The 69,087-nt window shown below is 78.3% G+C and overlaps 1 protein-coding gene across 1 annotated transcript; it reads right to left on the bottom strand.

Annotated features, from left to right (window-relative positions):
• Positions 1-39,017: 39,017 nt before the first annotated feature.
• On the bottom strand, positions 39,018-48,543 carry GNL1 (G protein nucleolar 1 (putative)). Its single transcript, XM_048489664.1, has 6 exons — positions 48,298-48,543; positions 46,567-46,764; positions 43,837-44,015; positions 41,088-41,250; positions 40,833-40,973; positions 39,018-39,380 (listed from the first exon to the last, which is right to left on the bottom strand). Exons 1-6 carry the CDS (start codon positions 48,347-48,349, stop codon positions 39,103-39,105), a joined length of 1,011 nt encoding a protein of 336 aa, XP_048345621.1. The 5' UTR covers positions 48,350-48,543; the 3' UTR covers positions 39,018-39,102.
• Between the last annotated feature and the right edge of the window lie 20,544 nt (positions 48,544-69,087).

Raw genomic sequence — 69,087 nt, forward strand, 5'->3', positions numbered from 1 at the left:
ATGTAAGCTCCCAATGGCACCTGGTGGGCCACTGCGAGTAGCAGAATGCTGGACTAGATGGACTCCGGTCTGATCCAGCTGGCTTGTTCTTATGTTCTTATGACAGGGACAGATAAATGTAGGTTGGTTGTGGTGTGGGAAGAAGAGAAAGAAGCAAGAGAATGAGAGAAGTTATGGGGACTTCTAGGAAAGAGGAAGAGGAAATAGTGGGAAACGAGGTACCTCCTGCCAGTACTTGCGGATTCCCGCTTGTAAAATCATGACAACTTGAATTACGAGTATTAAATATAAGCTATTTAAAAACAAGCCAGGGGCATTAAAACAGCACAAAACAAACAGCGCACAGTCTTAAAAAAATATCCATAAATCAGTCCTCAGGCTAGAAGCAGATTATAAAAACAACTCAGCCAGATATGTTTTTAAATCCTCAGTTAAGCACCAGTTAAGTAATAAATGTTTTGGCCTGGTGCCTACATGACAGTAAGATAAGTGTCAGGCAAGCCTCAAGGGCAAAGGCTTTCGAAAGGCAGGGACCCACCACTGAAAAAGAGCTGAGCGTTCAACCATAAGCCAGGTTCCAGCACTATCTCCCACGCTACAAGACTGCTCTTTAAAAGTAAACACAGCCCGCACCCGCCCCCCACCCCACCAGACATGCTGACTCGTCAGTTCTCAAATGGCTCCATTGTTGACTGACAGCATCTCAGTCTTGTCTGGTGGTGGGGGGCTGTGTTTACTTTTAAAGAGCAGTCTTGTAGCGTGGGAGACCCAAGAGCAAAGTATTGATTCTCACAACATTGCTAGTGTATGTTTAAATGTGAAATTCTGAATATTTTGCTGTTTCGGAAGTAAGTGTCAGCCAACAATTTAAAGTTGCATGTATGTGTTAAGTCTAAGCAGACGAGACGTGCTTTCTGAGTTAGAAAGTACTTCTGAAAGAAATGTTTCAAAGACGATATATGTATGGCTGAACACACTCAAAGTTAACTTAGAGAAAAGAACTTTATTGATTTGCGTCGCCCTAAATACAGGGTGCAGGAACTGAGGATTTGTGTCCTCAGTTCCAGTATTTATTTTATTTCTGAACTTAACAACAACCAATCAGTTTTCTTCCCCTCCCCGCCCCCCCCCCCTCCTGTCTCTGTCCTCTCATTGGCCGTGAAGCTCTGGTGGGAAGTAGCTTCTCAGTTTGTTTTCCCGCTCTTGTTGGAAAAAAGGCGGGAACCGGTGCATGCTGGGAGTTGTAGTCCTGACAATAAATGCTTCTAGACTTCAGGGAATACGCAGTTTATTTGGTCTGCTGACTGTTCAATTTGTGTTTATAACATCAGCCAAATGTATTGGTTTCATTCTGCCAAACTACGGAATGCCATGCATATCTTACACTTATATTCCCTTATATTCCCTCTCTCTGCTTTGTGCATGGGAACGCAACCTCACCCTCACACTATTGAAACCCACACCCATCCCATGTTGGATTAGAAGGGAGGGCCATGACATGAAAATGTGTTTGAACCTTGGTGTCTCCCTCTACAGATTAAGTCTTGCTTCCTTCTCATTCCTTAGCAGCAAGCAGGCTATCTTGCACTCTAGTGACACATTTAAACATTAACTGTTCCAACGTGGTGTGAGCACTAATAAGTTGCACCTGCTTCACCTGCTGACTCATTTTCCACAAAACTGATGGGGCAACCTGTTACCTTCAATAGGGCAAGTTCCCAAGCATCCTCAAAACAGGAAGTGAAACAGGAAGTGTTTTAAAAGGTGTCAATCACAGCTGCCATTGCTATGCCACTGCGATCTGATTAGGCTGTCTCTGGATCAGGATGGATTGGCAAAGAAGTCCACACCCTGAACTTGCATCTGCAGAGTGGATGGTGTTCTTAATCACAGTGCTGATTATCTGCAAAAATAGCTTAAAATATACTTCTTGGGTTTTGTTATCCTTATATATAACTAGCATGCCCGGCCACGCGTTGCTGTCTGGTGAATCAGTCTGGTGAAGTGGAAAAGGAAGAAAAGTGGAAGCGAATGGTTCGAACATGTGTAATTGCACAATGATTGCAAGGGAGGGGAGAGGCAAGGGGCCCCTCGCTCCCCTCCCTCTCTCCCGTTCAAATTCCCGTTGTGTTCAAATTTCAGAGCGTTTGGTCCAGAAAACCCCTGGACCCTCCCTCACCTTCCCCTTCCTCCGCTAGGGTGGGTGGGCCATGTGCAGATAGCCCGCCCCATCCCTTTCACTCCATAAGGCAGTGGTTTTCAAGGAAGGCATGGTTGGTTCCCTTGTATCAGAGGGTGTTGCTTTGACGGCCAGCAGATGGCACTGTTGCGGAACAGAACTGTGGTTCCAACTGTCACAGGTGTGGCATGTACACAATAACTGGCACCGTTGTGACATGTACACAACAGGAGGTGTGGAAACAGTATGAAAACCTGGCCGCACGTGAAGGCGACATTGTGTGAAAATTTCAAAGCAATCAGTCCAGTAGTTTGGGAGGTTACCTGTCAGCAGAAAAACGCACTGATAGATTTTTATATATATAGATTCCCTAAGAGATGGAATGTCCAAATACGAACCCCCAGTCAAATGGGAGCGCAGGACTCAAAAAGTGTGTCCTGCATGCACATTGGTGAGTGACATTCCAAGTCAGGCTCCAAGGCCACCAGCTTTCCCTCCCGCAACCCCCCCCCTTTCAGTCCCTGAACACCTACCTGGCCTGGCATGAGAGCACCCTTCATGCTGAGTCCGTCAGAGGCCTTACTTCCCACCTCAGCCCCCAAACACCTACCCAGCCCTGTGGCAGAGCACCCTCCACACCAAGCCAGCCAGCAGCCTTTTCTTTTCCCCCTCTCCTAGCCCCATACATCTCTCACCCCCTGTCATTGCTGCTTCCCTTCTGCCCCCTGCTTCTGCCATCCCCAATGTTTCTTCCACCTCCCCCACAGTATTTCTGCCACCCCCACCACTTCTGCCACCCCACTGCTTCTACCACCCCCACTTTCTGCCAACCCCGCTGCTTCTACCACCCCCACTTTCTGCCAACCCAGCTGCTTCTACCACCCAATCACAGCTTCTTCCACCCTTGCTGCTTCTGCTACCTCCCCTCCCCCCCACACACACACCGTTTCTGCCACCCCCCAAGAAGCTTTCAACACTTTCCATCACAGGTAGGGGGAGCAGGTCAAGCAGCAGTAAAGCCCATTGCAGGGGAAAACGCTTCCTTGCCCCCCTTTTTTCTAGAGCCCATTGCATTTTCCCATTCAATGGATTTTACTGCTAGTTTTATTAATTAAACTCTTGATAATTTTTTAACAACCTTTAGAGTTTTCCCACCTTAATAATTTCCGTAAACATAGGTTATAGATCTCAGTTACCCCCCTCTTGCTTTAGTCTCCAAACTAATTTCCCCAACTGCCTTCTTAGGGTGCTTCCACACTAGCAAAGGGAGTGAAGGTCGACTCGGTTCCCTTCAATGGGGGGCGATTCCTGGCTGTCCGCACAGCAACTTCCTTGGCCCCCTGGAACCGAGCTAAGTGGGCGGGATCATCTTGGTACCTGTTTCGCTCCTCGATCGTGATTGGCGCTTGTGTTACGGCGGGAAACGGGAACGTTCTTTGGGGGTTTTTTTACAGTTTCCGTACGTCGCAGCTACGTAGCATTGACGCGCTGAACTACTTCCGTCGCAGTCGGAGCTACGAAGCTTTGGCGCCAAAATTTTTCCAGTTTAATCGTCGCTTTGAAACGATCTCGATATCGTAGCTTCGAAACGTGAGCGAAACTGTATTAAAAAAGCCGCGCTCTCTGCCCGTCATGACTCTCCCGTTCTGCGCATGCGAACGAAGCGGCTCCTGATTGGTTGAGTGGATGCGGTGTCGTTTCGATGCGTCCGCATTTCGAAGCTTCGAAGCGATATCGACCTTGTTCCACCAGTGAGTCGCGGTTCATAACTGCGACAGGGATGTCGCGGTTCCGAGCGGGGGGAACAGAGACAAGACAACGTCGAGCTCGGTTGTAGTGCGGATACACTGAGTTGAACCTGAGTAGAAACCGGTACAACACAGTAAGTGCGGAAGCACCCCTAGAGTAGCACTTGTCTGAGGTAGCTGACCCTCAATATGTTCTGTAGAGCTGCGTTGGGGCAGAGAGGAGAAGAACTCAAGGAAACGTTGCCACTCTGTAAATTCTCCAAGCTCTCGCCAGCACAAAGTATGTGATCAAACCAAAATGGAACAGTTTTACGTTGAAGTGCCTGTGCTTGATATTGCATGGGATAGTTTTAAACATGCTAATAAATTTGCAGCACTCAACTCAGATACAGAGACAGCTCCTCCTGCTCCTTTAAAGCCCAGGTTTACAACGTTCAGACGAGCGAGACGCATACTGCTCATGATAGGACTGCTCGACAGGCCAGGAAAGACGACTCATGCATAGAGAGTAGAATCATCTTCCTTTGCAGAACAGAGGTCCTTACACGTCAGAGAACACGTACAGGAGATAAACCTTAGAGCTGCTCAGACTGTGGCAAAAACTTCACGCAGAAACTAGACCTTGTCCAACACCAATGGATTCATTCAGGAGAAAAGCCATTTATCTGTTTAGAGAGTGGAAATATGTTCCCTCATAGTAATGCCTTTTTCCCAAAGCAAAGTATAATAGGGGCATGTGAGTGCTTCCAGTGTGGAAAAGTCTTCAAATTCAAGTCATAGCTTCTTGGGCACCAAATAATGCTTGTAGGAGAGAAACCTTTTGAATGCTTAGAGTGTAGAAAGAGATTCAGTAAGGATAGCAATATTTACTGGTACCTTGGCACTCTAATCTGGAGAACCAAGTTTGATTCCCCGCTCTGCAACTTGAGCTGTGGAGGCTTATCTGGTGAACCAGATGTGTTTCTGCACCCCAACACATGCCAGCTGGGTGACACAGCTCTCAGCCTCACCCACCCCACAGGGTGTTTGTTGTGAAGGGAAAGGAGATTGAAAGCCCCTTTGAGTCTCCTTATAGAAGAGAAAGGGGAATATAAATCCAAACTCCTCCTCCATATAGGAGAAACATCTTTTGAATTTCAGAATTTGGAAAGAGATTCAGTTTGAGTGGCCGTCTTCAACAACATCAAAGAACCCACACAGGGAGAAACCTTTTCAATGCTCAGTGTGGGAAGAGGTTCAGTAGGTGTGGCAATTTTCAGTGGTACCAAAGCACTCATATAGGAGAAACATCTTTTGCATTTCAGAATGTGGAAAGAGATTCAGATTGAGTGGCAGACTTCAACAACATCAAAGAACCCACACAGGGGAGAAACCTTCTCAGTGCTCAGTGTGGAAAGTTATTCAGTAGGAGTGGCAATCTTCAACAGCATCTAAAAACCCACACAAGGAGAAACAATGTAATTGCTTACTCTGGGAAGAGAGATTTTCTCTTAGGCTCATTCCGCATATGCAGAATAATGCACTTTCAAACTGCTTTCAGTGCTCTTTGAAGCTGTGCAGAATAGCAAAATCCACTTGCAAACAGTTGTGAAAATGGTTTGAAAACGCATTATTTTGCGTGTGCGGAAGGGGCCTTATATAGCAACTAAATTACCAGCACTGACCATAAAAAATGGTTGAAACCAGATAAACTCTAGTAAAGAGCCTGCATGTGCATAAAAATGTGCTGTTATCTGAGAAGAGATGGTATAAATATTCAGACTGTGGATAGACCTTTAGCCATAATTGAAGTCTCAAATAGATCCCACAGGGCTGAAAGCAAGATGAGCTCTGAGTTTGAGTTTTTAAAAGTGCAGAAAAGAGCAATAAAAATGATCTGGAGTCTAGAGTCGGGGTCTGAAACACTTCAGGCCAGTGGTGGGATCCAAAAATTTTAGTAACAGGTTCCCTCGCCAGCCCCTCATCAGCAAAGGGGGCAGAGGCGTACCTAGGCAAACCTGAGCCCTGGGCAAAACCTGAGTTGGATGCCCCCACCCCGCCATGGGCAGCCACCCCATCACAGCCCCCAAAACATTTTTTGCACCAGGTCATTTCTAAATCATCATTACATTATAGAAAATGCCCCAACTCACAAATCTGAACACAGCAGTGGTGAAACACACAGGTTCTTTCATAGAGACTGGTGAGTTAAAAGGTACGAAAGGCTGAGAAGCAATGAATTGCAGTACCTGAAAGGGATTAACCCAGTTCAGGGAGTTACATTATTAGTCGCAATTGCTATATGGAACCTTCACGTTCAAAGGCAGTCTGCCTCTCAGGGAGGCGAGGGCGTGGAGATGGAAAAGCGGACCCAATTAGTAACCTCGGCACACACACAAAATTAGTAACCCACTCTCGGGAACTGGTGAGAACCTGCTGGATCCCACCTCTGCTTAAGGCTGTTTAACCTAGAAAAAGGCAAGTAAGCAGAGACATGATAGAAGTCTATAAAATTATGATAAAAGGAAGACAGACAACAGGAAGTATTTCACAGTGTGCTCAGTAAAATTGTAGAAGTCTCTGCTGTAGGATGTTACCAACTTGGCTATCAGCTTGGAAGGCTTTAAAAGGTGAGTGGTCCAATCCGTGGGAGATGGGGCTCTCAGTGACTACCAATCATGATGCATATCTACTCCCTGCGGTACCAGAAGTTGTATCAGTTGCTTGATAGCAAGGGCATAGGATGGTGTTGCAGTTATCCTATTTCTGGGCCTCTGAGACAGCTGGTTGGCCACTTTTGAGGAGGTGAATTTTAGCAATCTATCATTCCTGCAATAAACCCAAGGTGTCATGTTAACCTTTATGCTTTGCTTTAGTTCTGTTTTTGGACCTCTGCTGGGTCTTGAGTGAAAAAGTGAAGACAAGTGAAAAAGGCAGACTATAAATAACGGAAATCAAAATTAAAAAAATAAACCTAAAATATTTTTGTGTAATATACCACTTAATTATCTAGACCAGTGGTGGCAAACCTTTGGCACTCCAGATGTTATGGACTACAATTCCCATCAGCCCCTGCCAGCAATTGGCCATGCTGGCAATTGGCCATGCTGGCAGGGGCTGATGGGAATTGTAGTCCCTGTGGTTTACCATCCCATAGAATGGTTAGATGCCAGCTTAACGCCAGTGATGCCATACCTTTAGGTCAGTGTTCCCCAACCTTTTTGATCCTGTGGGCACCTCTGGAACTCTGACGCAGAGCAGTGGGTACCATCACAAAATGGCTGCCTCTGGAGCTGGAACCAATCACAAAATGGCTGCCAGGAGGTGGAACAAATTACAAAATGGCTGCCTCAGATGATAAAGCCAATATAAAATGACAGGGCATGAGGTATATATATAATAGTACCTCTTCAACATTTCAGGCAGAAGCTCTGTTTGATAGGATACCTTGTAATCTTCACAGCCAATCCACACCTTGCCCCACCTGCTTTCTAAAACAGACTGCTTGAAGGTGGAACTACTGAGTGGCCATGGTTGGACACTCCACCTGCAGCCAATACAGAGAGAGGTGGAGCAAAGCTGCCCACCCATTCATGCCTTTCAAGGCCTTTTGCCGTTTCTCAGTTGAGCCGTGATGTGACTTCAGATCATAGCTTAGCTAAAAAGGGGTTTTTCTGGGTCACTGGGGGACCAAACGCAGTTGTCGTTGTGTTAGTGTTTCTGTGCTGACCCAGTGGTAGCAAAGGAAGGAGGACTACGTGGGCCAATTCCCCCTCCTTCCCTGATCACTCTGCCACAGTGGAGCGGCCTCTGTTTCTCTGGCTCCCTTCCTTTCTCAAATCCACTTGGATTTGGACCTTCATTTCATGTAAAATAAAAGCTGTTTTTATGGATGCTCAATAAACAGCAATAATTGCAGATTCCTGCATGCATTTTAAGGCTCAATAAAACTGTCTTTGAATAGTTAGAGATTTGGTCTTTTTTGCTTGCCTGTTTCAGAGAATGGGAAGGTGGCCGTGGAATTCTGCTCCCCCCAAGAAGACCTTGTGGACTGTTTAGCGGACGAAGAGCTCAAGGGGCTCCTCCAGGTGATGTTAAAGTGCAGTCAGATGAATTTGCATACACCTATGTGGTTTTGGAGGCACAGCTTGGGTGGACAGGGGGAAAGCAAGCAGAAGATGGTATTCCTGGCCAGCATTTTCAGGGGTCTCAGCTCTAGGGTAGGGAGGCAAGATGGGCATGTGGCATCCCAGACTGTCTTAGCCTTCTTTCAGAGGTTGAGATGTCTGGAATGGGCTCTCAGTTGGGGAAATTTGAGCCACGCAGGCCTGCCCAGAGCAACTAACATGCCTTCCCTTCTCTTTCTAGGTGACTGATTTTTCTTTCTCACAGTTGAATCCTGAAGGAGAAGAGGAGGTCTTCTCTGACTTCAGCATGGATGGAGAATAGCAACTGGGAGTCTTCATGTTAGATTTGGAGGGCTTTCTCTGACCCCTGGGTCACGTTTTCCTCCCTGTGCTATTTAAGGACAACTCTCCCCACCTTCTAAGCACATTCCGTGGCCTGGAAGTTGATTCCGTTGCCTTTCTAAAACATGCACCCAAATCCATCTCCCCACCCCCCCCCCCCCCCACCCCCCCCCCCCCCCACCCCCCCCCCCCCCCACCCCCCCCCCCCCCCACCCCCCCCCCCCCCCACCCCCCCCCCCCCCCACCCCCCCCCCCCCCCACCCCCCCCCCCCCCCACCCCCCCCCCCCCCCACCCCCCCCCCCCCCCACCCCCCCCCCCCCCCACCCCCCCCCCCCCCCACCCCCCCCCCCCCCCACCCCCCCCCCCCCCCACCCCCCCCCCCCCCCACCCCCCCCCCCCCCCACCCCCCCCCCCCCCCACCCCCCCCCCCCCCCACCCCCCCCCCCCCCCACCCCCCCCCCCCCCCACCCCCCCCCCCCCCCACCCCCCCCCCCCCCCACCCCCCCCCCCCCCCACCCCCCCCCCCCCCCACCCCCCCCCCCCCCCACCCCCCCCCCCCCCCACCCCCCCCCCCCCCCACCCCCCCCCCCCCCCACCCCCCCCCCCCCCCACCCCCCCCCCCCCCCACCCCCCCCCCCCCCCACCCCCCCCCCCCCCCACCCCCCCCCCCCCCCACCCCCCCCCCCCCCCACCCCCCCCCCCCCCCACCCCCCCCCCCCCCCACCCCCCCCCCCCCCCACCCCCCCCCCCCCCCACCCCCCCCCCCCCCCACCCCCCCCCCCCCCCACCCCCCCCCCCCCCCACCCCCCCCCCCCCCCACCCCCCCCCCCCCCCACCCCCCCCCCCCCCCACCCCCCCCCCCCCCCACCCCCCCCCCCCCCCACCCCCCCCCCCCCCCACCCCCCCCCCCCCCCACCCCCCCCCCCCCCCACCCCCCCCCCCCCCCACCCCCCCCCCCCCCCACCCCCCCCCCCCCCCACCCCCCCCCCCCCCCACCCCCCCCCCCCCCCACCCCCCCCCCCCCCCACCCCCCCCCCCCCCCACCCCCCCCCCCCCCCACCCCCCCCCCCCCCCACCCCCCCCCCCCCCCACCCCCCCCCCCCCCCACCCCCCCCCCCCCCCACCCCCCCCCCCCCCCACCCCCCCCCCCCCCCACCCCCCCCCCCCCCCACCCCCCCCCCCCCCCACCCCCCCCCCCCCCCACCCCCCCCCCCCCCCACCCCCCCCCCCCCCCACCCCCCCCCCCCCCCACCCCCCCCCCCCCCCACCCCCCCCCCCCCCCACCCCCCCCCCCCCCCACCCCCCCCCCCCCCCACCCCCCCCCCCCCCCACCCCCCCCCCCCCCCACCCCCCCCCCCCCCCACCCCCCCCCCCCCCCACCCCCCCCCCCCCCCACCCCCCCCCCCCCCCACCCCCCCCCCCCCCCACCCCCCCCCCCCCCCACCCCCCCCCCCCCCCACCCCCCCCCCCCCCCACCCCCCCCCCCCCCCACCCCCCCCCCCCCCCACCCCCCCCCCCCCCCACCCCCCCCCCCCCCCACCCCCCCCCCCCCCCACCCCCCCCCCCCCCCACCCCCCCCCCCCCCCACCCCCCCCCCCCCCCACCCCCCCCCCCCCCCACCCCCCCCCCCCCCCACCCCCCCCCCCCCCCACCCCCCCCCCCCCCCACCCCCCCCCCCCCCCACCCCCCCCCCCCCCCACCCCCCCCCCCCCCCACCCCCCCCCCCCCCCACCCCCCCCCCCCCCCACCCCCCCCCCCCCCCACCCCCCCCCCCCCCCACCCCCCCCCCCCCCCACCCCCCCCCCCCCCCACCCCCCCCCCCCCCCACCCCCCCCCCCCCCCACCCCCCCCCCCCCCCACCCCCCCCCCCCCCCACCCCCCCCCCCCCCCACCCCCCCCCCCCCCCACCCCCCCCCCCCCCCACCCCCCCCCCCCCCCACCCCCCCCCCCCCCCACCCCCCCCCCCCCCCACCCCCCCCCCCCCCCACCCCCCCCCCCCCCCACCCCCCCCCCCCCCCACCCCCCCCCCCCCCCACCCCCCCCCCCCCCCACCCCCCCCCCCCCCCACCCCCCCCCCCCCCCACCCCCCCCCCCCCCCACCCCCCCCCCCCCCCACCCCCCCCCCCCCCCACCCCCCCCCCCCCCCACCCCCCCCCCCCCCCACCCCCCCCCCCCCCCACCCCCCCCCCCCCCCACCCCCCCCCCCCCCCACCCCCCCCCCCCCCCACCCCCCCCCCCCCCCACCCCCCCCCCCCCCCACCCCCCCCCCCCCCCACCCCCCCCCCCCCCCACCCCCCCCCCCCCCCACCCCCCCCCCCCCCCACCCCCCCCCCCCCCCACCCCCCCCCCCCCCCACCCCCCCCCCCCCCCACCCCCCCCCCCCCCCACCCCCCCCCCCCCCCACCCCCCCCCCCCCCCACCCCCCCCCCCCCCCACCCCCCCCCCCCCCCACCCCCCCCCCCCCCCACCCCCCCCCCCCCCCACCCCCCCCCCCCCCCACCCCCCCCCCCCCCCACCCCCCCCCCCCCCCACCCCCCCCCCCCCCCACCCCCCCCCCCCCCCACCCCCCCCCCCCCCCACCCCCCCCCCCCCCCACCCCCCCCCCCCCCCACCCCCCCCCCCCCCCACCCCCCCCCCCCCCCACCCCCCCCCCCCCCCACCCCCCCCCCCCCCCACCCCCCCCCCCCCCCACCCCCCCCCCCCCCCACCCCCCCCCCCCCCCACCCCCCCCCCCCCCCACCCCCCCCCCCCCCCACCCCCCCCCCCCCCCACCCCCCCCCCCCCCCACCCCCCCCCCCCCCCACCCCCCCCCCCCCCCACCCCCCCCCCCCCCCACCCCCCCCCCCCCCCACCCCCCCCCCCCCCCACCCCCCCCCCCCCCCACCCCCCCCCCCCCCCACCCCCCCCCCCCCCCACCCCCCCCCCCCCCCACCCCCCCCCCCCCCCACCCCCCCCCCCCCCCACCCCCCCCCCCCCCCACCCCCCCCCCCCCCCACCCCCCCCCCCCCCCACCCCCCCCCCCCCCCACCCCCCCCCCCCCCCACCCCCCCCCCCCCCCACCCCCCCCCCCCCCCACCCCCCCCCCCCCCCACCCCCCCCCCCCCCCACCCCCCCCCCCCCCCACCCCCCCCCCCCCCCACCCCCCCCCCCCCCCACCCCCCCCCCCCCCCACCCCCCCCCCCCCCCACCCCCCCCCCCCCCCACCCCCCCCCCCCCCCACCCCCCCCCCCCCCCACCCCCCCCCCCCCCCACCCCCCCCCCCCCCCACCCCCCCCCCCCCCCACCCCCCCCCCCCCCCACCCCCCCCCCCCCCCACCCCCCCCCCCCCCCACCCCCCCCCCCCCCCACCCCCCCCCCCCCCCACCCCCCCCCCCCCCCACCCCCCCCCCCCCCCACCCCCCCCCCCCCCCACCCCCCCCCCCCCCCACCCCCCCCCCCCCCCACCCCCCCCCCCCCCCACCCCCCCCCCCCCCCACCCCCCCCCCCCCCCACCCCCCCCCCCCCCCACCCCCCCCCCCCCCCACCCCCCCCCCCCCCCACCCCCCCCCCCCCCCACCCCCCCCCCCCCCCACCCCCCCCCCCCCCCACCCCCCCCCCCCCCCACCCCCCCCCCCCCCCACCCCCCCCCCCCCCCACCCCCCCCCCCCCCCACCCCCCCCCCCCCCCACCCCCCCCCCCCCCCACCCCCCCCCCCCCCCACCCCCCCCCCCCCCCACCCCCCCCCCCCCCCACCCCCCCCCCCCCCCACCCCCCCCCCCCCCCACCCCCCCCCCCCCCCACCCCCCCCCCCCCCCACCCCCCCCCCCCCCCACCCCCCCCCCCCCCCACCCCCCCCCCCCCCCACCCCCCCCCCCCCCCACCCCCCCCCCCCCCCACCCCCCCCCCCCCCCACCCCCCCCCCCCCCCACCCCCCCCCCCCCCCACCCCCCCCCCCCCCCACCCCCCCCCCCCCCCACCCCCCCCCCCCCCCACCCCCCCCCCCCCCCACCCCCCCCCCCCCCCACCCCCCCCCCCCCCCACCCCCCCCCCCCCCCACCCCCCCCCCCCCCCACCCCCCCCCCCCCCCACCCCCCCCCCCCCCCACCCCCCCCCCCCCCCACCCCCCCCCCCCCCCACCCCCCCCCCCCCCCACCCCCCCCCCCCCCCACCCCCCCCCCCCCCCACCCCCCCCCCCCCCCACCCCCCCCCCCCCCCACCCCCCCCCCCCCCCACCCCCCCCCCCCCCCACCCCCCCCCCCCCCCACCCCCCCCCCCCCCCACCCCCCCCCCCCCCCACCCCCCCCCCCCCCCACCCCCCCCCCCCCCCACCCCCCCCCCCCCCCACCCCCCCCCCCCCCCACCCCCCCCCCCCCCCACCCCCCCCCCCCCCCACCCCCCCCCCCCCCCACCCCCCCCCCCCCCCACCCCCCCCCCCCCCCACCCCCCCCCCCCCCCACCCCCCCCCCCCCCCACCCCCCCCCCCCCCCACCCCCCCCCCCCCCCACCCCCCCCCCCCCCCACCCCCCCCCCCCCCCACCCCCCCCCCCCCCCACCCCCCCCCCCCCCCACCCCCCCCCCCCCCCACCCCCCCCCCCCCCCACCCCCCCCCCCCCCCACCCCCCCCCCCCCCCACCCCCCCCCCCCCCCACCCCCCCCCCCCCCCACCCCCCCCCCCCCCCACCCCCCCCCCCCCCCACCCCCCCCCCCCCCCACCCCCCCCCCCCCCCACCCCCCCCCCCCCCCACCCCCCCCCCCCCCCACCCCCCCCCCCCCCCACCCCCCCCCCCCCCCACCCCCCCCCCCCCCCACCCCCCCCCCCCCCCACCCCCCCCCCCCCCCACCCCCCCCCCCCCCCACCCCCCCCCCCCCCCACCCCCCCCCCCCCCCACCCCCCCCCCCCCCCACCCCCCCCCCCCCCCACCCCCCCCCCCCCCCACCCCCCCCCCCCCCCACCCCCCCCCCCCCCCACCCCCCCCCCCCCCCACCCCCCCCCCCCCCCACCCCCCCCCCCCCCCACCCCCCCCCCCCCCCACCCCCCCCCCCCCCCACCCCCCCCCCCCCCCACCCCCCCCCCCCCCCACCCCCCCCCCCCCCCACCCCCCCCCCCCCCCACCCCCCCCCCCCCCCACCCCCCCCCCCCCCCACCCCCCCCCCCCCCCACCCCCCCCCCCCCCCACCCCCCCCCCCCCCCACCCCCCCCCCCCCCCACCCCCCCCCCCCCCCACCCCCCCCCCCCCCCACCCCCCCCCCCCCCCACCCCCCCCCCCCCCCACCCCCCCCCCCCCCCACCCCCCCCCCCCCCCACCCCCCCCCCCCCCCACCCCCCCCCCCCCCCACCCCCCCCCCCCCCCACCCCCCCCCCCCCCCACCCCCCCCCCCCCCCACCCCCCCCCCCCCCCACCCCCCCCCCCCCCCACCCCCCCCCCCCCCCACCCCCCCCCCCCCCCACCCCCCCCCCCCCCCACCCCCCCCCCCCCCCACCCCCCCCCCCCCCCACCCCCCCCCCCCCCCACCCCCCCCCCCCCCCACCCCCCCCCCCCCCCACCCCCCCCCCCCCCCACCCCCCCCCCCCCCCACCCCCCCCCCCCCCCACCCCCCCCCCCCCCCACCCCCCCCCCCCCCCACCCCCCCCCCCCCCCACCCCCCCCCCCCCCCACCCCCCCCCCCCCCCACCCCCCCCCCCCCCCACCCCCCCCCCCCCCCACCCCCCCCCCCCCCCACCCCCCCCCCCCCCCACCCCCCCCCCCCCCCACCCCCCCCCCCCCCCACCCCCCCCCCCCCCCACCCCCCCCCCCCCCCACCCCCCCCCCCCCCCACCCCCCCCCCCCCCCACCCCCCCCCCCCCCCACCCCCCCCCCCCCCCACCCCCCCCCCCCCCCACCCCCCCCCCCCCCCACCCCCCCCCCCCCCCACCCCCCCCCCCCCCCACCCCCCCCCCCCCCCACCCCCCCCCCCCCCCACCCCCCCCCCCCCCCACCCCCCCCCCCCCCCACCCCCCCCCCCCCCCACCCCCCCCCCCCCCCACCCCCCCCCCCCCCCACCCCCCCCCCCCCCCACCCCCCCCCCCCCCCACCCCCCCCCCCCCCCACCCCCCCCCCCCCCCACCCCCCCCCCCCCCCACCCCCCCCCCCCCCCACCCCCCCCCCCCCCCACCCCCCCCCCCCCCCACCCCCCCCCCCCCCCACCCCCCCCCCCCCCCACCCCCCCCCCCCCCCACCCCCCCCCCCCCCCACCCCCCCCCCCCCCCACCCCCCCCCCCCCCCACCCCCCCCCCCCCCCACCCCCCCCCCCCCCCACCCCCCCCCCCCCCCACCCCCCCCCCCCCCCACCCCCCCCCCCCCCCACCCCCCCCCCCCCCCACCCCCCCCCCCCCCCACCCCCCCCCCCCCCCACCCCCCCCCCCCCCCACCCCCCCCCCCCCCCACCCCCCCCCCCCCCCACCCCCCCCCCCCCCCACCCCCCCCCCCCCCCACCCCCCCCCCCCCCCACCCCCCCCCCCCCCCACCCCCCCCCCCCCCCACCCCCCCCCCCCCCCACCCCCCCCCCCCCCCACCCCCCCCCCCCCCCACCCCCCCCCCCCCCCACCCCCCCCCCCCCCCACCCCCCCCCCCCCCCACCCCCCCCCCCCCCCACCCCCCCCCCCCCCCACCCCCCCCCCCCCCCACCCCCCCCCCCCCCCACCCCCCCCCCCCCCCACCCCCCCCCCCCCCCACCCCCCCCCCCCCCCACCCCCCCCCCCCCCCACCCCCCCCCCCCCCCACCCCCCCCCCCCCCCACCCCCCCCCCCCCCCACCCCCCCCCCCCCCCACCCCCCCCCCCCCCCACCCCCCCCCCCCCCCACCCCCCCCCCCCCCCACCCCCCCCCCCCCCCACCCCCCCCCCCCCCCACCCCCCCCCCCCCCCACCCCCCCCCCCCCCCACCCCCCCCCCCCCCCACCCCCCCCCCCCCCCACCCCCCCCCCCCCCCACCCCCCCCCCCCCCCACCCCCCCCCCCCCCCACCCCCCCCCCCCCCCACCCCCCCCCCCCCCCACCCCCCCCCCCCCCCACCCCCCCCCCCCCCCACCCCCCCCCCCCCCCACCCCCCCCCCCCCCCACCCCCCCCCCCCCCCACCCCCCCCCCCCCCCACCCCCCCCCCCCCCCACCCCCCCCCCCCCCCACCCCCCCCCCCCCCCACCCCCCCCCCCCCCCACCCCCCCCCCCCCCCACCCCCCCCCCCCCCCACCCCCCCCCCCCCCCACCCCCCCCCCCCCCCACCCCCCCCCCCCCCCACCCCCCCCCCCCCCCACCCCCCCCCCCCCCCACCCCCCCCCCCCCCCACCCCCCCCCCCCCCCACCCCCCCCCCCCCCCACCCCCCCCCCCCCCCACCCCCCCCCCCCCCCACCCCCCCCCCCCCCCACCCCCCCCCCCCCCCACCCCCCCCCCCCCCCACCCCCCCCCCCCCCCACCCCCCCCCCCCCCCACCCCCCCCCCCCCCCACCCCCCCCCCCCCCCACCCCCCCCCCCCCCCACCCCCCCCCCCCCCCACCCCCCCCCCCCCCCACCCCCCCCCCCCCCCACCCCCCCCCCCCCCCACCCCCCCCCCCCCCCACCCCCCCCCCCCCCCACCCCCCCCCCCCCCCACCCCCCCCCCCCCCCACCCCCCCCCCCCCCCACCCCCCCCCCCCCCCACCCCCCCCCCCCCCCACCCCCCCCCCCCCCCACCCCCCCCCCCCCCCACCCCCCCCCCCCCCCACCCCCCCCCCCCCCCACCCCCCCCCCCCCCCACCCCCCCCCCCCCCCACCCCCCCCCCCCCCCACCCCCCCCCCCCCCCACCCCCCCCCCCCCCCACCCCCCCCCCCCCCCACCCCCCCCCCCCCCCACCCCCCCCCCCCCCCACCCCCCCCCCCCCCCACCCCCCCCCCCCCCCACCCCCCCCCCCCCCCACCCCCCCCCCCCCCCACCCCCCCCCCCCCCCACCCCCCCCCCCCCCCACCCCCCCCCCCCCCCACCCCCCCCCCCCCCCACCCCCCCCCCCCCCCACCCCCCCCCCCCCCCACCCCCCCCCCCCCCCACCCCCCCCCCCCCCCACCCCCCCCCCCCCCCACCCCCCCCCCCCCCCACCCCCCCCCCCCCCCACCCCCCCCCCCCCCCACCCCCCCCCCCCCCCACCCCCCCCCCCCCCCACCCCCCCCCCCCCCCACCCCCCCCCCCCCCCACCCCCCCCCCCCCCCACCCCCCCCCCCCCCCACCCCCCCCCCCCCCCACCCCCCCCCCCCCCCACCCCCCCCCCCCCCCACCCCCCCCCCCCCCCACCCCCCCCCCCCCCCACCCCCCCCCCCCCCCACCCCCCCCCCCCCCCACCCCCCCCCCCCCCCACCCCCCCCCCCCCCCACCCCCCCCCCCCCCCACCCCCCCCCCCCCCCACCCCCCCCCCCCCCCACCCCCCCCCCCCCCCACCCCCCCCCCCCCCCACCCCCCCCCCCCCCCACCCCCCCCCCCCCCCACCCCCCCCCCCCCCCACCCCCCCCCCCCCCCACCCCCCCCCCCCCCCACCCCCCCCCCCCCCCACCCCCCCCCCCCCCCACCCCCCCCCCCCCCCACCCCCCCCCCCCCCCACCCCCCCCCCCCCCCACCCCCCCCCCCCCCCACCCCCCCCCCCCCCCACCCCCCCCCCCCCCCACCCCCCCCCCCCCCCACCCCCCCCCCCCCCCACCCCCCCCCCCCCCCACCCCCCCCCCCCCCCACCCCCCCCCCCCCCCACCCCCCCCCCCCCCCACCCCCCCCCCCCCCCACCCCCCCCCCCCCCCACCCCCCCCCCCCCCCACCCCCCCCCCCCCCCACCCCCCCCCCCCCCCACCCCCCCCCCCCCCCACCCCCCCCCCCCCCCACCCCCCCCCCCCCCCACCCCCCCCCCCCCCCACCCCCCCCCCCCCCCACCCCCCCCCCCCCCCACCCCCCCCCCCCCCCACCCCCCCCCCCCCCCACCCCCCCCCCCCCCCACCCCCCCCCCCCCCCACCCCCCCCCCCCCCCACCCCCCCCCCCCCCCACCCCCCCCCCCCCCCACCCCCCCCCCCCCCCACCCCCCCCCCCCCCCACCCCCCCCCCCCCCCACCCCCCCCCCCCCCCACCCCCCCCCCCCCCCACCCCCCCCCCCCCCCACCCCCCCCCCCCCCCACCCCCCCCCCCCCCCACCCCCCCCCCCCCCCACCCCCCCCCCCCCCCACCCCCCCCCCCCCCCACCCCCCCCCCCCCCCACCCCCCCCCCCCCCCACCCCCCCCCCCCCCCACCCCCCCCCCCCCCCACCCCCCCCCCCCCCCACCCCCCCCCCCCCCCACCCCCCCCCCCCCCCACCCCCCCCCCCCCCCACCCCCCCCCCCCCCCACCCCCCCCCCCCCCCACCCCCCCCCCCCCCCACCCCCCCCCCCCCCCACCCCCCCCCCCCCCCACCCCCCCCCCCCCCCACCCCCCCCCCCCCCCACCCCCCCCCCCCCCCACCCCCCCCCCCCCCCACCCCCCCCCCCCCCCACCCCCCCCCCCCCCCACCCCCCCCCCCCCCCACCCCCCCCCCCCCCCACCCCCCCCCCCCCCCACCCCCCCCCCCCCCCACCCCCCCCCCCCCCCACCCCCCCCCCCCCCCACCCCCCCCCCCCCCCACCCCCCCCCCCCCCCACCCCCCCCCCCCCCCACCCCCCCCCCCCCCCACCCCCCCCCCCCCCCACCCCCCCCCCCCCCCACCCCCCCCCCCCCCCACCCCCCCCCCCCCCCACCCCCCCCCCCCCCCACCCCCCCCCCCCCCCACCCCCCCCCCCCCCCACCCCCCCCCCCCCCCACCCCCCCCCCCCCCCACCCCCCCCCCCCCCCACCCCCCCCCCCCCCCACCCCCCCCCCCCCCCACCCCCCCCCCCCCCCACCCCCCCCCCCCCCCACCCCCCCCCCCCCCCACCCCCCCCCCCCCCCACCCCCCCCCCCCCCCACCCCCCCCCCCCCCCACCCCCCCCCCCCCCCACCCCCCCCCCCCCCCACCCCCCCCCCCCCCCACCCCCCCCCCCCCCCACCCCCCCCCCCCCCCACCCCCCCCCCCCCCCACCCCCCCCCCCCCCCACCCCCCCCCCCCCCCACCCCCCCCCCCCCCCACCCCCCCCCCCCCCCACCCCCCCCCCCCCCCACCCCCCCCCCCCCCCACCCCCCCCCCCCCCCACCCCCCCCCCCCCCCACCCCCCCCCCCCCCCACCCCCCCCCCCCCCCACCCCCCCCCCCCCCCACCCCCCCCCCCCCCCACCCCCCCCCCCCCCCACCCCCCCCCCCCCCCACCCCCCCCCCCCCCCACCCCCCCCCCCCCCCACCCCCCCCCCCCCCCACCCCCCCCCCCCCCCACCCCCCCCCCCCCCCACCCCCCCCCCCCCCCACCCCCCCCCCCCCCCACCCCCCCCCCCCCCCACCCCCCCCCCCCCCCACCCCCCCCCCCCCCCACCCCCCCCCCCCCCCACCCCCCCCCCCCCCCACCCCCCCCCCCCCCCACCCCCCCCCCCCCCCACCCCCCCCCCCCCCCACCCCCCCCCCCCCCCACCCCCCCCCCCCCCCACCCCCCCCCCCCCCCACCCCCCCCCCCCCCCACCCCCCCCCCCCCCCACCCCCCCCCCCCCCCACCCCCCCCCCCCCCCACCCCCCCCCCCCCCCACCCCCCCCCCCCCCCACCCCCCCCCCCCCCCACCCCCCCCCCCCCCCACCCCCCCCCCCCCCCACCCCCCCCCCCCCCCACCCCCCCCCCCCCCCACCCCCCCCCCCCCCCACCCCCCCCCCCCCCCACCCCCCCCCCCCCCCACCCCCCCCCCCCCCCACCCCCCCCCCCCCCCACCCCCCCCCCCCCCCACCCCCCCCCCCCCCCACCCCCCCCCCCCCCCACCCCCCCCCCCCCCCACCCCCCCCCCCCCCCACCCCCCCCCCCCCCCACCCCCCCCCCCCCCCACCCCCCCCCCCCCCCACCCCCCCCCCCCCCCACCCCCCCCCCCCCCCACCCCCCCCCCCCCCCACCCCCCCCCCCCCCCACCCCCCCCCCCCCCCACCCCCCCCCCCCCCCACCCCCCCCCCCCCCCACCCCCCCCCCCCCCCACCCCCCCCCCCCCCCACCCCCCCCCCCCCCCACCCCCCCCCCCCCCCACCCCCCCCCCCCCCCACCCCCCCCCCCCCCCACCCCCCCCCCCCCCCACCCCCCCCCCCCCCCACCCCCCCCCCCCCCCACCCCCCCCCCCCCCCACCCCCCCCCCCCCCCACCCCCCCCCCCCCCCACCCCCCCCCCCCCCCACCCCCCCCCCCCCCCACCCCCCCCCCCCCCCACCCCCCCCCCCCCCCACCCCCCCCCCCCCCCACCCCCCCCCCCCCCCACCCCCCCCCCCCCCCACCCCCCCCCCCCCCCACCCCCCCCCCCCCCCACCCCCCCCCCCCCCCACCCCCCCCCCCCCCCACCCCCCCCCCCCCCCACCCCCCCCCCCCCCCACCCCCCCCCCCCCCCACCCCCCCCCCCCCCCACCCCCCCCCCCCCCCACCCCCCCCCCCCCCCACCCCCCCCCCCCCCCACCCCCCCCCCCCCCCACCCCCCCCCCCCCCCACCCCCCCCCCCCCCCACCCCCCCCCCCCCCCACCCCCCCCCCCCCCCACCCCCCCCCCCCCCCACCCCCCCCCCCCCCCACCCCCCCCCCCCCCCACCCCCCCCCCCCCCCACCCCCCCCCCCCCCCACCCCCCCCCCCCCCCACCCCCCCCCCCCCCCACCCCCCCCCCCCCCCACCCCCCCCCCCCCCCACCCCCCCCCCCCCCCACCCCCCCCCCCCCCCACCCCCCCCCCCCCCCACCCCCCCCCCCCCCCACCCCCCCCCCCCCCCACCCCCCCCCCCCCCCACCCCCCCCCCCCCCCACCCCCCCCCCCCCCCACCCCCCCCCCCCCCCACCCCCCCCCCCCCCCACCCCCCCCCCCCCCCACCCCCCCCCCCCCCCACCCCCCCCCCCCCCCACCCCCCCCCCCCCCCACCCCCCCCCCCCCCCACCCCCCCCCCCCCCCACCCCCCCCCCCCCCCACCCCCCCCCCCCCCCACCCCCCCCCCCCCCCACCCCCCCCCCCCCCCACCCCCCCCCCCCCCCACCCCCCCCCCCCCCCACCCCCCCCCCCCCCCACCCCCCCCCCCCCCCACCCCCCCCCCCCCCCACCCCCCCCCCCCCCCACCCCCCCCCCCCCCCACCCCCCCCCCCCCCCACCCCCCCCCCCCCCCACCCCCCCCCCCCCCCACCCCCCCCCCCCCCCACCCCCCCCCCCCCCCACCCCCCCCCCCCCCCACCCCCCCCCCCCCCCACCCCCCCCCCCCCCCACCCCCCCCCCCCCCCACCCCCCCCCCCCCCCACCCCCCCCCCCCCCCACCCCCCCCCCCCCCCACCCCCCCCCCCCCCCACCCCCCCCCCCCCCCACCCCCCCCCCCCCCCACCCCCCCCCCCCCCCACCCCCCCCCCCCCCCACCCCCCCCCCCCCCCACCCCCCCCCCCCCCCACCCCCCCCCCCCCCCACCCCCCCCCCCCCCCACCCCCCCCCCCCCCCACCCCCCCCCCCCCCCACCCCCCCCCCCCCCCACCCCCCCCCCCCCCCACCCCCCCCCCCCCCCACCCCCCCCCCCCCCCACCCCCCCCCCCCCCCACCCCCCCCCCCCCCCACCCCCCCCCCCCCCCACCCCCCCCCCCCCCCACCCCCCCCCCCCCCCACCCCCCCCCCCCCCCACCCCCCCCCCCCCCCACCCCCCCCCCCCCCCACCCCCCCCCCCCCCCACCCCCCCCCCCCCCCACCCCCCCCCCCCCCCACCCCCCCCCCCCCCCACCCCCCCCCCCCCCCACCCCCCCCCCCCCCCACCCCCCCCCCCCCCCACCCCCCCCCCCCCCCACCCCCCCCCCCCCCCACCCCCCCCCCCCCCCACCCCCCCCCCCCCCCACCCCCCCCCCCCCCCACCCCCCCCCCCCCCCACCCCCCCCCCCCCCCACCCCCCCCCCCCCCCACCCCCCCCCCCCCCCACCCCCCCCCCCCCCCACCCCCCCCCCCCCCCACCCCCCCCCCCCCCCACCCCCCCCCCCCCCCACCCCCCCCCCCCCCCACCCCCCCCCCCCCCCACCCCCCCCCCCCCCCACCCCCCCCCCCCCCCACCCCCCCCCCCCCCCACCCCCCCCCCCCCCCACCCCCCCCCCCCCCCACCCCCCCCCCCCCCCACCCCCCCCCCCCCCCACCCCCCCCCCCCCCCACCCCCCCCCCCCCCCACCCCCCCCCCCCCCCACCCCCCCCCCCCCCCACCCCCCCCCCCCCCCACCCCCCCCCCCCCCCACCCCCCCCCCCCCCCACCCCCCCCCCCCCCCACCCCCCCCCCCCCCCACCCCCCCCCCCCCCCACCCCCCCCCCCCCCCACCCCCCCCCCCCCCCACCCCCCCCCCCCCCCACCCCCCCCCCCCCCCACCCCCCCCCCCCCCCACCCCCCCCCCCCCCCACCCCCCCCCCCCCCCACCCCCCCCCCCCCCCACCCCCCCCCCCCCCCACCCCCCCCCCCCCCCACCCCCCCCCCCCCCCACCCCCCCCCCCCCCCACCCCCCCCCCCCCCCACCCCCCCCCCCCCCCACCCCCCCCCCCCCCCACCCCCCCCCCCCCCCACCCCCCCCCCCCCCCACCCCCCCCCCCCCCCACCCCCCCCCCCCCCCACCCCCCCCCCCCCCCACCCCCCCCCCCCCCCACCCCCCCCCCCCCCCACCCCCCCCCCCCCCCACCCCCCCCCCCCCCCACCCCCCCCCCCCCCCACCCCCCCCCCCCCCCACCCCCCCCCCCCCCCACCCCCCCCCCCCCCCACCCCCCCCCCCCCCCACCCCCCCCCCCCCCCACCCCCCCCCCCCCCCACCCCCCCCCCCCCCCACCCCCCCCCCCCCCCACCCCCCCCCCCCCCCACCCCCCCCCCCCCCCACCCCCCCCCCCCCCCACCCCCCCCCCCCCCCACCCCCCCCCCCCCCCACCCCCCCCCCCCCCCACCCCCCCCCCCCCCCACCCCCCCCCCCCCCCACCCCCCCCCCCCCCCACCCCCCCCCCCCCCCACCCCCCCCCCCCCCCACCCCCCCCCCCCCCCACCCCCCCCCCCCCCCACCCCCCCCCCCCCCCACCCCCCCCCCCCCCCACCCCCCCCCCCCCCCACCCCCCCCCCCCCCCACCCCCCCCCCCCCCCACCCCCCCCCCCCCCCACCCCCCCCCCCCCCCACCCCCCCCCCCCCCCACCCCCCCCCCCCCCCACCCCCCCCCCCCCCCACCCCCCCCCCCCCCCACCCCCCCCCCCCCCCACCCCCCCCCCCCCCCACCCCCCCCCCCCCCCACCCCCCCCCCCCCCCACCCCCCCCCCCCCCCACCCCCCCCCCCCCCCACCCCCCCCCCCCCCCACCCCCCCCCCCCCCCACCCCCCCCCCCCCCCACCCCCCCCCCCCCCCACCCCCCCCCCCCCCCACCCCCCCCCCCCCCCACCCCCCCCCCCCCCCACCCCCCCCCCCCCCCACCCCCCCCCCCCCCCACCCCCCCCCCCCCCCACCCCCCCCCCCCCCCACCCCCCCCCCCCCCCACCCCCCCCCCCCCCCACCCCCCCCCCCCCCCACCCCCCCCCCCCCCCACCCCCCCCCCCCCCCACCCCCCCCCCCCCCCACCCCCCCCCCCCCCCACCCCCCCCCCCCCCCACCCCCCCCCCCCCCCACCCCCCCCCCCCCCCACCCCCCCCCCCCCCCACCCCCCCCCCCCCCCACCCCCCCCCCCCCCCACCCCCCCCCCCCCCCACCCCCCCCCCCCCCCACCCCCCCCCCCCCCCACCCCCCCCCCCCCCCACCCCCCCCCCCCCCCACCCCCCCCCCCCCCCACCCCCCCCCCCCCCCACCCCCCCCCCCCCCCACCCCCCCCCCCCCCCACCCCCCCCCCCCCCCACCCCCCCCCCCCCCCACCCCCCCCCCCCCCCACCCCCCCCCCCCCCCACCCCCCCCCCCCCCCACCCCCCCCCCCCCCCACCCCCCCCCCCCCCCACCCCCCCCCCCCCCCACCCCCCCCCCCCCCCACCCCCCCCCCCCCCCACCCCCCCCCCCCCCCACCCCCCCCCCCCCCCACCCCCCCCCCCCCCCACCCCCCCCCCCCCCCACCCCCCCCCCCCCCCACCCCCCCCCCCCCCCACCCCCCCCCCCCCCCACCCCCCCCCCCCCCCACCCCCCCCCCCCCCCACCCCCCCCCCCCCCCACCCCCCCCCCCCCCCACCCCCCCCCCCCCCCACCCCCCCCCCCCCCCACCCCCCCCCCCCCCCACCCCCCCCCCCCCCCACCCCCCCCCCCCCCCACCCCCCCCCCCCCCCACCCCCCCCCCCCCCCACCCCCCCCCCCCCCCACCCCCCCCCCCCCCCACCCCCCCCCCCCCCCACCCCCCCCCCCCCCCACCCCCCCCCCCCCCCACCCCCCCCCCCCCCCACCCCCCCCCCCCCCCACCCCCCCCCCCCCCCACCCCCCCCCCCCCCCACCCCCCCCCCCCCCCACCCCCCCCCCCCCCCACCCCCCCCCCCCCCCACCCCCCCCCCCCCCCACCCCCCCCCCCCCCCACCCCCCCCCCCCCCCACCCCCCCCCCCCCCCACCCCCCCCCCCCCCCACCCCCCCCCCCCCCCACCCCCCCCCCCCCCCACCCCCCCCCCCCCCCACCCCCCCCCCCCCCCACCCCCCCCCCCCCCCACCCCCCCCCCCCCCCACCCCCCCCCCCCCCCACCCCCCCCCCCCCCCACCCCCCCCCCCCCCCACCCCCCCCCCCCCCCACCCCCCCCCCCCCCCACCCCCCCCCCCCCCCACCCCCCCCCCCCCCCACCCCCCCCCCCCCCCACCCCCCCCCCCCCCCACCCCCCCCCCCCCCCACCCCCCCCCCCCCCCACCCCCCCCCCCCCCCACCCCCCCCCCCCCCCACCCCCCCCCCCCCCCACCCCCCCCCCCCCCCACCCCCCCCCCCCCCCACCCCCCCCCCCCCCCACCCCCCCCCCCCCCCACCCCCCCCCCCCCCCACCCCCCCCCCCCCCCACCCCCCCCCCCCCCCACCCCCCCCCCCCCCCACCCCCCCCCCCCCCCACCCCCCCCCCCCCCCACCCCCCCCCCCCCCCACCCCCCCCCCCCCCCACCCCCCCCCCCCCCCACCCCCCCCCCCCCCCACCCCCCCCCCCCCCCACCCCCCCCCCCCCCCACCCCCCCCCCCCCCCACCCCCCCCCCCCCCCACCCCCCCCCCCCCCCACCCCCCCCCCCCCCCACCCCCCCCCCCCCCCACCCCCCCCCCCCCCCACCCCCCCCCCCCCCCACCCCCCCCCCCCCCCACCCCCCCCCCCCCCCACCCCCCCCCCCCCCCACCCCCCCCCCCCCCCACCCCCCCCCCCCCCCACCCCCCCCCCCCCCCACCCCCCCCCCCCCCCACCCCCCCCCCCCCCCACCCCCCCCCCCCCCCACCCCCCCCCCCCCCCACCCCCCCCCCCCCCCACCCCCCCCCCCCCCCACCCCCCCCCCCCCCCACCCCCCCCCCCCCCCACCCCCCCCCCCCCCCACCCCCCCCCCCCCCCACCCCCCCCCCCCCCCACCCCCCCCCCCCCCCACCCCCCCCCCCCCCCACCCCCCCCCCCCCCCACCCCCCCCCCCCCCCACCCCCCCCCCCCCCCACCCCCCCCCCCCCCCACCCCCCCCCCCCCCCACCCCCCCCCCCCCCCACCCCCCCCCCCCCCCACCCCCCCCCCCCCCCACCCCCCCCCCCCCCCACCCCCCCCCCCCCCCACCCCCCCCCCCCCCCACCCCCCCCCCCCCCCACCCCCCCCCCCCCCCACCCCCCCCCCCCCCCACCCCCCCCCCCCCCCACCCCCCCCCCCCCCCACCCCCCCCCCCCCCCACCCCCCCCCCCCCCCACCCCCCCCCCCCCCCACCCCCCCCCCCCCCCACCCCCCCCCCCCCCCACCCCCCCCCCCCCCCACCCCCCCCCCCCCCCACCCCCCCCCCCCCCCACCCCCCCCCCCCCCCACCCCCCCCCCCCCCCACCCCCCCCCCCCCCCACCCCCCCCCCCCCCCACCCCCCCCCCCCCCCACCCCCCCCCCCCCCCACCCCCCCCCCCCCCCACCCCCCCCCCCCCCCACCCCCCCCCCCCCCCACCCCCCCCCCCCCCCACCCCCCCCCCCCCCCACCCCCCCCCCCCCCCACCCCCCCCCCCCCCCACCCCCCCCCCCCCCCACCCCCCCCCCCCCCCACCCCCCCCCCCCCCCACCCCCCCCCCCCCCCACCCCCCCCCCCCCCCACCCCCCCCCCCCCCCACCCCCCCCCCCCCCCACCCCCCCCCCCCCCCACCCCCCCCCCCCCCCACCCCCCCCCCCCCCCACCCCCCCCCCCCCCCACCCCCCCCCCCCCCCACCCCCCCCCCCCCCCACCCCCCCCCCCCCCCACCCCCCCCCCCCCCCACCCCCCCCCCCCCCCACCCCCCCCCCCCCCCACCCCCCCCCCCCCCCACCCCCCCCCCCCCCCACCCCCCCCCCCCCCCACCCCCCCCCCCCCCCACCCCCCCCCCCCCCCACCCCCCCCCCCCCCCACCCCCCCCCCCCCCCACCCCCCCCCCCCCCCACCCCCCCCCCCCCCCACCCCCCCCCCCCCCCACCCCCCCCCCCCCCCACCCCCCCCCCCCCCCACCCCCCCCCCCCCCCACCCCCCCCCCCCCCCACCCCCCCCCCCCCCCACCCCCCCCCCCCCCCACCCCCCCCCCCCCCCACCCCCCCCCCCCCCCACCCCCCCCCCCCCCCACCCCCCCCCCCCCCCACCCCCCCCCCCCCCCACCCCCCCCCCCCCCCACCCCCCCCCCCCCCCACCCCCCCCCCCCCCCACCCCCCCCCCCCCCCACCCCCCCCCCCCCCCACCCCCCCCCCCCCCCACCCCCCCCCCCCCCCACCCCCCCCCCCCCCCACCCCCCCCCCCCCCCACCCCCCCCCCCCCCCACCCCCCCCCCCCCCCACCCCCCCCCCCCCCCACCCCCCCCCCCCCCCACCCCCCCCCCCCCCCACCCCCCCCCCCCCCCACCCCCCCCCCCCCCCACCCCCCCCCCCCCCCACCCCCCCCCCCCCCCACCCCCCCCCCCCCCCACCCCCCCCCCCCCCCACCCCCCCCCCCCCCCACCCCCCCCCCCCCCCACCCCCCCCCCCCCCCACCCCCCCCCCCCCCCACCCCCCCCCCCCCCCACCCCCCCCCCCCCCCACCCCCCCCCCCCCCCACCCCCCCCCCCCCCCACCCCCCCCCCCCCCCACCCCCCCCCCCCCCCACCCCCCCCCCCCCCCACCCCCCCCCCCCCCCACCCCCCCCCCCCCCCACCCCCCCCCCCCCCCACCCCCCCCCCCCCCCACCCCCCCCCCCCCCCACCCCCCCCCCCCCCCACCCCCCCCCCCCCCCACCCCCCCCCCCCCCCACCCCCCCCCCCCCCCACCCCCCCCCCCCCCCACCCCCCCCCCCCCCCACCCCCCCCCCCCCCCACCCCCCCCCCCCCCCACCCCCCCCCCCCCCCACCCCCCCCCCCCCCCACCCCCCCCCCCCCCCACCCCCCCCCCCCCCCACCCCCCCCCCCCCCCACCCCCCCCCCCCCCCACCCCCCCCCCCCCCCACCCCCCCCCCCCCCCACCCCCCCCCCCCCCCACCCCCCCCCCCCCCCACCCCCCCCCCCCCCCACCCCCCCCCCCCCCCACCCCCCCCCCCCCCCACCCCCCCCCCCCCCCACCCCCCCCCCCCCCCACCCCCCCCCCCCCCCACCCCCCCCCCCCCCCACCCCCCCCCCCCCCCACCCCCCCCCCCCCCCACCCCCCCCCCCCCCCACCCCCCCCCCCCCCCACCCCCCCCCCCCCCCACCCCCCCCCCCCCCCACCCCCCCCCCCCCCCACCCCCCCCCCCCCCCACCCCCCCCCCCCCCCACCCCCCCCCCCCCCCACCCCCCCCCCCCCCCACCCCCCCCCCCCCCCACCCCCCCCCCCCCCCACCCCCCCCCCCCCCCACCCCCCCCCCCCCCCACCCCCCCCCCCCCCCACCCCCCCCCCCCCCCACCCCCCCCCCCCCCCACCCCCCCCCCCCCCCACCCCCCCCCCCCCCCACCCCCCCCCCCCCCCACCCCCCCCCCCCCCCACCCCCCCCCCCCCCCACCCCCCCCCCCCCCCACCCCCCCCCCCCCCCACCCCCCCCCCCCCCCACCCCCCCCCCCCCCCACCCCCCCCCCCCCCCACCCCCCCCCCCCCCCACCCCCCCCCCCCCCCACCCCCCCCCCCCCCCACCCCCCCCCCCCCCCACCCCCCCCCCCCCCCACCCCCCCCCCCCCCCACCCCCCCCCCCCCCCACCCCCCCCCCCCCCCACCCCCCCCCCCCCCCACCCCCCCCCCCCCCCACCCCCCCCCCCCCCCACCCCCCCCCCCCCCCACCCCCCCCCCCCCCCACCCCCCCCCCCCCCCACCCCCCCCCCCCCCCACCCCCCCCCCCCCCCACCCCCCCCCCCCCCCACCCCCCCCCCCCCCCACCCCCCCCCCCCCCCACCCCCCCCCCCCCCCACCCCCCCCCCCCCCCACCCCCCCCCCCCCCCACCCCCCCCCCCCCCCACCCCCCCCCCCCCCCACCCCCCCCCCCCCCCACCCCCCCCCCCCCCCACCCCCCCCCCCCCCCACCCCCCCCCCCCCCCACCCCCCCCCCCCCCCACCCCCCCCCCCCCCCACCCCCCCCCCCCCCCACCCCCCCCCCCCCCCACCCCCCCCCCCCCCCACCCCCCCCCCCCCCCACCCCCCCCCCCCCCCACCCCCCCCCCCCCCCACCCCCCCCCCCCCCCACCCCCCCCCCCCCCCACCCCCCCCCCCCCCCACCCCCCCCCCCCCCCACCCCCCCCCCCCCCCACCCCCCCCCCCCCCCACCCCCCCCCCCCCCCACCCCCCCCCCCCCCCACCCCCCCCCCCCCCCACCCCCCCCCCCCCCCACCCCCCCCCCCCCCCACCCCCCCCCCCCCCCACCCCCCCCCCCCCCCACCCCCCCCCCCCCCCACCCCCCCCCCCCCCCACCCCCCCCCCCCCCCACCCCCCCCCCCCCCCACCCCCCCCCCCCCCCACCCCCCCCCCCCCCCACCCCCCCCCCCCCCCACCCCCCCCCCCCCCCACCCCCCCCCCCCCCCACCCCCCCCCCCCCCCACCCCCCCCCCCCCCCACCCCCCCCCCCCCCCACCCCCCCCCCCCCCCACCCCCCCCCCCCCCCACCCCCCCCCCCCCCCACCCCCCCCCCCCCCCACCCCCCCCCCCCCCCACCCCCCCCCCCCCCCACCCCCCCCCCCCCCCACCCCCCCCCCCCCCCACCCCCCCCCCCCCCCACCCCCCCCCCCCCCCACCCCCCCCCCCCCCCACCCCCCCCCCCCCCCACCCCCCCCCCCCCCCACCCCCCCCCCCCCCCACCCCCCCCCCCCCCCACCCCCCCCCCCCCCCACCCCCCCCCCCCCCCACCCCCCCCCCCCCCCACCCCCCCCCCCCCCCACCCCCCCCCCCCCCCACCCCCCCCCCCCCCCACCCCCCCCCCCCCCCACCCCCCCCCCCCCCCACCCCCCCCCCCCCCCACCCCCCCCCCCCCCCACCCCCCCCCCCCCCCACCCCCCCCCCCCCCCACCCCCCCCCCCCCCCACCCCCCCCCCCCCCCACCCCCCCCCCCCCCCACCCCCCCCCCCCCCCACCCCCCCCCCCCCCCACCCCCCCCCCCCCCCACCCCCCCCCCCCCCCACCCCCCCCCCCCCCCACCCCCCCCCCCCCCCACCCCCCCCCCCCCCCACCCCCCCCCCCCCCCACCCCCCCCCCCCCCCACCCCCCCCCCCCCCCACCCCCCCCCCCCCCCACCCCCCCCCCCCCCCACCCCCCCCCCCCCCCACCCCCCCCCCCCCCCACCCCCCCCCCCCCCCACCCCCCCCCCCCCCCACCCCCCCCCCCCCCCACCCCCCCCCCCCCCCACCCCCCCCCCCCCCCACCCCCCCCCCCCCCCACCCCCCCCCCCCCCCACCCCCCCCCCCCCCCACCCCCCCCCCCCCCCACCCCCCCCCCCCCCCACCCCCCCCCCCCCCCACCCCCCCCCCCCCCCACCCCCCCCCCCCCCCACCCCCCCCCCCCCCCACCCCCCCCCCCCCCCACCCCCCCCCCCCCCCACCCCCCCCCCCCCCCACCCCCCCCCCCCCCCACCCCCCCCCCCCCCCACCCCCCCCCCCCCCCACCCCCCCCCCCCCCCACCCCCCCCCCCCCCCACCCCCCCCCCCCCCCACCCCCCCCCCCCCCCACCCCCCCCCCCCCCCACCCCCCCCCCCCCCCACCCCCCCCCCCCCCCACCCCCCCCCCCCCCCACCCCCCCCCCCCCCCACCCCCCCCCCCCCCCACCCCCCCCCCCCCCCACCCCCCCCCCCCCCCACCCCCCCCCCCCCCCACCCCCCCCCCCCCCCACCCCCCCCCCCCCCCACCCCCCCCCCCCCCCACCCCCCCCCCCCCCCACCCCCCCCCCCCCCCACCCCCCCCCCCCCCCACCCCCCCCCCCCCCCACCCCCCCCCCCCCCCACCCCCCCCCCCCCCCACCCCCCCCCCCCCCCACCCCCCCCCCCCCCCACCCCCCCCCCCCCCCACCCCCCCCCCCCCCCACCCCCCCCCCCCCCCACCCCCCCCCCCCCCCACCCCCCCCCCCCCCCACCCCCCCCCCCCCCCACCCCCCCCCCCCCCCACCCCCCCCCCCCCCCACCCCCCCCCCCCCCCACCCCCCCCCCCCCCCACCCCCCCCCCCCCCCACCCCCCCCCCCCCCCACCCCCCCCCCCCCCCACCCCCCCCCCCCCCCACCCCCCCCCCCCCCCACCCCCCCCCCCCCCCACCCCCCCCCCCCCCCACCCCCCCCCCCCCCCACCCCCCCCCCCCCCCACCCCCCCCCCCCCCCACCCCCCCCCCCCCCCACCCCCCCCCCCCCCCACCCCCCCCCCCCCCCACCCCCCCCCCCCCCCACCCCCCCCCCCCCCCACCCCCCCCCCCCCCCACCCCCCCCCCCCCCCACCCCCCCCCCCCCCCACCCCCCCCCCCCCCCACCCCCCCCCCCCCCCACCCCCCCCCCCCCCCACCCCCCCCCCCCCCCACCCCCCCCCCCCCCCACCCCCCCCCCCCCCCACCCCCCCCCCCCCCCACCCCCCCCCCCCCCCACCCCCCCCCCCCCCCACCCCCCCCCCCCCCCACCCCCCCCCCCCCCCACCCCCCCCCCCCCCCACCCCCCCCCCCCCCCACCCCCCCCCCCCCCCACCCCCCCCCCCCCCCACCCCCCCCCCCCCCCACCCCCCCCCCCCCCCACCCCCCCCCCCCCCCACCCCCCCCCCCCCCCACCCCCCCCCCCCCCCACCCCCCCCCCCCCCCACCCCCCCCCCCCCCCACCCCCCCCCCCCCCCACCCCCCCCCCCCCCCACCCCCCCCCCCCCCCACCCCCCCCCCCCCCCACCCCCCCCCCCCCCCACCCCCCCCCCCCCCCACCCCCCCCCCCCCCCACCCCCCCCCCCCCCCACCCCCCCCCCCCCCCACCCCCCCCCCCCCCCACCCCCCCCCCCCCCCACCCCCCCCCCCCCCCACCCCCCCCCCCCCCCACCCCCCCCCCCCCCCACCCCCCCCCCCCCCCACCCCCCCCCCCCCCCACCCCCCCCCCCCCCCACCCCCCCCCCCCCCCACCCCCCCCCCCCCCCACCCCCCCCCCCCCCCACCCCCCCCCCCCCCCACCCCCCCCCCCCCCCACCCCCCCCCCCCCCCACCCCCCCCCCCCCCCACCCCCCCCCCCCCCCACCCCCCCCCCCCCCCACCCCCCCCCCCCCCCACCCCCCCCCCCCCCCACCCCCCCCCCCCCCCACCCCCCCCCCCCCCCACCCCCCCCCCCCCCCACCCCCCCCCCCCCCCACCCCCCCCCCCCCCCACCCCCCCCCCCCCCCACCCCCCCCCCCCCCCACCCCCCCCCCCCCCCACCCCCCCCCCCCCCCACCCCCCCCCCCCCCCACCCCCCCCCCCCCCCACCCCCCCCCCCCCCCACCCCCCCCCCCCCCCACCCCCCCCCCCCCCCACCCCCCCCCCCCCCCACCCCCCCCCCCCCCCACCCCCCCCCCCCCCCACCCCCCCCCCCCCCCACCCCCCCCCCCCCCCACCCCCCCCCCCCCCCACCCCCCCCCCCCCCCACCCCCCCCCCCCCCCACCCCCCCCCCCCCCCACCCCCCCCCCCCCCCACCCCCCCCCCCCCCCACCCCCCCCCCCCCCCACCCCCCCCCCCCCCCACCCCCCCCCCCCCCCACCCCCCCCCCCCCCCACCCCCCCCCCCCCCCACCCCCCCCCCCCCCCACCCCCCCCCCCCCCCACCCCCCCCCCCCCCCACCCCCCCCCCCCCCCACCCCCCCCCCCCCCCACCCCCCCCCCCCCCCACCCCCCCCCCCCCCCACCCCCCCCCCCCCCCACCCCCCCCCCCCCCCACCCCCCCCCCCCCCCACCCCCCCCCCCCCCCACCCCCCCCCCCCCCCACCCCCCCCCCCCCCCACCCCCCCCCCCCCCCACCCCCCCCCCCCCCCACCCCCCCCCCCCCCCACCCCCCCCCCCCCCCACCCCCCCCCCCCCCCACCCCCCCCCCCCCCCACCCCCCCCCCCCCCCACCCCCCCCCCCCCCCACCCCCCCCCCCCCCCACCCCCCCCCCCCCCCACCCCCCCCCCCCCCCACCCCCCCCCCCCCCCACCCCCCCCCCCCCCCACCCCCCCCCCCCCCCACCCCCCCCCCCCCCCACCCCCCCCCCCCCCCACCCCCCCCCCCCCCCACCCCCCCCCCCCCCCACCCCCCCCCCCCCCCACCCCCCCCCCCCCCCACCCCCCCCCCCCCCCACCCCCCCCCCCCCCCACCCCCCCCCCCCCCCACCCCCCCCCCCCCCCACCCCCCCCCCCCCCCACCCCCCCCCCCCCCCACCCCCCCCCCCCCCCACCCCCCCCCCCCCCCACCCCCCCCCCCCCCCACCCCCCCCCCCCCCCACCCCCCCCCCCCCCCACCCCCCCCCCCCCCCACCCCCCCCCCCCCCCACCCCCCCCCCCCCCCACCCCCCCCCCCCCCCACCCCCCCCCCCCCCCACCCCCCCCCCCCCCCACCCCCCCCCCCCCCCACCCCCCCCCCCCCCCACCCCCCCCCCCCCCCACCCCCCCCCCCCCCCACCCCCCCCCCCCCCCACCCCCCCCCCCCCCCACCCCCCCCCCCCCCCACCCCCCCCCCCCCCCACCCCCCCCCCCCCCCACCCCCCCCCCCCCCCACCCCCCCCCCCCCCCACCCCCCCCCCCCCCCACCCCCCCCCCCCCCCACCCCCCCCCCCCCCCACCCCCCCCCCCCCCCACCCCCCCCCCCCCCCACCCCCCCCCCCCCCCACCCCCCCCCCCCCCCACCCCCCCCCCCCCCCACCCCCCCCCCCCCCCACCCCCCCCCCCCCCCACCCCCCCCCCCCCCCACCCCCCCCCCCCCCCACCCCCCCCCCCCCCCACCCCCCCCCCCCCCCACCCCCCCCCCCCCCCACCCCCCCCCCCCCCCACCCCCCCCCCCCCCCACCCCCCCCCCCCCCCACCCCCCCCCCCCCCCACCCCCCCCCCCCCCCACCCCCCCCCCCCCCCACCCCCCCCCCCCCCCACCCCCCCCCCCCCCCACCCCCCCCCCCCCCCACCCCCCCCCCCCCCCACCCCCCCCCCCCCCCACCCCCCCCCCCCCCCACCCCCCCCCCCCCCCACCCCCCCCCCCCCCCACCCCCCCCCCCCCCCACCCCCCCCCCCCCCCACCCCCCCCCCCCCCCACCCCCCCCCCCCCCCACCCCCCCCCCCCCCCACCCCCCCCCCCCCCCACCCCCCCCCCCCCCCACCCCCCCCCCCCCCCACCCCCCCCCCCCCCCACCCCCCCCCCCCCCCACCCCCCCCCCCCCCCACCCCCCCCCCCCCCCACCCCCCCCCCCCCCCACCCCCCCCCCCCCCCACCCCCCCCCCCCCCCACCCCCCCCCCCCCCCACCCCCCCCCCCCCCCACCCCCCCCCCCCCCCACCCCCCCCCCCCCCCACCCCCCCCCCCCCCCACCCCCCCCCCCCCCCCGGACTGATGGAGGCAAGGTATTCCACCAGGCTGGGGCCAGAGCCGTAAAGGCCCTGGCCCGGGTTGAGGCCAGCCGCATCGTCGCGGGGCTAGGGGTCACCAGCAATTCTGCCACTGCCGAGCGCAGTGGCCTATGAGGGACATAAGGGGTGATGCGGTCCCGTAGATATGAGGGCCCCATGCCGCGTAAGGCCTTGAAGGTTGTTACCAGCACCTTGAAGACGATCTGGAACTCCACTGGGAGCCAGTGCAGACGGCGCAGCACAGGGGTGATATGATCTGAGTAGTCACCACCTGTCAGAAGCCGCGCCGCTGCATTCTGGACCAGCTTCAACTTCCGGATCAATCGCAAGGGAAGGCCCGCGTAAAGCGAGTTACAGTAATCTAACCGCGAGGTGACTGTCGCATGGATCACAGTGGCCAGGTCGGTCTGGGAGAGATAGGGGGCCAACCGCCGTGCCTGGCGAAGATGAAAGAACGCAACCTGGGTGACATGGGCCACCTGGCTCTCCATTGACAAGGCAGAGTCCAGGCGGACCCCCAGGCTACGAGCCAGGGATGCCGGGGCCAGAGCGACCCCCTCCAATATAGGCGGCTGGAATTCCCTTGGTCTCTCCCCCCGGCCCAGCCAGAGGACCTCCGTCTTTGTTGGATTAAGTTTTAACCTACTCTGCTTCAACCAACCAGCGACCGACTCCAAACAATGCTGTAGAGCTGCAGGGGCAGAGGCCGCCCCCCTCTCCATCAACAGAATGAGCTGGGTGTCATCCGTATATTGGTGACAGACCAGCCCAAAGCTCCGCACCAGCTGAGCAAGGGGTCGCATGTAGATGTTAAATAAAAGCGGGGAAAGCAAGGCCCCCTGAGGGACCCCACAACTAAGTGGGGCTCTCTGGGAGGCCTCAGCCCCGCACCATACCTGCTGACCCCGACCCTGGAGAAACGAGGCAATCCATTGAAGGACAATGCCCCGCACTCCAGAGGCTGCCAGGCGGTGGATCAAAAGGTCGTGATCGACCACATCAAACGCTGCTGTGAGATCAAGCAACACAAGCAGCGCCGATCCGCCTTGGTCTAGCTGCATGCGGAGCATATCTGTGATGGCAATGAGGACGGTCTCCGTCCCATGCCCAGCACGGAAGCCGGACTGGAAGGGATCGAGCACCGATGCGTCCTCCAGGAAGCCCTGAAGCTGCTCCAACACCACTCTCTCAATTACCTTCCCCAAGAATGACAAATTTGAAACGGGGCGGTAATTGGCCAGATCGCCAGGATCTAAAGTTGGTCTTTTTAAGAGTGGGCGGACCACTGCCTCCTTCAACCCACCCGGAAACACTCCTTGCTCAAGGGAGCAATTGACTATATTCAACAGGTGGGGTCGTAACTCCTCCCGGCAAGCTTTTATCAGCCAAGAGGGGCACGGATCCAGAGGACAGGTAGTAGGTCTAACAGCAGCTAGGACCCTGTCAACATCGGACTCGCAGAGTAGGGAAAACCGGTCCAGATTTGGACCCAAAGACGGCGAGAGAGCCTCGAGTTCCTTTACTGTATCAACTGTGGCCGGAAGGTCCCGGCGGAGTGTCGCAACTTTATCTACAAAAAAGCTCTGAAATGCCTCACAGCCAATAGTCAATTGAGAATTTATGGATCCCTCCACCAGAGAGGTGAGGGATCGGACAATCCGAAATAATTGTGCCGGGCGAGAGCTAGCAGATGCGAGGGAGGACGAGAAATGGACATTCCTCGCCCTCCGTATCGCCAACTCATAGGCTTTCATAAACGTCCTATAAGTTGTTCGCGCCACTTCGTCGCGAGACTTCCTCCACACTCGCTCTAGCCGTCTGAGTTCCCGTTTCATTCGGCGCAGCTCCTCGGTATACCAAGGAGCCCGTCGTGAACGGGGGCGCAGAGGGCGCCTGGGAGCAATTTCCTCGATGGCATCGGACAGCCTGGAATTCCAGTCTGTCACCTGCTCATCGAGGGTGCCAGGGAGCTCAGGGTCCCGCAAAGCATTCAGGAACCTAGCCGGTTCCATAAGTCTTCGCGGGCGGACATAAATAGGTCCGTCGCCTAGACAGGGTTGGTGCGGCGAGTCCACCCGAACCTTCAGGGCAAAATGGTCGGACCATGGCACTCTGTTAACAGAGGATACGACCATATTCACTCCCGCCCCAAAAACCAGATCCAAGGTGTGACCAGCTTCATGGGTGGCGCCGGTGTTTAGAAGGGAGAGTCCCAGCGTCGCCATGGATGACACCAGGTCCACTGCCGCTGAACACGAGGCGGCGTCCACATGGACGTTGAAATCCCCCAAGACAATGAGTCGAGGGAATCGCAACGCCCACCCGGCCACCGCCTCCAGCAGCCGTGGCAGGCCGTCCCCAGGTGCGCTAGGCGACCGGTACACCAGGAGGACGGCCAACCTCTCCCCAGACAGCCACTCCAATCCGGCACACTCGAATCCGGGAATTTGAGGGGCAGGGACTGCCCTGAAGGCGATGGAATCTCGGATGTACATCGCCAACCTTTGTTCGAGGCTGGTGGACACAAGCGAAACCTGGGGGCATGATCGCATTCAGGGCAACCGTCTCGCCCTCTCGCACCCAGGTCTCGGTGATGCAGGCCAATTGTAGTCCATAACCTCTGGAGTGCCAAAGGTTCTCCACCACTGGACTAGTGGCTGCTTTGCCTAGTGCCTTGCCACCTGTCTCTTGAGAACCTTTAACTGGAGATGCCGGGAGGTTGAACCTGGCCCCTCCTGCATGCAAAACTGATGGAGCCATGGGATACCTCCTCTGTCATTTTTAGGGGTGCAGCGTGTGTTCAGCTTCCTGCCTCAGACTGTACCTGCATGCACAGCAATTGCTTCAGCCCAAAGCGAAGAGGGAAAGGGGGCTGTTTGAAGCTTTGGGAGGAAGGGCGGGACTACCGCTAGGCAAAATCACTGTGGGGGTTTTGTTCAGCAAAACTTCAGATTGGGCCATTGGAGATTCGATTAGTTGGGCAGATTTTGAAAAAACAGCTACCTCAACAGTGCAGTGATCTTCACGACGTGACTGAAAGCAAGCAGCACCAGCCATTTTGTGGCTGGTTCCGCCTCCCGTGGCAGCCATTTTGTGCTGCACCCGCCACTTTGTCTCAGAATTCCAAATGTGCCCACAAGCTCTAAAAAACTGCCTCCCCCCCGGCTAAATAGATGCATGTCCTCATCCTCCATATCTGGGTGGGAGCAGAGTGCAACGCTGTACAGGCATAAGATTGCTAGTGCCTCCATCGTTTTCAGTACAGGGACCTTTTCAGTCTGCGACAAAGGAAGACAATTCCACTCCTCATGTGAGGCCCAAATTACCCAGATGTGGGCTCATTCCGCACATGCAGAATAATGCACTTTCAAACTGCTTTCAGTGCTCTTTAAAGCTGTGCAGGATAGCAAAATCCACTTGCAATCAGTTGTGAAAGTGGTTTGAAAACGCATTATTTTGCATGTGCGGAAGGGGCCGTGTAGCATATTCTCAGAAGATGTGTAGCTTTCTGAAAGCAGGATTTCGTAAGCACTACAGGAAACACCAACAATTTTCTTTCTTAAAAGTATGAACACAGCATTGAAGTATACTGACATCCAGGCAGCAATCAAGTTTGACAATTTCAAAAAAAACAATTTGAACAGAGGTAAATAACTGCTAGAGCTGCATTGGCGGGGGTCCAGCTTTTGGCTGTGAAAATTGCTGCGTGGAGGGAATTACATGTTCACACACCCTTTGCTCTTTTTTCTTTCGCACCTCTTCCATGCCATTTTTCATCTGCTGCTACTTGAAAACCTTCTTAAAAGAAAAAAACTAAGAGTGCTTCTTCACTGCCTGTTGAAATCCAGAGAAGCAAACTCAATCACAGATGGGTCCATGTAATAATGTCACTGAAAGCAAAACGCCTTCAGTGACATTATTACATAGACACATCCTTGATTGAGTTTGCTTCTCTGGATTTCAACAGGAAATGTTACCTACACTTTTAGGCCTCAACCCTCTGTGGCTACCATTTTCTCCCCCGCAGAGAAAACAAATGGGAGGGGGAGGGGGGAATCGCCACAAAAGCAGTTCTTTTTCAGAAGGCCCAAACACGCTTGTTTACTCTTTCCCTTCTCACTCAACCTTATAACAGTGTGCTAAGCAGATGAGGCCGTTCCTTGCTGAGGTTTAAGTGCTTCTGAATCACTCAGGACTCTTCCTCCTAAAGACACCAAGAACGCAGGGAAGAGTTTTACCATCTAAGCCTCACTGCTAGCACCACAGTGCTGTGTGCGAGATGGTTCTAATGCCAGTGTTTGAGATGGATGTGAATCAAACCAGGGGGCATACATTGAAAATGCTGGGGGGAAGAATTAGGACTAATAAAAGGAAACACTTCTTCACGCAACGTGTGATTAGTGTTTGGAATCTGCTGCCACAGGAGGGGGTGATGGCCACTAACCTGGATAGCTTTAAAAAGGGGCTTGGACAGATTTATGGAGGAGAAGTCGATTTATGGCTACCAATCTTGATCCTCTTTGATCTGAGATGGCAAATGCCTTAACAGTCCAGGTGCTCGGAAGCAACAGCCGCAGAAGGCCATTGCTTTCACATCCTGCATGTGAACTCCCCATGGCACCTGGTGGGCCACTGCGAGTAGCAGAGAGCTGGACTAGATGGACTCTGGTCTGATCCAGCTGGCTTGTTCTTATGTTCTTAAAATGGGTAAAATAAAATAAAAATGGGTAAAATAAAATAAAAAGACCGCAAAAAAGGAAGAAGTTACAAGCACTTTCTGAAGACTTCCAGGCAATTTTGACAAGAGCGCCATTCCAAACTAACCAAAAAGCTGGACCCAACGAAGCCATGATGCCCGTAATAACTGAACGTGCACAGGCTGTGTTGCTCCGTCGCTCCATGAGGTGGCAGTCTTGCTACAGTCATTCTAGCTGCTGTAACTCAAAAAGGTGAGCTCACCAAGGTTAACAGCCAGGAAAGATTCTCTGAAACTGATACCAAGTGAAGGTCTGGCAGGATTCATGAGCCACAAGACAGCTAGATCAGGTACGGGGATTTTATCTGCTATGTGCCACTGGAAGAGTTTGCATTGATCACATACTGCTGTATAATCTATCCAGGCAGATTATGTTGTGATGGACTAACAATGTTACCTCTCTGGAACCTTACAGATGGCAAAGACAATGTTATGGAAGAGAACTCTCTTGCTGGTTGCTAGCCATAACATCAACAAAAAAGAATCTTCCCACTCCAAAGCATTATACTTCTGATTCCCAGATGCCGACATCAGAGCAGAGGCAGTGGTTGTCGCTTTGACAACCTGTTCAGGAGCTCGTCAGATGCGTAGCATCAGAATGGCCCAAGTTTGCCAGGGAGCCCTGGATCAAATGGGTCTTGACTGATCCAAGAAGGCAAATCTCATGGCTTTTGTGTTTAGCCCACCAGCTGCCCGATGTAAACACCCACCAGTGGAAATGGGTCAGGAAATAAACATCACCTTTATTGATATACAGGAGCTCTGGAGCTTGGGAATGCGCTATCAGTCTGTCCAGCAGGGGGAGCTGCTAACACTCGTCCTCCCCTAGCAAAGCAAACAAGTTCTGGCCGGCAAACTTTCCCCTTCTGGTGGGAATGGGCAGGCTAGGCCCACTTCTGGGAGCAGTGAAGGGCTCCTCTTCCTCTCCTTCCTCATCAGCATCCCGATCTTTCTCTTCATCCTCCTCTTCTCCTGAGCTGGAGATTTCGTCTTCCTCCTCCTCACCAGAGCTGTGCTTTCCAGCTTGGCGGTGAGCCTCTTGCAGAGCAGAGATCTCGGTGGTCTCTGGGTGGCGGATCCAGGTGGCTGCAGGAAGGGAGACAACCAAGAGAGGTGGCTATCAAAGGCCATTCAGTCTACCTTCAAGACCAAACCACTATGTGGGACTCTAAAGCACTTTTTAAAAAAAAGAATGCTTCTAGTTCTTAAGGATGCAGAAAAATATTCCAGCAATGCTTGGGGAAATCTCTGAATGTCTGAAACTGGAGAGTGAGCAGGGGAGCACAATAACCACTAAGGACTTTTTTGCTCATTCTCCCATTTCAGTCATCCTCTTTCAATGTTTTCTTGGCAGCCTCGAGGACTAGAACCTTGTTTTAACGACAACACAAACAGAAAGGTTCTCAGTGAACTGTAGACTCCATGTCAAACTGTGCGTCTTCACAGCCCCGTCTACAAAAACAGAACTGCCTTTCACCACCTGGAACACAGCATACAAAACCAGCAGCAATACCACCTTTCCCTTGGTTCATACTACACAAAGCCCACCCAAGCTGACATCACTTCCTGCCTTGGTAGCACCTCCCTGCAGTTTCTATTCCAGCACAGAGCCATCTCACTTGGAATGCTGCTCTCCTGCAGAGCTTACCCTCACTCAAAATAAAAAGACTGGGCTATGTAAGACATTGTGTAACCCCCATGCTCAGAATGGGTTGACCCAGTAAGGGGCGGAGACTCAAAGCAGCAAGAGGCTGCAGAGCTCATATAGTTTGTAGGAGACAAGGCTACCAGACTCGGACCTTGATTTGTATAAGCCCTTAACACCTTGTTAAGGTAACTGCAATGTTGTTGGGAACTACTGGGAAGGTAGTTGTTTATTTTTGCTATGTTGTAAATGTTGGAGTTTATTGTTTCAGGGTGTTTTGTGTGTTTGTGTGTGAGAGTTCTCCTGGAAACCTTCCTCATGTTGAATCCTGTTCACCAAGCCCTTGGAGTCTTCAGGAGCCAACCCACTTGCAAGAAGAAATGGACTTGGCATTACAAGACTGTTACTAGAAGGACTTGAAATGAAACCTGAACAGGACCTTGAAGTGTGATGTTAAATGTTGATGTTTAATGTTGTATGTTAAGAAAGTAAGCCATTTTGTTTTTAAAAATTGTTGTTGCAAACTCATTCCAAGTTCTGCCCCACAGAACCCACAAGCTGAGGTTACAATTGCAGGCTCCCAAGGACACGTTATGTTTCTGTAGATCAGGGATGCTGACATTTAGAACAGGTGCCAACCCAGAACCGGAAAGAATGCAGCAAAGGTAGGGCTGGTATGTAAAGAAGGCAACAGCCAATGGAATGGGGGGCGGGGGCGGGGGGCGTAGAAGTCAGGTGGCCTCCAAGAGGAGTGACTTGCTGTTGTAAATCTAAGCCTCCTGCTCCACCTGTTCAAACTGGCTGAACACCATTTTTTCACAATCCTGGACTGTTGCCCTTTAACCCAGTGGAATGCTGGGTAGAGCTTCCCATAACGCCTTGCTCCATAGTACCTTTGTGTGCAGCGTAGCCTGGGGGTCGCATGCATAAACAGAGGCGTCCGTCTACAGCCAGCCGCAGGATGCTGTTGGCTGCTCGGTAGACATCGTTACGAGCTCCTTTAGCAGTCTTGTAGCCTCGCTTCTCAGCCCAGGCTGCGAAGGAGAAGACAGGATAGCAAAGCTAATGGCAGAATTCCACACAGGGCTGGGCCTTCCCTTTTCCACATCTGCTATATCGCAGACTCCTCACTATGCCCGTCATTTTACCTTCACAAACATCCCAAGCACACCACAGAGGTTCAGGCTTGCTGGGTTCCACATCTGGATGTCGCAGCTTGAGCAGGGCCTGGACAGGGATTCGGACAGCCAGGTACCCCACAGAAGTGTAGGGCTCCTGGATCTGGGAAATAGGGTAGATACCAGCCAGGATCTAGAACAAGAGGAAAGAAACATTGGTGTCAGATGCCTGCCACTCTCTCTCTCATTTAGCCAGGAATAGGCAAAGAAATCAGAGCATAAACACACACAAAACAATCCCTTCCCAAAGATACGAAGAGACTTCAAGAATCCCAAATCGGAAAGCTGCCTCCAATACTTGCTCCAGTCTTCTGTCTCCCAGCAGTGGCGTAGGAGGTTAAGAGCTTGTGTATCTAATCTGGAGGAACCGGGTTTGATTCCCAGCTCTGCCGCCTGAGCTGTGGAGGCTTATCTGGGGAATTCAGATTAGCCTGTACACTCCCACACATGCCAGCTGGGTGACCTTGGGCTAGTCACAGCTTCTCGGAGCTCTCTCAGCCCCACCCACCCGACAGGGTGTTTGTTGCGAGGGGGGAAGGGCAAGGAGATTGTCAGCCCCTTTGAGTCTCCTGCAGGAGAGAAAGGGGGGATAAAAATCCAAACTCTTCTTCTTCTTCTTCTTCCCTGCCTACGCTAATTCTCAAATCTTTCCCCTAAGAGACAGGAATGTGGCTTGCATCACAATTAACTGTCCCTGATTTTGCCCAGGTGGCCCAATGGATACAGAGCTGGCATTCCACAAAGTTCAGCCCCTAACCGGAATCCCTTCCTTGACACAAAGCTTCCTCAGCTGCACAGGGTATGCCACTGAGCAAGCATGAGGAGCTAGCTGCCTAATACCAAGCCAGGCCGAGGATCCGCAGGCCAGTAACTTCTTCACTGACCAGCCATGACATTGCTGGATCACAGGCAATGCAGGTCTTTGCCAGCCTGGGATCACTTCATGGCAAATGCCAGGGGTTGATCCAGGGACAGCGGGTGCATTCCGGTATCCAGTTGGTTCACTCATATATGTTTGTCATATGGTGACAAACCTTGACCTACTGCATCTGTGTATGGTTCTCCAGTGGCACAGTGGCAGATAGGAAGGCGCTCCAAAGGGTGATCACTACTGCACAGAGGATTATCGGCTGCCCTCTCCCCTCCTTGGAAGAACTCTATCATTCCCGAAGCCTAAAGAAAGCCCAAAATATTCTAAGAGACCTGTCTCATCCAGCACACTCTCTTTTTGAACTGTTACCATCCGGCAGACGATACAGGTCTATCAAAACTGGGACAAAGAGGCTTAGAGACAGCTTCTACTCTAGAGCTGTGGCGATGCTGAACTCCGCGGCTTCGTGTTGATGTGTTTGGGGCTGTGTAGGGATGGGTGGAGGAAGGGGAAAGTGAGGATGGGGTATGAGTCTGGAATTGTGTGCATCGAGGAATGCTGCTGTAAATTTCGTTGTGCGTGCACAATGACAATTTAAAAAATGCTTATGGTGATGAGCTATGCAACAAAGAGCAGGCTTAGAGGCACATGCAGATACCCTTGTGCGAATGAACCATCACAGACAAAACGCTCCAGTCAGCCGAGGTTGTCAGAGCTACAATGCTATGCAGTAGCATTCATTCACAAATCTGACCACCAGTTAAGCAACTGCTAAGACAGCAAATGATGAATTAATACGTACATTGTACTGTCGAAGGCTTTCACGGCCGGAATCCACTGGCTGTTGTGGGTTTCCCAGGCAGTGTAGCTGAGGTCTGGTGCATTTTGCTCCTAATGTTTCGCCTGCATCTATGGTGAATGAGATGTCAGCCACAGACATGGGCAAAACGTTAGGAACAAAATCTGCCAGAACCAAGGGGGCACACTTTGGAAAACCCACCACAGCCAATGTGTACATTAATCTGTGAATTGTTGGCTCATCTTAGTAAAACACATTATTAGTGTTCCTGAATGGGTCAATATGGCTGCTGACAGTTTTAGCCAGTTCGAGCCAGTCATTCTCAGCTTAGCTTCGACTTGCTTTCCACCCTCTCCCATCAATTCCCTTCTTATCTCACCTTCCTAGGATTCCTGGCTTGTACATAAGAACATAAGAACTAGCCTGCTGGATCAGACCAGAGTCCATCTAGTCCAGCACTCTGCTACTCGCAGTGGCCCACCAGGTGCCTTGGGGAGCTCACATGCAGGAGGTGAAAGCAATGGCCTTCTGCTGCTGCTGCTGCTGAGCACCTGGTCTGCTAAGGCATTTGCAATCTGAGATCAAGATTGGTAGCCATAGATCGACTTCTCCATAAATCTGTCCAAGCCCTTTTTAAAGCTAGGTCTGTAACATCACCTACTGCCAGATGCTTTCACTAATCATGCCAGAGGTTGAATCTGGGACCTTTTGAATTCCAAGCAGATGTTCTACCAGCTGAAGGCTCGGAGTCGTCAGGACTGGAATTGAAAAAAATGTTAGCTCTCAGCTGCACGGAGCCAGGAGAGTGGGGAAACTCGCAGATTGAATGTAAAAAAGCGATCGGTCCATGCAGAACAGGCAAGGACTTGGAGAAAGCGCTTTAAGGCGCTTCCAACTCGTGGCGACCCTATGAATCAGTGTCCTCCAAAACGTCCCATCGTTAACCATCTTGTTCAGGTCTTACAAACTGAGGAGCAGGTAGCTCCTCCAATGCAACTCCACACCAAATCCCCACACCCTACCTTCCCCAGCCATGCTTTTGTTTTTACCTGCTGCTGCCTGTCCACAAGGGAAGGGAAGATGAGGCCAGGGCAGTCGCACAACTTGACCGCGGGCGTCAGGAAGTAGGTCTGGAAGTACTTGGTGTGACCCGGAGTGCGGGAGACACTCACCACTTTGTGGCCCACCAGCCCGTTGATGAGGGAGGACTTGCCCACATTGGGAAAGCCTATGGGGAGGGAAACCAGAGCAGTGAGGGCAGAGTTAGAACCCAGAAGGCGTTTGGGGGTTAAGCCAATCAGAACCTTCCTCTGGGAAGAAGGGTTCTCTCTGCCAATGAGAACGAAGCTTTTCAAGTAGGCCACGTCCCCTTTTCCTCAGTGTTTTTTAAAGAAATTATTGCCACACATCTAGCGCTGTGTTTTTTTCTCCACTTTGTTGACGATTCGTTCCTAATTTTTTTGGGGGGGTCCGAAACAATCAAAGTACTACAAATTCTGTGCTAAAATCAATGGGATCAACAACGCCTTTATCTCCACAGGATCAAACTGCAAGGCTGTCCATATGTCCCCACTGCACTGCCGTCTGTTGGCTATCCTACCTCTTAGGAAAAGGCCCATCTGGCATTGACCAGAGCTAGAGACTTTTCCGTCATGACTCCAGCTCTACAGAACGGGCTCTGGGAACCGGGTTTGTTTCCCCGCTCCTCCCCATGAAGCCTGCTTGCTGTCCTTGGGCCAGTCACAGTTCTCTCAGAACTGTGAGCAGCAGTGGCGTAGGAGGTTAAGAGCTCGTGTATCTAATCTGGAGGAACCGGGTTTGATTCCCAGCTCTGCCGCCTGAGCTGTGGAGGCTTATCTGGGGAATTCAGATTAGCCTGTGCACTCCCACACATGCCAGCTGGGTGACCTTGGGCTAGTCACAGCTTCTCGGAGCTCTCTCAGCCCCACCTACCTCACAGGGTGTTTGTTATGAGGGGGGAAGGGCAAGGAGATTGTAAGCCCCTTTGAGTCTCCCGCAGGAGAGAAAGGGGGGATATAGAAAGGGCTTCCTCCTCCTCCTCCTCCTCCCCCCCCCCTCAACCCCACCTACCTCACAAGGGGCCTATTGTGTGGGAGGAAGGAATGGTGTTTGTAAGCCGCTCTGAGACTCCATGTGGTTGAGAAAAGCAGGTTATAAATCTAAAGTTCTCACTGAGCCCTGAAGTCAGTGTGGTATAGTAGGTGACGTGAAGGGCCTCTGCCTGAGACTCTATAGGGCTGTCAAACATGTGGCTTGAGAGCCAGATTCAACCCCTTAAAAAGGTTAGCTGAGGCAAAAACCTCAACCTTTTGCTCCCAATCTGGCCAGGTGAGCCCACCGAGGCCTTGCCCATCCAGGCACCCACCCACCCATCCAGCTACTGATCTGGCCTGCCAAAGCTCACTATGGACTCTCCAGCCTAGGCACTCACTCACTCACTCACCCACACACACCACTATCAATCTGGCCTGGCAAGCCTGCTGCAGGCTCTCCAATCCAGTCCAATCCAGTCCAGTCACCCATCGCACCCCCAATCTGGCTTGGCAAACCACACACACCCCGTCCCTGCCCATGCCAATCTGGGCTTGCCAGCTGAGGCAGCTCCCACCCGCCCCCAGGGTCCAGCCCAACAAAGTCACACTTATGTCATCTCCAGTAATAAATGAGTTTGATGCCCAGGCTCTAGTGAGCTGCTGCCAGCCTCAGTAGGCAATGATGACCTAGATTCAGCCTTCCTGTGTTCAGAGAAGGTCTTTCCTGGCACCCGCTACTCAAGATTCTTGTTAAGTGCAGATGCCGGGGACTGGATCTTCTGAATTGAACACATGAATTCCACCTATTGCCTTTTTACATGCACACCCCCCCCCCCCCCCCGCTGCTTTCTGAATACTGAAGAATTCTGTGCAACCCAAAAGGTTGCAGAACGGCCCACTAGAACTGTCAAAAGAGTACTGACATAAATACAGTGGGGGGTACCGAACCTTTAAAGCTTGAAATTATTTTTTTCTCTCTGCTGTCTACACAGTTTTAATTAGCCAACAGATAGTGCTATACTATTTCCTGGCTGTTTTAATAATATTCTTTATATCACTTTTTCTGTCCCAAGAAGGATTCAAATGATGCGGCTGGCCTCCACGCGGGCCAGGCCTTTACAGCCCTGGCACCTGCCTGGTGGAACACTCTTCCTCCAGCTGTCCGGGCCCTGCGGGATCTTGGTGAGTTCCGCAGGGCCTGTAAGATGGAGTTGTTCTGCAGGCTTTTGGAGTGTCCAGTAGCTGATAGGTGCCCCCTGCTCCCTCCTCCTCCTCTTCTTCTTTATCTTTTTGGGTCCCTCACCATCTATGGGACCCGTTTTCTTCCCCCTTTTGGGAGGTTTTTAATGAGGGTTATTGCGGACATTGCTTGTTACTGATCGCTGCGTTTTAAACTGTTTTAATGTATTTAAGGGTTACTGTATATGCGATTTATGTTGTTCACCGCTCAGAGCCCTTCGGGGGTAGGGCAGTATAAAAAACCCAATAATAAATAAATAAATAAAATAAAAGCTCAGCTATGTACTAATAAGGTGTGTTTCTGGGGCGACTGAGTAAATTTACAGCACGGTCCAGAATTACACCTGTTTAAGTCCACTGAATTCTGCTTAGGATTGTACCATTAATAAAACGTATCTGTTTACACAAGTATGGCAGAGTCCGTCTCCACTACAGTTTCCAGCTAGAAGGCGTGGCTTCCTCCCCATTAGCCAATGGCACACTCACCAACGCAGCCTACTGTCAGAATGCCATCCTTGTAGAGTTCCTGGGAGGGCTCCCCAGCCTCCATCGCCACGTCAGTTTGGTGCTCCACTAGTACAGCAGCCCCGTCGTCCTCTTCCTCCTCTTCCTCCGAGTCTTCAAGCAGCAGGTGTGCACTGGCAGCATCCCGCTCGATTTTCTCCTTCCAGCTGCTCAGGTCAACTGTAGAAAACCCACGTGAGGGCACAACCAAACCAAAGCCAGAACGGTCAGATCTTACGGCGGGTTTCAGAATCTAAGGATGCACTTGAGATACGAGATCTTTTCTTGATGAACAGTTTAAGACTAGCTGAACAGTTTAAGTTCAAAAATGATGGTATCTGTACACTTTGCCCGATCACAGATTGTCTTTTGTGGCAGGAAGTGTGTGTGTGTGTGAGGGGGGGGGGCGGCAATGATGGCAGCAGTCAAACTGCAAAACCACAAAAGGACAACATGAACTGCCATTAGCTAAGTCCCCCAGGTTCATTATCGTCCGTCTCCTGATGTGCTGTAAACCCAAGCATCAAGACCAGCGGGCTTTTCCTGTTATGGTCAGGAATCACTGATTGCTTGTGTATAAAACTACAAGGCTGGAAACATCCCAGTTTGTTGATCAATGCAGAGGCAAATCAGGTGTTTGGACTGATCTACTAGTCGTATTTTTTTTTTTAGTAGTGGTATCCATTCATTGATCTATCGATATGGTTGTTTACATTTTTTAATCTAAAGATCTAAAGAAATCCAGGAGCAGGAAGAAATGATATAGCAGGACAAAAAGTGGGAAGTAATCAGCAATAGGAAGAAGGGGGAAGAGTGCAAAATGGCGCGAAGGAGTGGGGGGTAAGATTAGGCAGGCTGGCTCCAGGCGGAGGGAAGAGGTCTGGGGCAAAGCTGTGCCCACTGGCAAATCTGTCCCACTCTGGCAGCAAAGCAAAAATTAAAATCGTGCTATAAGTGTATTTGCTAGCCCCAGAGAGAGTGGAAAGTGAAAGTGGGGCTAGAGGAAATACGTCTGTACAAGAAATCTTGCCACAGAGGACATTCGCCTCCACCCTGCAGCAAACACCTTGTGCGTAACTGGCCACAGATACAGTGTGTGCCCATTAAAAGAAAAAAAAAGAGCTACTGTACCACCACCGGTGACAACAGCACCCTTCTTCAGAAAACCCAATTGAATTGAGGCACATCTGTAAGAAAATGAACCAGTGTGGCAGCAGCAAAACCACAGAGGAAAGGAAGACCTGAAGCAGCTTAACATTCAACCCTATTCTGCGGTTAAGACTAAGAAAACACAATCGAGGATCCTCATGTGGAGAACTCAAGGCAGAGGGTAGGCCTACCAAATGACTGAATCGAATCTCCAAGTTCAGAGGCAATGAACCTTTGAATACCAGCTGATGGGGACAACACCAGAGGGAAGTTAATTGGCTTTATGCTAGTTGGGCACTGTCGGAATGACGATGCCGGATCAGATGTGTACTTTAGTCTTACCCTTAACATTCTGAGGAGCTCTTCTGAGCACATACAGAATGCTTCTCGCTCACCCCTGAGCTTTCATTGCAATTTCCCACCTACGTGGGCTCAAAAGGTGAGGCTGAGGATGGGACTTCGAAGCTGGTTTGAACTCTAGAAACCACTGCTGTTCAAAACATACTAAGCCACCCTGGCAAAAAAAATGGAGCGACCCAAGCCGAGAGACACCACCAGGCTCACCTCTTCCAGCCGTGATGCTTTCGCAGGCATTCAATAGCTGATCGGGCCCCATGGCTGTGCTCCACCCCTTCCGACGCTTCCGACGTTTCTTAAACACTGGCAAGAGGAAAAAACATCAGAAGGTCAAGATTTCTTAGGATTTTGATCAGGAGGTATGAGAGGAGTGTGGGGTCTACTGAGGTAGGGCAGGGGAAAGAAGGCTGTCAGCCAAGGCTAAGACAACAGAATCTAAGCTTTAAAAGTTTTTTTGTGTGTGATGTGTGTGTGTTGGGGGGAGGTGTGACAGACAAGAAATCAACCAGCATGTCTGGCTTTCATCACAAAGTTTACACGTAGCTCGGGGTGTTTATGCTCAGAGTCAGGCATCTTAGTTCTTTCCCTATCTTGGCGTTAGGGTGAGCAAGTTAAGAAAGACCTTTCTTAGACCTTCAACCACTCCAAAGGCATTCTGAAATCTCAGAAGGGAGATGTCCGCTCTCTCCCCCCACCCCCCCCCCCCCCCCCCCCCCCCCCCCCCCCCCCCCCCCCCCCCCCACCCCCCCCCCCCCCACCCCCCCCACGCCCCACCACCCCCACCCCCCCCACCCCCCCCCCCCCCACCCCCACCCCCCCCCACACCCCCCCCCCCCCCACCCCCCCCCCCCCCCACCCCCCCCCCCCCCCCCCCCCCCCCCCCCCCTCCCCCCCCCCCCACCACCCCCCCCCCCCCCCACCCCCCCCCCCCCCCACCCCCCCCCCCCCCCACCCCCCCCCCCCCCCACCCCCCCCCCCCCCCACCCCCCCCCCCCCCCACCCCCCCCCCCCCCCACCCCCCCCCCCCCCCACCCCCCCCCCCCCCCACCCCCCCCCCCCCCCACCCCCCCCCCCCCCCACCCCCCCCCCCCCCCACCCCCCCCCCCCCCCACCCCCCCCCCCCCCCACCCCCCCCCCCCCCCACCCCCCCCCCCCCCCACCCCCCCCCCCCCCCACCCCCCCCCCCCCCCACCCCCCCCCCCCCCCACCCCCCCCCCCCCCCACCCCCCCCCCCCCCCACCCCCCCCCCCCCCCACCCCCCCCCCCCCCCACCCCCCCCCCCCCCCACCCCCCCCCCCCCCCACCCCCCCCCCCCCCCACCCCCCCCCCCCCCCACCCCCCCCCCCCCCCACCCCCCCCCCCCCCCACCCCCCCCCCCCCCCACCCCCCCCCCCCCCCACCCCCCCCCCCCCCCACCCCCCCCCCCCCCCACCCCCCCCCCCCCCCACCCCCCCCCCCCCCCACCCCCCCCCCCCCCCACCCCCCCCCCCCCCCACCCCCCCCCCCCCCCACCCCCCCCCCCCCCCACCCCCCCCCCCCCCCACCCCCCCCCCCCCCCACCCCCCCCCCCCCCCACCCCCCCCCCCCCCCACCCCCCCCCCCCCCCACCCCCCCCCCCCCCCACCCCCCCCCCCCCCCACCCCCCCCCCCCCCCACCCCCCCCCCCCCCCACCCCCCCCCCCCCCCACCCCCCCCCCCCCCCACCCCCCCCCCCCCCCACCCCCCCCCCCCCCCACCCCCCCCCCCCCCCACCCCCCCCCCCCCCCACCCCCCCCCCCCCCCACCCCCCCCCCCCCCCACCCCCCCCCCCCCCCACCCCCCCCCCCCCCCACCCCCCCCCCCCCCCACCCCCCCCCCCCCCCACCCCCCCCCCCCCCCACCCCCCCCCCCCCCCACCCCCCCCCCCCCCCACCCCCCCCCCCCCCCACCCCCCCCCCCCCCCACCCCCCCCCCCCCCCACCCCCCCCCCCCCCCACCCCCCCCCCCCCCCACCCCCCCCCCCCCCCACCCCCCCCCCCCCCCACCCCCCCCCCCCCCCACCCCCCCCCCCCCCCACCCCCCCCCCCCCCCACCCCCCCCCCCCCCCACCCCCCCCCCCCCCCACCCCCCCCCCCCCCCACCCCCCCCCCCCCCCACCCCCCCCCCCCCCCACCCCCCCCCCCCCCCACCCCCCCCCCCCCCCACCCCCCCCCCCCCCCACCCCCCCCCCCCCCCACCCCCCCCCCCCCCCACCCCCCCCCCCCCCCACCCCCCCCCCCCCCCACCCCCCCCCCCCCCCACCCCCCCCCCCCCCCACCCCCCCCCCCCCCCACCCCCCCCCCCCCCCACCCCCCCCCCCCCCCACCCCCCCCCCCCCCCACCCCCCCCCCCCCCCACCCCCCCCCCCCCCCACCCCCCCCCCCCCCCACCCCCCCCCCCCCCCACCCCCCCCCCCCCCCACCCCCCCCCCCCCCCACCCCCCCCCCCCCCCACCCCCCCCCCCCCCCACCCCCCCCCCCCCCCACCCCCCCCCCCCCCCACCCCCCCCCCCCCCCACCCCCCCCCCCCCCCACCCCCCCCCCCCCCCACCCCCCCCCCCCCCCACCCCCCCCCCCCCCCACCCCCCCCCCCCCCCACCCCCCCCCCCCCCCACCCCCCCCCCCCCCCACCCCCCCCCCCCCCCACCCCCCCCCCCCCCCACCCCCCCCCCCCCCCACCCCCCCCCCCCCCCACCCCCCCCCCCCCCCACCCCCCCCCCCCCCCACCCCCCCCCCCCCCCACCCCCCCCCCCCCCCACCCCCCCCCCCCCCCACCCCCCCCCCCCCCCACCCCCCCCCCCCCCCACCCCCCCCCCCCCCCACCCCCCCCCCCCCCCACCCCCCCCCCCCCCCACCCCCCCCCCCCCCCACCCCCCCCCCCCCCCACCCCCCCCCCCCCCCACCCCCCCCCCCCCCCACCCCCCCCCCCCCCCACCCCCCCCCCCCCCCACCCCCCCCCCCCCCCACCCCCCCCCCCCCCCACCCCCCCCCCCCCCCACCCCCCCCCCCCCCCACCCCCCCCCCCCCCCACCCCCCCCCCCCCCCACCCCCCCCCCCCCCCACCCCCCCCCCCCCCCACCCCCCCCCCCCCCCACCCCCCCCCCCCCCCACCCCCCCCCCCCCCCACCCCCCCCCCCCCCCACCCCCCCCCCCCCCCACCCCCCCCCCCCCCCACCCCCCCCCCCCCCCACCCCCCCCCCCCCCCACCCCCCCCCCCCCCCACCCCCCCCCCCCCCCACCCCCCCCCCCCCCCACCCCCCCCCCCCCCCACCCCCCCCCCCCCCCACCCCCCCCCCCCCCCACCCCCCCCCCCCCCCACCCCCCCCCCCCCCCACCCCCCCCCCCCCCCACCCCCCCCCCCCCCCACCCCCCCCCCCCCCCACCCCCCCCCCCCCCCACCCCCCCCCCCCCCCACCCCCCCCCCCCCCCACCCCCCCCCCCCCCCACCCCCCCCCCCCCCCACCCCCCCCCCCCCCCACCCCCCCCCCCCCCCACCCCCCCCCCCCCCCACCCCCCCCCCCCCCCACCCCCCCCCCCCCCCACCCCCCCCCCCCCCCACCCCCCCCCCCCCCCACCCCCCCCCCCCCCCACCCCCCCCCCCCCCCACCCCCCCCCCCCCCCACCCCCCCCCCCCCCCACCCCCCCCCCCCCCCACCCCCCCCCCCCCCCACCCCCCCCCCCCCCCACCCCCCCCCCCCCCCACCCCCCCCCCCCCCCACCCCCCCCCCCCCCCACCCCCCCCCCCCCCCACCCCCCCCCCCCCCCACCCCCCCCCCCCCCCACCCCCCCCCCCCCCCACCCCCCCCCCCCCCCACCCCCCCCCCCCCCCACCCCCCCCCCCCCCCACCCCCCCCCCCCCCCACCCCCCCCCCCCCCCACCCCCCCCCCCCCCCACCCCCCCCCCCCCCCACCCCCCCCCCCCCCCACCCCCCCCCCCCCCCACCCCCCCCCCCCCCCACCCCCCCCCCCCCCCACCCCCCCCCCCCCCCACCCCCCCCCCCCCCCACCCCCCCCCCCCCCCACCCCCCCCCCCCCCCACCCCCCCCCCCCCCCACCCCCCCCCCCCCCCACCCCCCCCCCCCCCCACCCCCCCCCCCCCCCACCCCCCCCCCCCCCCACCCCCCCCCCCCCCCACCCCCCCCCCCCCCCACCCCCCCCCCCCCCCACCCCCCCCCCCCCCCACCCCCCCCCCCCCCCACCCCCCCCCCCCCCCACCCCCCCCCCCCCCCACCCCCCCCCCCCCCCACCCCCCCCCCCCCCCACCCCCCCCCCCCCCCACCCCCCCCCCCCCCCACCCCCCCCCCCCCCCACCCCCCCCCCCCCCCACCCCCCCCCCCCCCCACCCCCCCCCCCCCCCACCCCCCCCCCCCCCCACCCCCCCCCCCCCCCACCCCCCCCCCCCCCCACCCCCCCCCCCCCCCACCCCCCCCCCCCCCCACCCCCCCCCCCCCCCACCCCCCCCCCCCCCCACCCCCCCCCCCCCCCACCCCCCCCCCCCCCCACCCCCCCCCCCCCCCACCCCCCCCCCCCCCCACCCCCCCCCCCCCCCACCCCCCCCCCCCCCCACCCCCCCCCCCCCCCACCCCCCCCCCCCCCCACCCCCCCCCCCCCCCACCCCCCCCCCCCCCCACCCCCCCCCCCCCCCACCCCCCCCCCCCCCCACCCCCCCCCCCCCCCACCCCCCCCCCCCCCCACCCCCCCCCCCCCCCACCCCCCCCCCCCCCCACCCCCCCCCCCCCCCACCCCCCCCCCCCCCCACCCCCCCCCCCCCCCACCCCCCCCCCCCCCCACCCCCCCCCCCCCCCACCCCCCCCCCCCCCCACCCCCCCCCCCCCCCACCCCCCCCCCCCCCCACCCCCCCCCCCCCCCACCCCCCCCCCCCCCCACCCCCCCCCCCCCCCACCCCCCCCCCCCCCCACCCCCCCCCCCCCCCACCCCCCCCCCCCCCCACCCCCCCCCCCCCCCACCCCCCCCCCCCCCCACCCCCCCCCCCCCCCACCCCCCCCCCCCCCCACCCCCCCCCCCCCCCACCCCCCCCCCCCCCCACCCCCCCCCCCCCCCACCCCCCCCCCCCCCCACCCCCCCCCCCCCCCACCCCCCCCCCCCCCCACCCCCCCCCCCCCCCACCCCCCCCCCCCCCCACCCCCCCCCCCCCCCACCCCCCCCCCCCCCCACCCCCCCCCCCCCCCACCCCCCCCCCCCCCCACCCCCCCCCCCCCCCACCCCCCCCCCCCCCCACCCCCCCCCCCCCCCACCCCCCCCCCCCCCCACCCCCCCCCCCCCCCACCCCCCCCCCCCCCCACCCCCCCCCCCCCCCACCCCCCCCCCCCCCCACCCCCCCCCCCCCCCACCCCCCCCCCCCCCCACCCCCCCCCCCCCCCACCCCCCCCCCCCCCCACCCCCCCCCCCCCCCACCCCCCCCCCCCCCCACCCCCCCCCCCCCCCACCCCCCCCCCCCCCCACCCCCCCCCCCCCCCACCCCCCCCCCCCCCCACCCCCCCCCCCCCCCACCCCCCCCCCCCCCCACCCCCCCCCCCCCCCACCCCCCCCCCCCCCCACCCCCCCCCCCCCCCACCCCCCCCCCCCCCCACCCCCCCCCCCCCCCACCCCCCCCCCCCCCCACCCCCCCCCCCCCCCACCCCCCCCCCCCCCCACCCCCCCCCCCCCCCACCCCCCCCCCCCCCCACCCCCCCCCCCCCCCACCCCCCCCCCCCCCCACCCCCCCCCCCCCCCACCCCCCCCCCCCCCCACCCCCCCCCCCCCCCACCCCCCCCCCCCCCCACCCCCCCCCCCCCCCACCCCCCCCCCCCCCCACCCCCCCCCCCCCCCACCCCCCCCCCCCCCCACCCCCCCCCCCCCCCACCCCCCCCCCCCCCCACCCCCCCCCCCCCCCACCCCCCCCCCCCCCCACCCCCCCCCCCCCCCACCCCCCCCCCCCCCCACCCCCCCCCCCCCCCACCCCCCCCCCCCCCCACCCCCCCCCCCCCCCACCCCCCCCCCCCCCCACCCCCCCCCCCCCCCACCCCCCCCCCCCCCCACCCCCCCCCCCCCCCACCCCCCCCCCCCCCCACCCCCCCCCCCCCCCACCCCCCCCCCCCCCCACCCCCCCCCCCCCCCACCCCCCCCCCCCCCCACCCCCCCCCCCCCCCACCCCCCCCCCCCCCCACCCCCCCCCCCCCCCACCCCCCCCCCCCCCCACCCCCCCCCCCCCCCACCCCCCCCCCCCCCCACCCCCCCCCCCCCCCACCCCCCCCCCCCCCCACCCCCCCCCCCCCCCACCCCCCCCCCCCCCCACCCCCCCCCCCCCCCACCCCCCCCCCCCCCCACCCCCCCCCCCCCCCACCCCCCCCCCCCCCCACCCCCCCCCCCCCCCACCCCCCCCCCCCCCCACCCCCCCCCCCCCCCACCCCCCCCCCCCCCCACCCCCCCCCCCCCCCACCCCCCCCCCCCCCCACCCCCCCCCCCCCCCACCCCCCCCCCCCCCCACCCCCCCCCCCCCCCACCCCCCCCCCCCCCCACCCCCCCCCCCCCCCACCCCCCCCCCCCCCCACCCCCCCCCCCCCCCACCCCCCCCCCCCCCCACCCCCCCCCCCCCCCACCCCCCCCCCCCCCCACCCCCCCCCCCCCCCACCCCCCCCCCCCCCCACCCCCCCCCCCCCCCACCCCCCCCCCCCCCCACCCCCCCCCCCCCCCACCCCCCCCCCCCCCCACCCCCCCCCCCCCCCACCCCCCCCCCCCCCCACCCCCCCCCCCCCCCACCCCCCCCCCCCCCCACCCCCCCCCCCCCCCACCCCCCCCCCCCCCCACCCCCCCCCCCCCCCACCCCCCCCCCCCCCCACCCCCCCCCCCCCCCACCCCCCCCCCCCCCCACCCCCCCCCCCCCCCACCCCCCCCCCCCCCCACCCCCCCCCCCCCCCACCCCCCCCCCCCCCCACCCCCCCCCCCCCCCACCCCCCCCCCCCCCCACCCCCCCCCCCCCCCACCCCCCCCCCCCCCCACCCCCCCCCCCCCCCACCCCCCCCCCCCCCCACCCCCCCCCCCCCCCACCCCCCCCCCCCCCCACCCCCCCCCCCCCCCACCCCCCCCCCCCCCCACCCCCCCCCCCCCCCACCCCCCCCCCCCCCCACCCCCCCCCCCCCCCACCCCCCCCCCCCCCCACCCCCCCCCCCCCCCACCCCCCCCCCCCCCCACCCCCCCCCCCCCCCACCCCCCCCCCCCCCCACCCCCCCCCCCCCCCACCCCCCCCCCCCCCCACCCCCCCCCCCCCCCACCCCCCCCCCCCCCCACCCCCCCCCCCCCCCACCCCCCCCCCCCCCCACCCCCCCCCCCCCCCACCCCCCCCCCCCCCCACCCCCCCCCCCCCCCACCCCCCCCCCCCCCCACCCCCCCCCCCCCCCACCCCCCCCCCCCCCCACCCCCCCCCCCCCCCACCCCCCCCCCCCCCCACCCCCCCCCCCCCCCACCCCCCCCCCCCCCCACCCCCCCCCCCCCCCACCCCCCCCCCCCCCCACCCCCCCCCCCCCCCACCCCCCCCCCCCCCCACCCCCCCCCCCCCCCACCCCCCCCCCCCCCCACCCCCCCCCCCCCCCACCCCCCCCCCCCCCCACCCCCCCCCCCCCCCACCCCCCCCCCCCCCCACCCCCCCCCCCCCCCACCCCCCCCCCCCCCCACCCCCCCCCCCCCCCACCCCCCCCCCCCCCCACCCCCCCCCCCCCCCACCCCCCCCCCCCCCCACCCCCCCCCCCCCCCACCCCCCCCCCCCCCCACCCCCCCCCCCCCCCACCCCCCCCCCCCCCCACCCCCCCCCCCCCCCACCCCCCCCCCCCCCCACCCCCCCCCCCCCCCACCCCCCCCCCCCCCCACCCCCCCCCCCCCCCACCCCCCCCCCCCCCCACCCCCCCCCCCCCCCACCCCCCCCCCCCCCCACCCCCCCCCCCCCCCACCCCCCCCCCCCCCCACCCCCCCCCCCCCCCACCCCCCCCCCCCCCCACCCCCCCCCCCCCCCACCCCCCCCCCCCCCCACCCCCCCCCCCCCCCACCCCCCCCCCCCCCCACCCCCCCCCCCCCCCACCCCCCCCCCCCCCCACCCCCCCCCCCCCCCACCCCCCCCCCCCCCCACCCCCCCCCCCCCCCACCCCCCCCCCCCCCCACCCCCCCCCCCCCCCACCCCCCCCCCCCCCCACCCCCCCCCCCCCCCACCCCCCCCCCCCCCCACCCCCCCCCCCCCCCACCCCCCCCCCCCCCCACCCCCCCCCCCCCCCACCCCCCCCCCCCCCCACCCCCCCCCCCCCCCACCCCCCCCCCCCCCCACCCCCCCCCCCCCCCACCCCCCCCCCCCCCCACCCCCCCCCCCCCCCACCCCCCCCCCCCCCCACCCCCCCCCCCCCCCACCCCCCCCCCCCCCCACCCCCCCCCCCCCCCACCCCCCCCCCCCCCCACCCCCCCCCCCCCCCACCCCCCCCCCCCCCCACCCCCCCCCCCCCCCACCCCCCCCCCCCCCCACCCCCCCCCCCCCCCACCCCCCCCCCCCCCCACCCCCCCCCCCCCCCACCCCCCCCCCCCCCCACCCCCCCCCCCCCCCACCCCCCCCCCCCCCCACCCCCCCCCCCCCCCACCCCCCCCCCCCCCCACCCCCCCCCCCCCCCACCCCCCCCCCCCCCCACCCCCCCCCCCCCCCACCCCCCCCCCCCCCCACCCCCCCCCCCCCCCACCCCCCCCCCCCCCCACCCCCCCCCCCCCCCACCCCCCCCCCCCCCCACCCCCCCCCCCCCCCACCCCCCCCCCCCCCCACCCCCCCCCCCCCCCACCCCCCCCCCCCCCCACCCCCCCCCCCCCCCACCCCCCCCCCCCCCCACCCCCCCCCCCCCCCACCCCCCCCCCCCCCCACCCCCCCCCCCCCCCACCCCCCCCCCCCCCCACCCCCCCCCCCCCCCACCCCCCCCCCCCCCCACCCCCCCCCCCCCCCACCCCCCCCCCCCCCCACCCCCCCCCCCCCCCACCCCCCCCCCCCCCCACCCCCCCCCCCCCCCACCCCCCCCCCCCCCCACCCCCCCCCCCCCCCACCCCCCCCCCCCCCCACCCCCCCCCCCCCCCACCCCCCCCCCCCCCCACCCCCCCCCCCCCCCACCCCCCCCCCCCCCCACCCCCCCCCCCCCCCACCCCCCCCCCCCCCCACCCCCCCCCCCCCCCACCCCCCCCCCCCCCCACCCCCCCCCCCCCCCACCCCCCCCCCCCCCCACCCCCCCCCCCCCCCACCCCCCCCCCCCCCCACCCCCCCCCCCCCCCACCCCCCCCCCCCCCCACCCCCCCCCCCCCCCACCCCCCCCCCCCCCCACCCCCCCCCCCCCCCACCCCCCCCCCCCCCCACCCCCCCCCCCCCCCACCCCCCCCCCCCCCCACCCCCCCCCCCCCCCACCCCCCCCCCCCCCCACCCCCCCCCCCCCCCACCCCCCCCCCCCCCCACCCCCCCCCCCCCCCACCCCCCCCCCCCCCCACCCCCCCCCCCCCCCACCCCCCCCCCCCCCCACCCCCCCCCCCCCCCACCCCCCCCCCCCCCCACCCCCCCCCCCCCCCACCCCCCCCCCCCCCCACCCCCCCCCCCCCCCACCCCCCCCCCCCCCCACCCCCCCCCCCCCCCACCCCCCCCCCCCCCCACCCCCCCCCCCCCCCACCCCCCCCCCCCCCCACCCCCCCCCCCCCCCACCCCCCCCCCCCCCCACCCCCCCCCCCCCCCACCCCCCCCCCCCCCCACCCCCCCCCCCCCCCACCCCCCCCCCCCCCCACCCCCCCCCCCCCCCACCCCCCCCCCCCCCCACCCCCCCCCCCCCCCACCCCCCCCCCCCCCCACCCCCCCCCCCCCCCACCCCCCCCCCCCCCCACCCCCCCCCCCCCCCACCCCCCCCCCCCCCCACCCCCCCCCCCCCCCACCCCCCCCCCCCCCCACCCCCCCCCCCCCCCACCCCCCCCCCCCCCCACCCCCCCCCCCCCCCACCCCCCCCCCCCCCCACCCCCCCCCCCCCCCACCCCCCCCCCCCCCCACCCCCCCCCCCCCCCACCCCCCCCCCCCCCCACCCCCCCCCCCCCCCACCCCCCCCCCCCCCCACCCCCCCCCCCCCCCACCCCCCCCCCCCCCCACCCCCCCCCCCCCCCACCCCCCCCCCCCCCCACCCCCCCCCCCCCCCACCCCCCCCCCCCCCCACCCCCCCCCCCCCCCACCCCCCCCCCCCCCCACCCCCCCCCCCCCCCACCCCCCCCCCCCCCCACCCCCCCCCCCCCCCACCCCCCCCCCCCCCCACCCCCCCCCCCCCCCACCCCCCCCCCCCCCCACCCCCCCCCCCCCCCACCCCCCCCCCCCCCCACCCCCCCCCCCCCCCACCCCCCCCCCCCCCCACCCCCCCCCCCCCCCACCCCCCCCCCCCCCCACCCCCCCCCCCCCCCACCCCCCCCCCCCCCCACCCCCCCCCCCCCCCACCCCCCCCCCCCCCCACCCCCCCCCCCCCCCACCCCCCCCCCCCCCCACCCCCCCCCCCCCCCACCCCCCCCCCCCCCCACCCCCCCCCCCCCCCACCCCCCCCCCCCCCCACCCCCCCCCCCCCCCACCCCCCCCCCCCCCCACCCCCCCCCCCCCCCACCCCCCCCCCCCCCCACCCCCCCCCCCCCCCACCCCCCCCCCCCCCCACCCCCCCCCCCCCCCACCCCCCCCCCCCCCCACCCCCCCCCCCCCCCACCCCCCCCCCCCCCCACCCCCCCCCCCCCCCACCCCCCCCCCCCCCCACCCCCCCCCCCCCCCACCCCCCCCCCCCCCCACCCCCCCCCCCCCCCACCCCCCCCCCCCCCCACCCCCCCCCCCCCCCACCCCCCCCCCCCCCCACCCCCCCCCCCCCCCACCCCCCCCCCCCCCCACCCCCCCCCCCCCCCACCCCCCCCCCCCCCCACCCCCCCCCCCCCCCACCCCCCCCCCCCCCCACCCCCCCCCCCCCCCACCCCCCCCCCCCCCCACCCCCCCCCCCCCCCACCCCCCCCCCCCCCCACCCCCCCCCCCCCCCACCCCCCCCCCCCCCCACCCCCCCCCCCCCCCACCCCCCCCCCCCCCCACCCCCCCCCCCCCCCACCCCCCCCCCCCCCCACCCCCCCCCCCCCCCACCCCCCCCCCCCCCCACCCCCCCCCCCCCCCACCCCCCCCCCCCCCCACCCCCCCCCCCCCCCACCCCCCCCCCCCCCCACCCCCCCCCCCCCCCACCCCCCCCCCCCCCCACCCCCCCCCCCCCCCACCCCCCCCCCCCCCCACCCCCCCCCCCCCCCACCCCCCCCCCCCCCCACCCCCCCCCCCCCCCACCCCCCCCCCCCCCCACCCCCCCCCCCCCCCACCCCCCCCCCCCCCCACCCCCCCCCCCCCCCACCCCCCCCCCCCCCCACCCCCCCCCCCCCCCACCCCCCCCCCCCCCCACCCCCCCCCCCCCCCACCCCCCCCCCCCCCCACCCCCCCCCCCCCCCACCCCCCCCCCCCCCCACCCCCCCCCCCCCCCACCCCCCCCCCCCCCCACCCCCCCCCCCCCCCACCCCCCCCCCCCCCCACCCCCCCCCCCCCCCACCCCCCCCCCCCCCCACCCCCCCCCCCCCCCACCCCCCCCCCCCCCCACCCCCCCCCCCCCCCACCCCCCCCCCCCCCCACCCCCCCCCCCCCCCACCCCCCCCCCCCCCCACCCCCCCCCCCCCCCACCCCCCCCCCCCCCCACCCCCCCCCCCCCCCACCCCCCCCCCCCCCCACCCCCCCCCCCCCCCACCCCCCCCCCCCCCCACCCCCCCCCCCCCCCACCCCCCCCCCCCCCCACCCCCCCCCCCCCCCACCCCCCCCCCCCCCCACCCCCCCCCCCCCCCACCCCCCCCCCCCCCCACCCCCCCCCCCCCCCACCCCCCCCCCCCCCCACCCCCCCCCCCCCCCACCCCCCCCCCCCCCCACCCCCCCCCCCCCCCACCCCCCCCCCCCCCCACCCCCCCCCCCCCCCACCCCCCCCCCCCCCCACCCCCCCCCCCCCCCACCCCCCCCCCCCCCCACCCCCCCCCCCCCCCACCCCCCCCCCCCCCCACCCCCCCCCCCCCCCACCCCCCCCCCCCCCCACCCCCCCCCCCCCCCACCCCCCCCCCCCCCCACCCCCCCCCCCCCCCACCCCCCCCCCCCCCCACCCCCCCCCCCCCCCACCCCCCCCCCCCCCCACCCCCCCCCCCCCCCACCCCCCCCCCCCCCCACCCCCCCCCCCCCCCACCCCCCCCCCCCCCCACCCCCCCCCCCCCCCACCCCCCCCCCCCCCCACCCCCCCCCCCCCCCACCCCCCCCCCCCCCCACCCCCCCCCCCCCCCACCCCCCCCCCCCCCCACCCCCCCCCCCCCCCACCCCCCCCCCCCCCCACCCCCCCCCCCCCCCACCCCCCCCCCCCCCCACCCCCCCCCCCCCCCACCCCCCCCCCCCCCCACCCCCCCCCCCCCCCACCCCCCCCCCCCCCCACCCCCCCCCCCCCCCACCCCCCCCCCCCCCCACCCCCCCCCCCCCCCACCCCCCCCCCCCCCCACCCCCCCCCCCCCCCACCCCCCCCCCCCCCCACCCCCCCCCCCCCCCACCCCCCCCCCCCCCCACCCCCCCCCCCCCCCACCCCCCCCCCCCCCCACCCCCCCCCCCCCCCACCCCCCCCCCCCCCCACCCCCCCCCCCCCCCACCCCCCCCCCCCCCCACCCCCCCCCCCCCCCACCCCCCCCCCCCCCCACCCCCCCCCCCCCCCACCCCCCCCCCCCCCCACCCCCCCCCCCCCCCACCCCCCCCCCCCCCCACCCCCCCCCCCCCCCACCCCCCCCCCCCCCCACCCCCCCCCCCCCCCACCCCCCCCCCCCCCCACCCCCCCCCCCCCCCACCCCCCCCCCCCCCCACCCCCCCCCCCCCCCACCCCCCCCCCCCCCCACCCCCCCCCCCCCCCACCCCCCCCCCCCCCCACCCCCCCCCCCCCCCACCCCCCCCCCCCCCCACCCCCCCCCCCCCCCACCCCCCCCCCCCCCCACCCCCCCCCCCCCCCACCCCCCCCCCCCCCCACCCCCCCCCCCCCCCACCCCCCCCCCCCCCCACCCCCCCCCCCCCCCACCCCCCCCCCCCCCCACCCCCCCCCCCCCCCACCCCCCCCCCCCCCCACCCCCCCCCCCCCCCACCCCCCCCCCCCCCCACCCCCCCCCCCCCCCACCCCCCCCCCCCCCCACCCCCCCCCCCCCCCACCCCCCCCCCCCCCCACCCCCCCCCCCCCCCACCCCCCCCCCCCCCCACCCCCCCCCCCCCCCACCCCCCCCCCCCCCCACCCCCCCCCCCCCCCACCCCCCCCCCCCCCCACCCCCCCCCCCCCCCACCCCCCCCCCCCCCCACCCCCCCCCCCCCCCACCCCCCCCCCCCCCCACCCCCCCCCCCCCCCACCCCCCCCCCCCCCCACCCCCCCCCCCCCCCACCCCCCCCCCCCCCCACCCCCCCCCCCCCCCACCCCCCCCCCCCCCCACCCCCCCCCCCCCCCACCCCCCCCCCCCCCCACCCCCCCCCCCCCCCACCCCCCCCCCCCCCCACCCCCCCCCCCCCCCACCCCCCCCCCCCCCCACCCCCCCCCCCCCCCACCCCCCCCCCCCCCCACCCCCCCCCCCCCCCACCCCCCCCCCCCCCCACCCCCCCCCCCCCCCACCCCCCCCCCCCCCCACCCCCCCCCCCCCCCACCCCCCCCCCCCCCCACCCCCCCCCCCCCCCACCCCCCCCCCCCCCCACCCCCCCCCCCCCCCACCCCCCCCCCCCCCCACCCCCCCCCCCCCCCACCCCCCCCCCCCCCCACCCCCCCCCCCCCCCACCCCCCCCCCCCCCCACCCCCCCCCCCCCCCACCCCCCCCCCCCCCCACCCCCCCCCCCCCCCACCCCCCCCCCCCCCCACCCCCCCCCCCCCCCACCCCCCCCCCCCCCCACCCCCCCCCCCCCCCACCCCCCCCCCCCCCCACCCCCCCCCCCCCCCACCCCCCCCCCCCCCCACCCCCCCCCCCCCCCACCCCCCCCCCCCCCCACCCCCCCCCCCCCCCACCCCCCCCCCCCCCCACCCCCCCCCCCCCCCACCCCCCCCCCCCCCCACCCCCCCCCCCCCCCACCCCCCCCCCCCCCCACCCCCCCCCCCCCCCACCCCCCCCCCCCCCCACCCCCCCCCCCCCCCACCCCCCCCCCCCCCCACCCCCCCCCCCCCCCACCCCCCCCCCCCCCCACCCCCCCCCCCCCCCACCCCCCCCCCCCCCCACCCCCCCCCCCCCCCACCCCCCCCCCCCCCCACCCCCCCCCCCCCCCACCCCCCCCCCCCCCCACCCCCCCCCCCCCCCACCCCCCCCCCCCCCCACCCCCCCCCCCCCCCACCCCCCCCCCCCCCCACCCCCCCCCCCCCCCACCCCCCCCCCCCCCCACCCCCCCCCCCCCCCACCCCCCCCCCCCCCCACCCCCCCCCCCCCCCACCCCCCCCCCCCCCCACCCCCCCCCCCCCCCACCCCCCCCCCCCCCCACCCCCCCCCCCCCCCACCCCCCCCCCCCCCCACCCCCCCCCCCCCCCACCCCCCCCCCCCCCCACCCCCCCCCCCCCCCACCCCCCCCCCCCCCCACCCCCCCCCCCCCCCACCCCCCCCCCCCCCCACCCCCCCCCCCCCCCACCCCCCCCCCCCCCCACCCCCCCCCCCCCCCACCCCCCCCCCCCCCCACCCCCCCCCCCCCCCACCCCCCCCCCCCCCCACCCCCCCCCCCCCCCACCCCCCCCCCCCCCCACCCCCCCCCCCCCCCACCCCCCCCCCCCCCCACCCCCCCCCCCCCCCACCCCCCCCCCCCCCCACCCCCCCCCCCCCCCACCCCCCCCCCCCCCCACCCCCCCCCCCCCCCACCCCCCCCCCCCCCCACCCCCCCCCCCCCCCACCCCCCCCCCCCCCCACCCCCCCCCCCCCCCACCCCCCCCCCCCCCCACCCCCCCCCCCCCCCACCCCCCCCCCCCCCCACCCCCCCCCCCCCCCACCCCCCCCCCCCCCCACCCCCCCCCCCCCCCACCCCCCCCCCCCCCCACCCCCCCCCCCCCCCACCCCCCCCCCCCCCCACCCCCCCCCCCCCCCACCCCCCCCCCCCCCCACCCCCCCCCCCCCCCACCCCCCCCCCCCCCCACCCCCCCCCCCCCCCACCCCCCCCCCCCCCCACCCCCCCCCCCCCCCACCCCCCCCCCCCCCCACCCCCCCCCCCCCCCACCCCCCCCCCCCCCCACCCCCCCCCCCCCCCACCCCCCCCCCCCCCCACCCCCCCCCCCCCCCACCCCCCCCCCCCCCCACCCCCCCCCCCCCCCACCCCCCCCCCCCCCCACCCCCCCCCCCCCCCACCCCCCCCCCCCCCCACCCCCCCCCCCCCCCACCCCCCCCCCCCCCCACCCCCCCCCCCCCCCACCCCCCCCCCCCCCCACCCCCCCCCCCCCCCACCCCCCCCCCCCCCCACCCCCCCCCCCCCCCACCCCCCCCCCCCCCCACCCCCCCCCCCCCCCACCCCCCCCCCCCCCCACCCCCCCCCCCCCCCACCCCCCCCCCCCCCCACCCCCCCCCCCCCCCACCCCCCCCCCCCCCCACCCCCCCCCCCCCCCACCCCCCCCCCCCCCCACCCCCCCCCCCCCCCACCCCCCCCCCCCCCCACCCCCCCCCCCCCCCACCCCCCCCCCCCCCCACCCCCCCCCCCCCCCACCCCCCCCCCCCCCCACCCCCCCCCCCCCCCACCCCCCCCCCCCCCCACCCCCCCCCCCCCCCACCCCCCCCCCCCCCCACCCCCCCCCCCCCCCACCCCCCCCCCCCCCCACCCCCCCCCCCCCCCACCCCCCCCCCCCCCCACCCCCCCCCCCCCCCACCCCCCCCCCCCCCCACCCCCCCCCCCCCCCACCCCCCCCCCCCCCCACCCCCCCCCCCCCCCACCCCCCCCCCCCCCCACCCCCCCCCCCCCCCACCCCCCCCCCCCCCCACCCCCCCCCCCCCCCACCCCCCCCCCCCCCCACCCCCCCCCCCCCCCACCCCCCCCCCCCCCCACCCCCCCCCCCCCCCACCCCCCCCCCCCCCCACCCCCCCCCCCCCCCACCCCCCCCCCCCCCCACCCCCCCCCCCCCCCACCCCCCCCCCCCCCCACCCCCCCCCCCCCCCACCCCCCCCCCCCCCCACCCCCCCCCCCCCCCACCCCCCCCCCCCCCCACCCCCCCCCCCCCCCACCCCCCCCCCCCCCCACCCCCCCCCCCCCCCACCCCCCCCCCCCCCCACCCCCCCCCCCCCCCACCCCCCCCCCCCCCCACCCCCCCCCCCCCCCACCCCCCCCCCCCCCCACCCCCCCCCCCCCCCACCCCCCCCCCCCCCCACCCCCCCCCCCCCCCACCCCCCCCCCCCCCCACCCCCCCCCCCCCCCACCCCCCCCCCCCCCCACCCCCCCCCCCCCCCACCCCCCCCCCCCCCCACCCCCCCCCCCCCCCACCCCCCCCCCCCCCCACCCCCCCCCCCCCCCACCCCCCCCCCCCCCCACCCCCCCCCCCCCCCACCCCCCCCCCCCCCCACCCCCCCCCCCCCCCACCCCCCCCCCCCCCCACCCCCCCCCCCCCCCACCCCCCCCCCCCCCCACCCCCCCCCCCCCCCACCCCCCCCCCCCCCCACCCCCCCCCCCCCCCACCCCCCCCCCCCCCCACCCCCCCCCCCCCCCACCCCCCCCCCCCCCCACCCCCCCCCCCCCCCACCCCCCCCCCCCCCCACCCCCCCCCCCCCCCACCCCCCCCCCCCCCCACCCCCCCCCCCCCCCACCCCCCCCCCCCCCCACCCCCCCCCCCCCCCACCCCCCCCCCCCCCCACCCCCCCCCCCCCCCACCCCCCCCCCCCCCCACCCCCCCCCCCCCCCACCCCCCCCCCCCCCCACCCCCCCCCCCCCCCACCCCCCCCCCCCCCCACCCCCCCCCCCCCCCACCCCCCCCCCCCCCCACCCCCCCCCCCCCCCACCCCCCCCCCCCCCCACCCCCCCCCCCCCCCACCCCCCCCCCCCCCCACCCCCCCCCCCCCCCACCCCCCCCCCCCCCCACCCCCCCCCCCCCCCACCCCCCCCCCCCCCCACCCCCCCCCCCCCCCACCCCCCCCCCCCCCCACCCCCCCCCCCCCCCACCCCCCCCCCCCCCCACCCCCCCCCCCCCCCACCCCCCCCCCCCCCCACCCCCCCCCCCCCCCACCCCCCCCCCCCCCCACCCCCCCCCCCCCCCACCCCCCCCCCCCCCCACCCCCCCCCCCCCCCACCCCCCCCCCCCCCCACCCCCCCCCCCCCCCACCCCCCCCCCCCCCCACCCCCCCCCCCCCCCACCCCCCCCCCCCCCCACCCCCCCCCCCCCCCACCCCCCCCCCCCCCCACCCCCCCCCCCCCCCACCCCCCCCCCCCCCCACCCCCCCCCCCCCCCACCCCCCCCCCCCCCCACCCCCCCCCCCCCCCACCCCCCCCCCCCCCCACCCCCCCCCCCCCCCACCCCCCCCCCCCCCCACCCCCCCCCCCCCCCACCCCCCCCCCCCCCCACCCCCCCCCCCCCCCACCCCCCCCCCCCCCCACCCCCCCCCCCCCCCACCCCCCCCCCCCCCCACCCCCCCCCCCCCCCACCCCCCCCCCCCCCCACCCCCCCCCCCCCCCACCCCCCCCCCCCCCCACCCCCCCCCCCCCCCACCCCCCCCCCCCCCCACCCCCCCCCCCCCCCACCCCCCCCCCCCCCCACCCCCCCCCCCCCCCACCCCCCCCCCCCCCCACCCCCCCCCCCCCCCACCCCCCCCCCCCCCCACCCCCCCCCCCCCCCACCCCCCCCCCCCCCCACCCCCCCCCCCCCCCACCCCCCCCCCCCCCCACCCCCCCCCCCCCCCACCCCCCCCCCCCCCCACCCCCCCCCCCCCCCACCCCCCCCCCCCCCCACCCCCCCCCCCCCCCACCCCCCCCCCCCCCCACCCCCCCCCCCCCCCACCCCCCCCCCCCCCCACCCCCCCCCCCCCCCACCCCCCCCCCCCCCCACCCCCCCCCCCCCCCACCCCCCCCCCCCCCCACCCCCCCCCCCCCCCACCCCCCCCCCCCCCCACCCCCCCCCCCCCCCACCCCCCCCCCCCCCCACCCCCCCCCCCCCCCACCCCCCCCCCCCCCCACCCCCCCCCCCCCCCACCCCCCCCCCCCCCCACCCCCCCCCCCCCCCACCCCCCCCCCCCCCCACCCCCCCCCCCCCCCACCCCCCCCCCCCCCCACCCCCCCCCCCCCCCACCCCCCCCCCCCCCCACCCCCCCCCCCCCCCACCCCCCCCCCCCCCCACCCCCCCCCCCCCCCACCCCCCCCCCCCCCCACCCCCCCCCCCCCCCACCCCCCCCCCCCCCCACCCCCCCCCCCCCCCACCCCCCCCCCCCCCCACCCCCCCCCCCCCCCACCCCCCCCCCCCCCCACCCCCCCCCCCCCCCACCCCCCCCCCCCCCCACCCCCCCCCCCCCCCACCCCCCCCCCCCCCCACCCCCCCCCCCCCCCACCCCCCCCCCCCCCCACCCCCCCCCCCCCCCACCCCCCCCCCCCCCCACCCCCCCCCCCCCCCACCCCCCCCCCCCCCCACCCCCCCCCCCCCCCACCCCCCCCCCCCCCCACCCCCCCCCCCCCCCACCCCCCCCCCCCCCCACCCCCCCCCCCCCCCACCCCCCCCCCCCCCCACCCCCCCCCCCCCCCACCCCCCCCCCCCCCCACCCCCCCCCCCCCCCACCCCCCCCCCCCCCCACCCCCCCCCCCCCCCACCCCCCCCCCCCCCCACCCCCCCCCCCCCCCACCCCCCCCCCCCCCCACCCCCCCCCCCCCCCACCCCCCCCCCCCCCCACCCCCCCCCCCCCCCACCCCCCCCCCCCCCCACCCCCCCCCCCCCCCACCCCCCCCCCCCCCCACCCCCCCCCCCCCCCACCCCCCCCCCCCCCCACCCCCCCCCCCCCCCACCCCCCCCCCCCCCCACCCCCCCCCCCCCCCACCCCCCCCCCCCCCCACCCCCCCCCCCCCCCACCCCCCCCCCCCCCCACCCCCCCCCCCCCCCACCCCCCCCCCCCCCCACCCCCCCCCCCCCCCACCCCCCCCCCCCCCCACCCCCCCCCCCCCCCACCCCCCCCCCCCCCCACCCCCCCCCCCCCCCACCCCCCCCCCCCCCCACCCCCCCCCCCCCCCACCCCCCCCCCCCCCCACCCCCCCCCCCCCCCACCCCCCCCCCCCCCCACCCCCCCCCCCCCCCACCCCCCCCCCCCCCCACCCCCCCCCCCCCCCACCCCCCCCCCCCCCCACCCCCCCCCCCCCCCACCCCCCCCCCCCCCCACCCCCCCCCCCCCCCACCCCCCCCCCCCCCCACCCCCCCCCCCCCCCACCCCCCCCCCCCCCCACCCCCCCCCCCCCCCACCCCCCCCCCCCCCCACCCCCCCCCCCCCCCACCCCCCCCCCCCCCCACCCCCCCCCCCCCCCACCCCCCCCCCCCCCCACCCCCCCCCCCCCCCACCCCCCCCCCCCCCCACCCCCCCCCCCCCCCACCCCCCCCCCCCCCCACCCCCCCCCCCCCCCACCCCCCCCCCCCCCCACCCCCCCCCCCCCCCACCCCCCCCCCCCCCCACCCCCCCCCCCCCCCACCCCCCCCCCCCCCCACCCCCCCCCCCCCCCACCCCCCCCCCCCCCCACCCCCCCCCCCCCCCACCCCCCCCCCCCCCCACCCCCCCCCCCCCCCACCCCCCCCCCCCCCCACCCCCCCCCCCCCCCACCCCCCCCCCCCCCCACCCCCCCCCCCCCCCACCCCCCCCCCCCCCCACCCCCCCCCCCCCCCACCCCCCCCCCCCCCCACCCCCCCCCCCCCCCACCCCCCCCCCCCCCCACCCCCCCCCCCCCCCACCCCCCCCCCCCCCCACCCCCCCCCCCCCCCACCCCCCCCCCCCCCCACCCCCCCCCCCCCCCACCCCCCCCCCCCCCCACCCCCCCCCCCCCCCACCCCCCCCCCCCCCCACCCCCCCCCCCCCCCACCCCCCCCCCCCCCCACCCCCCCCCCCCCCCACCCCCCCCCCCCCCCACCCCCCCCCCCCCCCACCCCCCCCCCCCCCCACCCCCCCCCCCCCCCACCCCCCCCCCCCCCCACCCCCCCCCCCCCCCACCCCCCCCCCCCCCCACCCCCCCCCCCCCCCACCCCCCCCCCCCCCCACCCCCCCCCCCCCCCACCCCCCCCCCCCCCCACCCCCCCCCCCCCCCACCCCCCCCCCCCCCCACCCCCCCCCCCCCCCACCCCCCCCCCCCCCCACCCCCCCCCCCCCCCACCCCCCCCCCCCCCCACCCCCCCCCCCCCCCACCCCCCCCCCCCCCCACCCCCCCCCCCCCCCACCCCCCCCCCCCCCCACCCCCCCCCCCCCCCACCCCCCCCCCCCCCCACCCCCCCCCCCCCCCACCCCCCCCCCCCCCCACCCCCCCCCCCCCCCACCCCCCCCCCCCCCCACCCCCCCCCCCCCCCACCCCCCCCCCCCCCCACCCCCCCCCCCCCCCACCCCCCCCCCCCCCCACCCCCCCCCCCCCCCACCCCCCCCCCCCCCCACCCCCCCCCCCCCCCACCCCCCCCCCCCCCCACCCCCCCCCCCCCCCACCCCCCCCCCCCCCCACCCCCCCCCCCCCCCACCCCCCCCCCCCCCCACCCCCCCCCCCCCCCACCCCCCCCCCCCCCCACCCCCCCCCCCCCCCACCCCCCCCCCCCCCCACCCCCCCCCCCCCCCACCCCCCCCCCCCCCCACCCCCCCCCCCCCCCACCCCCCCCCCCCCCCACCCCCCCCCCCCCCCACCCCCCCCCCCCCCCACCCCCCCCCCCCCCCACCCCCCCCCCCCCCCACCCCCCCCCCCCCCCACCCCCCCCCCCCCCCACCCCCCCCCCCCCCCACCCCCCCCCCCCCC

Source organism: Sphaerodactylus townsendi, linkage group LG03 (assembly GCF_021028975.2).
Source record: "Sphaerodactylus townsendi isolate TG3544 linkage group LG03, MPM_Stown_v2.3, whole genome shotgun sequence".
Classification (NCBI taxonomy): Eukaryota; Metazoa; Chordata; class Lepidosauria; order Squamata; family Sphaerodactylidae; genus Sphaerodactylus; species Sphaerodactylus townsendi.

Bases quoted from the DNA above. Each gene is read 5' to 3' on its own strand.
- GNL1 (XM_048489664.1), bottom strand. From the start codon at position 48,349: ATGGGGCCCGATCAGCTATTGAATGCCTGCGAAAGCATCACGGCTGGA. The intron at 46,765-48,297 runs GTGAGCCTGGTG...GGTTTTCTACAG, and splicing joins AAGCATCACGGCTGGAAGAG to TTGACCTGAGCAGCTGGAAG. The intron at 39,381-40,832 runs GTACTATGGAGC...CCCTTCCTGCAG, and splicing joins AGGCTACGCTGCACACAAAG to CCACCTGGATCCGCCACCCA.